Genomic DNA, 72,089 nt, shown 5'->3' with positions numbered 1-72,089 from the left:
ACCTCAGCTGCTGTTAGGAGTGGCCGTGCAAGAGTGCCAGGTGGTTTGTTGCCGTGGCAAAGCAGGAAGACTTAGTAAAGCTGTCTGTGGACCATTGTATCTGATTTGAGTGTTCAGGGGAAAGAAGGGAGAGAAGAAGAAAGGAAAGACAGCTGGAGAGAGAGTGGGAAGGAAGAAAGTGGGAGGAAGGGAAAAGAATTGATTTGTGTTGGTGGAAGTAGCCAGAGAAATTTCTAGTTTCTGAGACTTTTTCATCGGCCTGTTTTTATCAACATGGTGGTATACTTATAAAAATTGTATAGGGCTCATACTGGAACTGGAAAACATGTAGGGGAAGCTGATAAGAAGCTCTTGGGACATGAAATGGCAGTCACAGATGAAAGGGAATTTATTTCATCATATCAGAGATCAGAGCTCTTTGCAGTCACCAGTACGGTGCTTGTTCAGCATAGCCTCCCTATTACCCTCTGATCCTGCCAGGGCTTCTCAGTCAGTTCACCGGGACTTCAGCACAGGCAGGTTGGCTGTCATGAGAGGAGAACTGGCGGGCAAGGTGCCTGTGAGCTGCTGTCTCCTTTGGGAAGGTTTAACCAACTGTGACAGGATGACATGGACCTCACTGTGTGTGTACACATATTCTCTCTCTTGTACACATATTCTCTCTCTCTCTCTCTCAACTCACACACACACACAAATCCTTACCTGTTCCCATACATCCTCACACACATCCACAAACACATATGTTACCACCTGCTCTCACATTCTTACACACATTCACACATTTACACATTCACATATACTTTAGTCTTATAGAATACATATTCCTGTTGTCATGCGCACACATAAATCAAGTCCATGCCCTCACATGCATACTCATTTGCCCTCACACATTTACATGCAGACTCCTAAGAACACACATACCCACTTTCACATGCCTACATCACACCTTAGATACATATACATATTCACACATACAAACCCACACCTGCACCCCAGTACACAACATGCACGCTCACCGTGACACATAAGAATACTCAGGCATATACACTTTCACACATATACACAATGCGCATACATCCTCAAATTTATTTGCTCACATATATTTGTGCTCACATATGTGTACGGATATATCTGCCCGTATTCATATACTCTCACACATAGACACAGTCACCAAAACAGTCACACATGCACACACATATTCTTACACCCAGACACAGTTGAACACATTTATGTGAACGTGTTACTGATTCTCAAGCCTCAGAAATCATTATACTACCCCATATGGAATTTGAAAAACTGGGGCCTCCCTGGAGGCTCAGGGGGTTAAGATGCAACCTTTGAAACTGTATGCAGCCAGTGCAGCACAGGTTCAATCCCCAGCCAGGGAGCTACCCACATGGCGCAGCAGACCTCTCCTGACTCGCCGGCTGCTCCCCTCAGCAGTGTATTTCATTCAGTCTGCCTGTTCTGCTCCCCACTCTGTCTCTGGTGGATCCTTTCACCACCACCACCCCCCAACATCTCTAGCCTGTACCCCGGTTCTTATATGCATAAATAAATCTTTAAAAAATAAAAAATCGAATTTGAAAGGCTGTTTCCACAAACATACACCACACTTTTCTCACAGAAAACTTCCTCCTGGCTGAAATGATTTGTTCTGGCTATCAGCCTACCTGCCTCATTCATGTTCTCTCCTTCCTGCTAGAAAAATCTTGAAGAACCAGGTCAGACAAATTCATGGAAAAACTGTAAAGAGTTGGGGGAAGGGCCCTCTATCTGCTCAATAACATAGTCATTTGTGTAGCTGCTATTATTCCCCCGCCTTTGTATTATTCAGAAATCCATACATTGTGTTTGCCTTTTGTGTGCAGCTTCCAACAAGCTTCCCTTTGTCCCTGTCACAAAGGCCAATCAACTCTATGTGGCAAATAAGTTTCAGGGACTGCTGGATGTGATGACTAATTGTGATGCAGTCTATATCCTCCAGTCTATGAACTGATATGAGAAAACAATGGCAGAGAGGGAGCCATTGAGATGAGAGTCCCCTGGGGGCTGAGATGGGCAACAAGGAAGCTATTGATGATGCGGCCTCAGCTCAGAACCCAGCAGAGGGGAGTAGGGTGGCATGGCCACATCCCAGGTTCCAAGGCTGCTTTTGTTTGCCTGGCAGTGAGAACCGACACATTGGAATTAGTTCTGTTTAGATTATTCAGAAACTTGGAAGGCAAAAAAGAGACCTTTCTAGCCCCCTCCCTGGTACTGTGCTTTATTTGACCTGGGTCCTCTCTGTGGCTGCACCTTGGAGGCCCCTCAACAAAATTGTGCTAAACTATGGTGGACAGTAAAGAGATACAGAGGAGCAAACTGATGGATGCCCATCACTTCCAAGGCCTTCTGTCTGCCATGTCCCTGAGGCGTGGCTGGGCTTGGGCACCTGTCTCCCTGGGGTGAGAACGATCACTGGTCAGGGGAGAGCTCAGTGTTCTTCCAGAGGCAAAAATCATTTATTTGTTCATTGCACACACATTTATCCAGTGTGTTCTGACTGCTAGGGATGAGTTACCAAGGAAGAGCAGTAAGAAGATGATAAAGACCTTGCTGATTCTCTCCCATCTTTTTAAAAAAGAATAATATTGGGGCCTCCCTGGTGGCACAGGGGTTAAAGACAGCGCTATAAAGCTACTGCCAGCCACTACAGCATTAGTTCGATCCCCAGAGGGCCAGGGAGCGACCCACATGGCACAACAGACCTCTCCTGTCTCGCCTGCTGCTTCCCTCAGCAGTGTATTTCAGTCAGTCTGCCTGTTCTGTTCCCCACTCTGTCTCTAGTGAATCCTCTCACCCCCCCCCCCCCCCCGCACCTCTGGCTTACACCCCGGTTCTCATATGCATAAATAAATAAATCTTAAGAATAATATTGATTTGTTCTATTTCCTGATTTAAAAGTTATTTCCACTTTGAAAAAAAATAAAGTAGACATTAAAAGGCCCCTTTTTGTCACTGAACAACTAACTAGCATAGAGTGTTTTAATTGGACAGCGTTAGGAACAACCTGGAATTCGGAATGCAGATCAGACTGTTGGATTGCTCCTGATGGTTAAAGCGGGTCTCTTAGATCTGTGATATATTGAACATGTGATATCTTCGTCTCTGTGTAACAGTCACTGATGTATTTTTCTTTCCATCCTTGTCATTAGACTCCTTTCCTTTCCTCCTAGTCATGTTCTTATTCAGGATATAGAAAATGGAATAGACTGCAATTCCTATCCTCTCATATTTTAGCTGCAGGTCAAGAAAGTTAAAAGGCAGTGAACTTCTAAATCTCAGAACTTCTGAATATTAAAAGTTGCTACATTTATATCTTACAGGAAACACATTTGCAGAGAGAAGTCTTTTCCCAACAAAAACAATGAAACGTTACCAAAACTAAATTATCTTTTGAACAAACTCCTTTAGTAACCTTGCTAGTTATAAAACTGTAATGAAGCATTTTTAAGACGAGCTTATAATGATGCCTCTTAAAAGGTGGACTTTCTGCCTTCTTGGTGTGGGATTCCTGTCCAAGAGAGAAAGCTACTGAGGGCAGATGGCTACCTGGGCTCAGGAGGAAAGCTACTGAGGGCAGATGTGCACGTGGGTGGAATGCAAGAGAATGGGAATGGAATCCTAGCAGTCCTCCTGGGGGAGGTGTCTCCCAGCTGAGACCCAGGGATGACAAACATTTTGTGCAATCTCAGGGACATCATTAGTGTGAGTGAAGGCTCTGAGCTCAGCCATTCAAGGCACAGATAAAAGGCTGTCATCGCTGTGTTGTGCTTTGAGGGAAATCGAAAGGCAGGGCTTGGGGCTGAGGGTGGAGCCAAGTCACGGCAGGGGTGAACTGTCCCACTGTACTTGGATTGGCATACCTAGGTCTGAATTGTGGTTATTTGGTTATTATCTGTGTGCAAATAAACTGCCAGAGAGTGTTACTTATCTCTGAAATGGGTGAAACATTGTATCCTTCTACAGGGTTGCTGACAGAAATCCATAAAATCCCTATTAGGTTCCTAGCATGTGCTCAACTTGAAGTTCTTGTACTAATATCTAATCATTGGAACTGGCATTATTAGTAGAAAGTATGGTGACGGTATTGTTGGCAAAATGTTAGTAGATCAGACATGCTCAGGATTAGGGTGACCTTCCTAAGTACCCAATTTTTGCCAAACTCAGCAGTTACTGCTAGTGTAAAGAGATGTTAATATTAAGGAAGGGCACAGATGAAGGGGAAAAGTAGATGAAAATGTCAAAAAATTCAGGTGCAGGGCAGCAGGAAACCAATTCAGTCAGAAAGCGGGTAGGGTCACCAGACTGGAGCAAATGAAGAAAGGTGAAAGCAGAAGGAATTCTAACTTCAACGAATGAGGAGGAGAAGAGGGGCAATACAGCAGATACTAGGTCCATCCTAACCAAGACAAATCATGGGCACCCTGGAGCACTCATGAACCCCTGGCAGTGTGGGCATCTGGTATATGTGAAAAGAGCAGATACAGTGACAAGAAATGAGACATTCAGGGTCACAGCTAGGACATCCATCATCAGAGCCTGTTTGCAGAAGACAGCGAGAGAAAGCTTTGGAGGAGATTCCGTTCAGCCTTTTCTGACTCATAGTTTGGTTATAAGAAATGATACATTTCTCTCTGCTTGAGCTTAAAGTTTAAATTTGGGTTTTTCTTGTTTACCACCTAAAGAGTCCTTCCTTAATGCCAAGGTAAATAGAAGGATTTGGAGCAGAACAACAAGCACCAGAAAGCTCAAGTGTGATCCACTCAGGTCCGTAGAGCACTTGGCTGGCTCTGAGGAATTATCAACCAGCTAAATCCAATTTTCAGAAATTAATTACACAAAATAATCTGTCAAGTCAATGGGCACAGTGTATGATTCTCTCTTTTTGGCATTTAAAAATTATATCATGTATCTCTGTCTTGGATTATTGCAATTTATAACTGGTCTCCAGTGTCTCAATTTTTTAATTTTATATATATATATTTTACATCATTCTACATTTTTGTACAGTGTATGCTTTCTCCTCAGGTTTAGTCCCCATGAAATTCCCACCACCAGTTCACCCATGTCCCATCACTGTAGGCCCCTGTGCTCTTCCCACCCTGTTTTGATCCCTCTCCCTCCTCCTCACCTGCAAATGTCTCTGATTTATAGTTGCCTGTTGATTTTGATTTTTAATTTATTATAATTACCCCACCTCCGATTCCTTATTTGTTTCCTCTACATTGCTCCTATAAGTGAAACCATCCGATAATTTTCTTTTTCTTTCTGTCTTATTTCACTGGGCATGACCCCTTCCAGCTCTATCCATGTTGCTGTGAATGGCATGAGTTTATATTTTTTGATTGCTGAGTAATACTCCATTGTGTATAGACTACTACCTCATACCATACACAAAAACCAACTCAAAATGGACTAAAGAATTAGACATAAGACCTGAAACCATAAAATATATAGAAGAAAATATAGGCACAACATTACATGACATACATCTCAGTAACATCTTTAAAGACTCATCACCTAAAGCAAAGATAGTGAAAGAAAAGATGAACGGCTGCGACTGCCTCAAACTAAAGAGCTCTGTACAGCAAAAGACATTAACCAAAACAAAGAGACACCCCACTGATTGGGAGAAAATTTTTGCACACAATACTACCGATAAGGGACTGATCACAAAGATCTACAAAGAGGGCCTCCCCTGGTGGTGCAGGTGGTTGAGTGCCACGCTGTGAGGCTGTCCGCAGCCTCTGCAGTGCAGGTTCGATAGCCGCCTCCCAGTGAGGGTCCCACAGGTGCAGCAGACCTCTCCTGTCGCGCCCGCTGCTCCCCTCAGCAGTGTATTTCGTCTGTCTGCCTGTTCTGCTCCCCGCTCTGTCTCTGGTGAATTCTCTCACCCTCCCACACATCTGGCCTGTACCCCGATACTTGTATAAATAAATAAATAAATCTTAAAAAAAAAAGAAACTTCTCTCAAAAAAAAACAAAGATCTACAAAGAGCTGATGAGACTCAACAAAAACAAAGTAAACAATCCCATCAAAAAATGGGCAGAAGAGCTAAAAAGACAACTTCTCCAAAGAGGAAATACAAATGGCCAACAGGCATATGAAAAAATGTTCAACATCTCTTGTAATCAGGGAAATGCAAATCAAAGCCACAATGAGATACCATCTTACACCAGTGAGAATGGCACATATTAAAAAATCTAGCAACAACAAATGTTGGCGAGGATGTGGAGAAAAAGGAACTCTCCTGCACTGCTGGTGGGAGTACAAACTGGTCCAACCACTATGGAAAGCTACTGAAAATGGAGCTTCCATAAGATCCAGCAATTCTACTCCTAGGACTCTACCCAGGGTCTCAATTTTGCCCACTTATCATCCTCCACCTCCTGCATACACACTTTAGGCAAATGAATTTTATAATATGTACCTCAATCCATGCATTTCTCCCCCTCTGCCAAATGATCTCTAGGGGAAAAAAGCAGAAAATTTCACATGATTTATAAGGCTCTTTGTAATCAGTGCCTGTAGTTCTCCTGCCTCATCTCTCAGTAATGCTTCCCAATCTCTTATTTCCCCAGAGCCCCCATTCACACTAAAAAAAAGTATCTGTTTCTGGAACTTGCTGTGGTGTCATATCCAAATCCTCAAATACTATCTCAACCATGATGAAGCATCTGATTGGAAATCTAATTCTCTCCTCCTCTCCTTCACCTAGCTGTCTCTTACTTGATCCTCTCCTTAGCTGTCACTCTGAGGAATTATGATAGGAATTCTTTCCTTGGATGCTTGAAAGACCTTATCATACCTATACTGTGTGACTGCAGTGCAAGAAGACCCACTCACCTTGTATCCTTTCTTCCCTGGGATCAGGGCTAATCTAAATTTCTAGAATTTAGATTAGAATTGGAATTCTGGCCAATAGACAACAAAGTGCGTGTCAGGACTGCAGTTGTGAACAAAGAACAGAGTTCATTGTTACCACCCTTTTTAGGAACGCAGTCAGTAAACAAAGAATAATCACATGAGGTCATTTCAGGTAATCTGTGCTGCAAAAATAGAGTGATGGATTTTACGTCGGGGGTGCTCAGGAACTATCTGGGGAGACAATAGTGTTCTGAGATTTGAATGCTGAAAATGGAACATGCATGTTTAGATTTATCAGTGTTCTCAGTTTGCTTCCCACTGTTTGTAAAGTGTGGGGAGCTTTAAGATATGTATTCTTTGTTCATTCTCATAGAGCTTCTGATTTAATTGATTCAGGTATTGTATATTTAATACATCTATTTATTCACATCAGCTAAATGCCATTTATTTTCATTTAAAATTTGTTTATTGGGCCTCCCCTGGTGGCACACCAGTTGAGCGCTGGGCTGCGAAGCTGCCCGCAGCCTCTGCAGCACCAGTTCGATCCCCGGCCACCGGGCGAGGGTCACACATGGTACGCAGACCTCTCCTGCCATGCCCGCTGCCCCTCTCAGCAGTGTACTTCATCAGCCTGCATGCTGTGCTCCCCTCTCTGGCTCTGCTGAATTCTCTCACCCTCGCGCTCTTCTGACTGTACCCAGTGCTTGTATAAATAAATAAATCTTTAAAAAATTTTTATTTATTATAGTAGCATTGTACTGCAAAATAATCTGTTTCAGGTGTGTATCATTATAAATCCATGTATATACTACATTAAGTTTTTAACTGCAAGTCCAAGTTTGTCCTTCACTGTGAAATTGATTCCTGTTCCCTGATTAACATGCCTCCCTTCCACCAACCTTCTGGTAACTATTAATTTGAGCTTAGTCTAAAATTTTAATTTCATTTTATTTAGTTCATTTGTTTCTTTATGTTCTACATATCAGTAAAATCATGGTGTTTGTCTTAATTGGACTTACTTGGTTCCAGTGTACAGTTAAAACTCATGATGCCCCAATCTAGAGGGCCAGCTTTCCTGGAAGAAATGGAACAGAGGAAAGATCTGTAGGAAGCAGTGGTCTTTGGGTACATGAGGAGAGGGAACCAAGAATCTCGATTGCCATGAGAGGAGAAGGAGGGATGGCAGATCACTGTTAGAGGTCAAAAGTTAGAGTGTAAAGGCAGGTCCATGGTGGGTCCAGTTAGGGAATCTGAGTTTTATTTTCATTGCAGTGGGAAGAATGGAGAAGAGTCCTGTGTGTAATAAGGAATGGTTGACACATTCAAAAACATCCTGTCTATTGAAGCAGTGGGGAAGGGCTCAGAAGATGACCTTGTAGAATGGAAACCAGGGAGAGGATGGTAAGTTGAAGCAGAGTGGAACAGAGAAGAGGCTAAAAAGATTGGATTCCAGATATATTCTGGATATTGGATGTGCAATAGTGGTCCAGTGAGTGGAAAAGTAGGAACTGTGAGTGACTTTTAGGAAGTGAGGTCTGGAATAATGGTGGATGAAAGAACCCTTGACATAGAAGAAATTGGCAGAGGAATGTTGTGGAGTGGGAAGAATTAAGAGTTATATTTTTGACATCGTGGTAGAGATTCTTAGGAGACATCAAAGTATAGAAGTGAGGTTGATGTACCAGGAACTCAAAGGAGACAAACAGAGTTGGAGGAGGGAGAGAAGCATCAGCATGTCGAGGGCGTTTGAAAGCTGGAATGTTTTCATAAGTGAGCATTTAACTATGTCAAATGAAACTGAGCCATCTACTAAATGGAATTCAGTTAATTGACCACAGGGTTTGCCAAGACTGTGACCTGAATAACTGCTCTTTAGGGGGTGGATAGAAAGAAGGGGTGTTGAGGGAGTGAAAATATAGTTTGAGTGATTCTGGAGGAGTTTTGAGCTTGTAAGAGGCAAAGAGATTGGATTGTAACTGTTTAAGATGGGCTATAAATGAGGGAAGGACTATGTGAATGAGTGGGCCAACAATTGAAGCCTGAATTGAAGCTGGAAGCTAACTGCTTGGTGCTGTGTACACCATACAAACAATCCACTGGCGTTGTGGGCTCCACAGAATAAATTGTTTGGCATTGGCTTATCAAAGACTTGGTTCATTTTTCAGATGTCCTCATGGAAAAACAGCCATAAATTGTCCCTTCACGACTGGGGATATTTCCAGGTGTTTCCTGGATATTCCAGGTGGATCTCTGAAAGTACCTCCCAGGGAGTTCTGGTACTTTCCTTGCCTAATACGCCAGTTTCTCAGAAATCCTCTTGCAGTTAGCCAACCTGCAGGTCCTCCAGTTTTCAGTCTACAGATACATATAGTGGCTCATCAAGGTAGCTTTTAGGAAAAAAGCAGACTTGCTGTCATCGTCCTTTCCAACACCCTGCCTTTTCTCCATAATTTTTTCTCCATTATGGGAAAAAGATGTAAATTTTAAAAATATATATATATATTTTAATTAGCCCAAAGCAAACAGCATCACATCAGGTGCCCTACCCTGCAATCTATTATTTTGATGTGGTTCTGAGCATTTCACTCCCCAATGCCTGAATAATGTTCTTTGAAGGCTGCCTCATCAATAAACTGCTCTGGTGAAGTTTCACAGGCCTAGAATAATGAATAACAATTAGGGGCATTTAAAAAGTAATATTTTTTTCCTGCAATTTGGAAATTGATTTATGAATTTGGGGATCCTCCAATTTCATCAAATAAGTGGTTTCTTCAGTTGAGTTATTTTTCCAGTCTGGGAAAAGCCCCTTAAAGGCTGGCCGGCTTGTGGAACTTTCCTGCCAGTTTATTGATTTTGATAGAAAATAAACTTTGGACATATAACAGAATTTGACCACGTGCATGAAGAAAATCCAGCATCATTGTCACCTAGATTATTATTAAATGGAAATATTTAAGTGTTTTGGATTTCTCATCACTATAACCTAGTTCTCGAGAGGTTTTTTCCTAAGTAATTGGGTCAGAATATATTATAACTTGAAAATTTAATGAAACAGGATACAAAGTGTATTCTTTCATTATTAGAAAACAGGTGATTGGTAAATAGACAGTAGATAGATGATAGGTAGATGCATGATAGAAATTGATAGAAAAAATATATATCACATATTTTGATGTGTAATTGTTGGCATAAGATATTAAATTACCTTTGTCTCAAATTTTTCTTACTCCCCTTACCCTTCCACCCACATGCTACTTTTTATGGTCCTTCTTTCTTGGATGTTACTCTATTTCATGGGTGCAAATAACCTAGGGAACAGCATGTGCCCTTCCAGAAAAAGAGTTAGAGATGTGGTCAGATTTGACTTCTCAGATCCTTCCTAATACTGAACCTGAACATAACCTGTGCAAGACTTCCTAAGAATTGATTTTGACCAATTTGTATCATTTCATCAGCACACAAGTCCTGTGATCCTTTGGCTTAGTAAGGTAATTGAACCAACAAACACTATTGAGTGTTTGCAGAGCTCCAAGAACTGAAATGGGCTTTGGGATACAGAAGTGGATGACATACTCTATGGTGCCATAGAATTATCCTCTTAGACTCTACATAGTAGAGAGAAAATAAAAAGTAAATAACATAAAAGATGAATGTCTAATTCGTCTACTTTCTCCTTGTTTTTCAACACACATCTACATTTTATTAAAGTAGATTACTTATAATCATCATAGAAGACACTTATTTGACTTCATCTGAGTAATTTTACCCTTGATACTTTACCCACATTATACTTTTTAATCGGCTTGACTCTTGAATCAATGACAGTAAACCACAAGGTTCACACACCTCAGCTGTGCTAATCGTCATGTCCCAGGTCTGTGCTCATCACTTGCTCTTCCAATCATAGAACTGTCATGCCAAGTCTCTGGCCTGACTGGGCTGTATGTGCCCAGTGAGGTCAGAGCTTGAATCTGTGAGCCTTGTGGGAGATTATAACTAAAGTAAATAGAGGGTAGATAGATGATAGGTCTGTCTGAGAACTGTTTTACCACAGAGAGCATGTCAGTCATGTTCTGTGGAATTCCCCATTTCTACATTCATTGCCTGAGTTAATTCTTACAGAATCATGATTTCAGTTTCCAAGCTCATGTTGACCATTTTAGGTCTATTTCTAGTCCCATCTTCCACCAGTTATAGTTATCTGAATATTAGGATAGACACCCTCAACAGCTTCTTTTGGTTATACTGAAAGCATTTATAATTAACAAATTTGAAGAAGCAGCTGGCCTGGCAGCTGGAGGTAGGTGGAAACAAGGTTTCAGCTGTAGCCAGTGGTGAGAGAGGCACCAATCCAGAGATTGTTGTTTTAATCAGTTTGGGGGTGAGGCTAGCTATCTGTGTATTTTTTAGTTGATTCTGATACAGTAGCTCTCAACCTTGCCTGTTTTAAATACCCCAGCCTGGGGCCTCCCCTGGTGGCACAGTGGTTGAGCGCTGGGCTTCGAGGCTGCCCACAGCCTCTGCAGTGCCAGTTCAATCCCTGGCCGCCAGCGAGGGTCCCACATGGTGTACAGACCTCTCCTGCTGCCCACTGCTCCCCTCAGCAGTGTATTTCGTCAGTCTGCCTGTTCTGTTCCCCACTCTGGCTCTGGTGAATTCTCTCACCCTCCTGCACTTCTGACTGTACCCAGTGCTTATATAAATAAATAAATAAATCTTTAAAAAAAAATACCCCAGCCTGCACCCACATCAAGTAAATCAGAATCTCTGGAGGTGGGGTCAAAGCACAAGTGCTTTTTTAAAGCTGCCAAGCAATTCCAGGGTGCAGCCAAAATGGATAACCAGTACCTTAGTCCTGCTATTTATTAGCTGTGTAATCTTTGTAAGTAGTTTAACCTGACTAAGCCTCAGTGTAGTAATCTATAAATTGGGGATAATCATCATGCCTGTTTTAGCGGGTATAATAAGGATTATATGAGATGATTGATGTGGAGTCCTTTATAGTGTTGAGCACGTAAATGTTCAATAACTAAAACTATCATGTCTTAGTCAGTTTAGGTTGTCATAACAAAGTACCATAGACTAGAAGGCTTAAGCAGTAGTAATTAATTTTCTCATGGTCTTGAAGCTGGAAGTTCAAGATCAGAGTTGGGTTCTGGTGAGAGCTCTCTTCCTTGCTGACAGATGGAATCCTTCGTGCCATGTCTCACATGGCAGAGTTCTCGCTCCCTACATATGAGGCCACAGTCCTGTCCAATTAAGGACTAACTCTTGTGACCTCATTTAAACTTAGTTGCCTCCTAAAGACCCTGTGACCAGATACAGTCACGTTGGGTGTTAAGTCACCCACATATGAACTTTGGTGGGGGCTTAGGGGAACAATTAGGCTATAGCAATCATTATCATCATCTATTTTCAAAATCCTACTACTTGGAAGGCTTTGCCCAAACTATCCAGGTTTGCCCAAAATGTTACTGTTTCAGTTCTTCAAGACCTGCATTCTGAGAAAGCTCTGTTGCATCTGGACCAAATCCATCCAACCAAATATCCAAACTTAAATTCTTACCCATCGTAAGTTTTTTCCTGATAGCTACTTTCTGCATCTCATCAATCATCAAATCCAAGCATTTTAAACATCTTAGTATTATCTCCATATCTCCATTCTTACTGCTTATCTCCACTGGTTATATCCTTATTTTCTCCCATCCAGGGCATGTCAGACCTTTTATATGTATCTCCCCTCACTGTAAAAAAAAAAAAAAACGAACGTGTGTCAGAATCCCATGAGGACTTACTAAAACGCAGATCACTGTCTCTGTCCCTCTTTGTTTTCTGATCAGGTGGGTCTAGGGTGGGAAGTATGTACATTTCTGACAGTAGGTGCTGATTCCTTTTGGGCCACGACTTTTGGGTTCAGAACTGAGTGACAGGGTGGACATTTTACTCTGCACATCCAGAGTCAGTGGGGAGATGGAGCCTGCTGGAGATTCCAGAAGCATGTGGCTCATGTGCCAGCAACACACTCTATCCAGGGGCCCATTGTATGGCAGAATTCCACATCAGCAAGAAAGACCTGGCACCAAACTAGCTTACTGTCCAATGACCTACTCAACTGTGAATGTTCTTTATTCCATTCTCATTTCTGTCCACAACAATTATAACTACCTCAAAATGCTGTGTCAGTCACTCTAAACCAATTATTTAAGTTGGACCATTACTGACTTTTGTGATTTGAACTATGATGTCATTTATCATGCTTAAGACCTCCACTTGTTCCTGATTCCTCACCAACCCAAGATAGAAAAATTGCTTCTTCTGAAAATCTTCACCCTGTCTGAATACATGTATTAATACATTTGCTCAACCTGGATCAATTCTGGGTTCTCTTTTCTCGCTCTCTCTTTTTTTTTTTTAAGATTTCTTTATACAAGAACCGGGGTACAAGCTGGATGCATGGGAGGGTGGGAGGTTTCACCAGAGACAAAGTGGGGAACAGAACAAGCAGACTGACGAAGTACACTGCTGAGAGGAGCAGTGGGAGAGACAGGAGAGGTCTGCCGCGCCATGTGGAATTCTCACCGGCCGGGATCGAACCCACACTGCAGAGGTGTGGACAGCTTCACAGTGTGGCGCTCAACCACCTGTGCAACCAGGGAGGCCCAGGGTTCTCTTTTCTTTGTTCCATCTATCCACTTAGCCATCCAGAAAGAAATTTATTGTGCCTCTTAGGTGCCACCACCAGGGATACAGTGCTGAGGAGACTCAGGACCTCTTCCAAATTCCATAAGATTGAGAGTTTAGGAAAATTCCTTGAGGTCTGCAACTTGAGCAGAAACTCAACTGCCCTGACTCTGGTATTCTCACTTAGATAAGAAGCAAAGCATTTTTCTGCTCTGCTGTCATGGCTAGGCATAAACAGTCTGGCCAACTCCTGCAGCTTCTACCCAGTGTCACATTCTTAAGGTGTGGGCACACACACTCATATGTACTCTTTCATGTCGCACATTAATCACCACTTCCTGTGTGAAGCTTCTATCGGCTCATTTTGTTGTTGCTGCCTCAAAACTTCTCAACTTACCATGGCTACAATTATCACAGTTACTTCGGAATAGGAATCTGGGTGCAGCTTAGTTGGGTGATCTGCTTCATGGTACCTTACTTTTTACAGTTATCGTGTTAGATGCGAGTCTGCAGGCTCAACTAGGGAAGATCTCATTCACAGCTTCCTTTCTGGTTGGTGAGAGCATTCTATTCCTCATTCTATTCCTCATGGACTGTTGAGCTGAGGACCTAAGTTCTTCTCTGTTCTTGTCCTGTGGGCCTCCTCTCCGACATGAAAGTTTACTTCATCAAGAAGGCAGTAGAGAGTTTATTAGCAAGATGAAAGTCACAATCTTTGTAACCTCTCCGAGGAGGTTGTATCTTCTTTACCTTATTTGGTTAGCTTGAAACAAGTCAACTACGTCTAGTCCATAGTAAGGGGAGAAAGGTGGGGCTATCTGGAGTCAGGGATCCTTGAAGGCCATATTAGAAGTCTGCCTACCACTTCCACAGATTAGGTTTTGTGTCTCTGTATGCCCTTAGGGCACTGCACACTGACAATGATATACTCTGAAATGGTTCATTTGTGTGTCAACTTGACTGTCATGCTACCCAGATATTTGGGCAAACACCAGTTTAAATGTCACCTTGAAGGCTTATATTTTTTTAAGATTTATTTTTTATTTATATAATAGCTGGGATACAGTCCAGAGGTGCGGGAAGATGAGAGGGTTCACTAGAGACACAGTGGGAAGCAGAACAGGCAGATGGACCGAAAGCACTGCTAAGGGGAGCAGCAGATGCAACAAGAGAGGTCTGCTGCACCATGTGGGAATCTCCCTGGCTGGCCAGGAATCAAACCTGTGCTGCAGAGGCTGCGGACAGCTTCACAGCCTCTGTGCTCAACCCGCTGCGCCACTGGGGAGGCCTGAAAGCTTATTTCAGATGACATGGATGTTTAAATAAGTCAGCTTTGAGTAAAACATGTATCCTTCCATAATGTAGATGAGCCTTATGCAATCATTTGAAGAACTTGGGAGATAAAAGATTGTGGTCCCCGAGAACAAGGGAATTCTGCCTCTAAAGCAACTTTAAATTCAGACCTTCCCTGGTGGTACAGCGGTTGAGTGCTGGGCTGCAATGCTACCCACAGCCTCTGCTGCACCGGTTTGATCCCCGGCCGCCGGCGAGGGTCCCACATGGTGCGCAGACCTCTCCTGCAATGCCTACTGCTCCCCTCAGCAATGTATTTCGTCGTTCTGCCTGTTCTGTTCCCCACTCTGGTAAATTCTCTCACCCTCCCGCACTTCTGACTATACCCAGTGCTTGTATGGATAAATAAATAAATCTTAAAAAAAAAAAAAGCAACTTATATTCAAGCTGCAAGGGCCTCCTTGGTGGCGCAGGTGGTTGAATGCCACACTGGGAAGCTGTTCACAGCCTCTGCAGCGTGGGTTCGATCCCAGCTGGGTAGGGAGAAACCCACATGGCGCAGCAGACCTCCCCTGTCTCTCCTGCTGCCCCCTTCAGCAGTGTATTTCATCAGTCTGCCTGTTCTGTTCCCCACTCTGTCTCTGGTGAATCCTCTAACCCTCCCGCACATCTGGCCTGTATACCCCGGTTCTTGCAAAAATAAACAAATCTTAAAAAAAAAAAAAAATTCAAGCTGCATGAGTGACCCTTCCTTAGGTCTCTAGCCTGTAGGCCTGCCAGGCAGATTTCAGACTTGCCAGCCTCCACAATCACTTGAGCCAATTCCTTGAAGTAAATCTATTTAGCACCCCTATATCCATCATCTACCTACCTATTTACTTCCACACCTATGTATATATGTGTGTATCTCTCTGCAGCAACCCCACTGATTCTGTTTCTCTGGAGAACTGTGGTTAATCCAAGGCCCTAGTCTTACTGAATTGTTATTTACATGACAGTTGTTTTCCCCACAAGTCCTATTTTCTGTGAGCCGGGTACTGTATCTGTCTAGTTCACTATCTTGTTCCTTACTGTATTCTCTCTGGCCAGTAGTGGATTGACACTATAAATGTACTCAGCAAGTATTTGTAGAAGTCAGACACATGTGTATATAACATAATATTGACAAAATATTTGAAATCCTTGTAAGGGGCTCCCACTTTGCACCAGTTCATTCTGCCATAAGTCTTGCTTTATATTTGGTATATTTCTGTTGTTATAGTTAGTCTCTGAAAAACCTTGAAGAAACGAAGTGCTTAAACCATACCTCAGGAAATTGTTGACTACCCCCTGGCAAAAGTGGTATGTGTGTGAAAGACAGGTATTCTATTATATGGGACATTATTTCCTGTCATTACTTCTTTGAAAATCCCAAGTGTGAGAGTGGATTCTCATTACATTAAATGGACTTAAAGTTTATTTTGTAAGAGAGGAATATGAAAACCAACTGTGTAACTTGGAGGCTGTAATTTGGTGAGAGCTGGTTCATTGACCTGGTGGCTCCCCAGCTGTCCTAATGAATCAGCAAACTGCTGGGTGACTCTGCACTTTCCTCATGACAGGCACGGTGGAGGTGAAGAGTGCCATGTTCCAAGCACAATCTTTGTTGCAGTTGTTACTCTTTCAAAGCTCTCTCTGTGACAAGGGCTCCTATTGTACAGTGGGGTGAGAAAAGGAGAGTCCGAAAACCAGACCTATTTATTTCCCGCTCCACTTTAACACTGACACGTGTAACTTATGCAGGGCTCAGTACAACGTGGGGTTTGAGGAGTGCCACTGAGTCTCCAGGATGCAGAAGGAGAAGAAAGGCAGGGTTATTAGTGGCTTACTTAGTGTGATAACATCAGCTGGAGAACACTTCCTGGGATCCATTCCCACTGATAAGAACTTATCAGTGCACTTATTGATTGGAGATTTATCTGTGCCATCTGTGGCTCTGGAAACTAATGATTTGGGTCTGTGTTTCCTCCAGAAGTGAAATACTGAGAAGCACCTGTGAATGTGTCGGAAGTTCACGCTGATAACTTCTTGTACCCAGGCCAGTATTGCAAAATGTTTTGTAGGGTGGTTTCTGGACTGCGGGCCTGGACTGAGAATGTACAGGAACGGCACGTCCCAGAACCAGAAAAGGTGATCTCTTAGCACCAGTGATTCACATGGTCTTGATAGTTGGCAGGATTTCCAGAAAGGTGGGGCCCACAGCTTTAGCACAAAATGTGAACGTTTAGCCACGTGTATCTGGCCAAAGTTCTGTTTATGGCCTGGGAAAGTTTCTGAGGCAGTCATCTAGACACAAGGACAGCTTCAGTTTTTCATGTAAACCTTCCATGAACTGAACAGACAAGGCATCTTTTGAATGACTTAAAGAGGCACCCCAAAGATGAGGTTGAAGAAAATGAAGAGTAACATGTAATTACGACAATTCAACAAAGGTCTCAGCTTGTCAGAGGACTGAGAGAGCTGCCTTAAGTGGACATGCATATATGTTCCAGGCTTCAACTTGGAATTTCTGATATAAGGTCAATGTAGTGAGGCATAGGATAAAGTACTGATACTGACGCTAATAGCGCATGGAATTCATTGAGCACCTATTAGAGGGTCAGAGCTGTACTAGTTACTTTTTAAAATATATATAGCATGTATTCAAATTGGCATCTTGCCAGCCCGGTGTTAATTAGTTTTCCCCATTTTAGATATAAGCAAACCAAGTCTCAAGAGAAGTTAAACTTTTCAGGATTAAATACCTGGTAAGTAGTGAAACTGAATTGAACCCAGTTATATCTGATGCCAAATTTTAAGCTCACTCTTTCACACTACTGAGCTGTAAAATGGTGTAGAAAACAAAAAAGCATTGTTTTCTTCATTGAGCTTTGATAAGTATTACTAATTTTTATTTCTGTGAGAAATTTGCTTTCTATTTGAATATTCCATGAACAAGCAGCTCGCTGCTTTTCAAGGTAGTTCAACGTACTAGGAAATTGAAGGAAATATGTTAAAGTTCTTCAAATTATATGTATAATTTCCTTCTAACTTTTCCCCATCTTCCAGTGTCTGTCTGAACTATCTATAGATCTCTATTAAACATGAGATATACATACCTTTAGGATTTCAGGTATCTGTTCTGTGAAAAAATGAACCTGATAAGGGCTCTGCAGCATGTTCCTTTTAAAAAATTCTATACCACTGGGTCAAATCTGCCCCCTCACCCCTGCTTTTGTCCTCGCTTTTTCAAATCTGTTTTTGTAAATAAGGTTTGGTTGAGCCATAACTACGCCTCAGTTTATCTATTTTCTATGACTGCTTTTGGGCCACAGTGGGCACGGTTGAGCAATTCTGAGAGCTATTGTCTGGCCCACAAAATAAAAAAATTACTAGCACAGAGAATTTGCTTCTTTTGGGGAGATAATCTGTAATGTATCCCACTTGGTAAAGCAAATGAAGGATTTCAAGTAAGGGAAGCAATATGAACACATTCATGTTTTGAAAGAATCACACCAGCAGCTTTCAGTATTTCAGTAGGGAGAATGGGCTGTGGAGGGCCAGGCAAGGACACAGGATGGCCAGCAGAGTCTTCTCCATGACCTCTTTGAATAACAACTGTAACTTGGAGCATGCTGTCCCAAGCCATATCTTGGCAAGAAGTTCAGCTGGTATTGATGGGAAGAATGGTGAAGCATGAACTCTGGGCCACACAGAAATCTTCATGGAAGATGGTGGAATTGTAAAGAACCTTTTTAAGATGACTGGAATGTGAATACCTAAGACAAATTAAGTGGTTTCTTTTTCTCTCACCGCATTCCAATTTAGGAAGTGGTCTAAAAGCATAGTAAGTCAGCAGTAATTCTTCATAAAATTCTTGATTTGGTATTTCCTTTTCTTGGCAAAATAGCCAACATTATATCAGGGTTACACTTGCACATGGTTCAGCATTCTTTCTCCAGCCCATTGAATTTTGCTTTAGGAGTCTGCCATTTTGAGTGTTTCATATTAATCCATTCTCAGTAACAATTACAAATGGAATGTTTACTTTGCTTGATAACATTTATAGTTTTTCTGGTTGGCTAATATTTGTTATTTATTTAAAACCTATTATTAGGAAAGGCTTGCAATTTTGAACTTCTGAGTATTTCATTTTATTCTAAAGAGTGTTGCACTTTATACTGTGGGCCATGGGTGCATGCATAGGAGGGATGTGAATATATATTTATGTGGTAGGAGAAGAGATTTTTTTTTTCTGATTAAATTTATAGGAATACTAGTCTTGACTCAACACTATCAACTTGATTCAAATAATTTATGACAGTAAATGCAATTACTGACCCTTCTGGGATTTAGCTCTTTGTGTTGGAATATGGGGGCATTTATGACCTACGAAAGAGTGAATCTGCCAGTGAAACTTACTTTGCTGCTCTGTTTTCTAGGATAGCAAAGCCACTGTAATGATTTTAAATGGATTGTGAGATAGTCTATATTAATGCCTTGTGCAAAGGAAATGTAGTCTGTGGCATATACACCCTATGAATGATACATTTCAAAGTGAGTTCAGAGATACAGAATGTTGTATTGATGTTTCCCATGAAGAAGCTTTGGGAAAAGTCAGTATTCCTGTCATAGCACCCAAAGGATGTGCCACCCAGGGAGGAGGAGAAATCAAAGAGGCAGTTTCACCATGCTGTTGACCTGGCTGGGCTCCAGGGGGCTCCCTGTTGAACGTGTCTCTGCAGTGGAGTGGGTGGAGGCTGTTCAGAACCCCTCTTGGCAGCCATGGTGAGAAAGGAAAAGAAGGTTGAGGAAGGCCACGTTGGAAGGTACTCACTCTGTGTGAGAAAATGGTGACTGGAAATAGCTTTCGTCCTGACCAAAGGACGCACCAAAAGACATTGGGCAAGTGTGACAGCTATGGCCAGGAAACATCTGGTTAGTCAGGAAACGGATGGAATCTGAACATAGGCACATTTGTGGTGATACTAGGGTGGGATCCAAGAATATGAAGAAATTTCAACTTTGGGACAGGAGATAGAATCGAAAAAATAAGAAAAGAAAAATATCTAATAGCCTGTGTTCTTTTTGTCCCCCATAATTTTTAGCAGACAGTCTTATTATTTTATTTTACTTGGACAGGATTTGCATCAGGTATATTATAAATGCTGAGATAGAAGACTCAAGAGAATACGTTTCCAGGGAAAGGCCAAAGAAAGAAGCCAACCAAAGTCTTCTGGAAGAGATATCTCAAAGTTAGTTTCTCTGCAAAACTATTATCAGGGTCCACTTGGGAAATGGCAGATTAGATGCCTAATTAACATATGGCCCTGTGGTTATACTCAGTGGCTACTCTCCAGAAGGAAAGAAAACATCTTCTTCAAAATATTTTAAAGATTGCTGAGTCAGATAAGAGACTTTAAAAAAGGATTAAACAATTCAAAGTCAGAGAAGCAAAATGGAGATTAGCGATGATGAGGTGATTTGGATGCTTTCAAGTGCACAGGAAGCAGTAAGATATCAGGGAGGAATCAGAGGCAATTTAATAAGTCAGGAGCCAGAAGCCCCCATCTGGGGGGGGGTTTGTATCTCCCACTAATTTGATTCATACCTGACTTAATTTCCCCCTGATGCCTCCTCCCACCCCCACCAAAAAAAACCCCACAAAACTGTATTAGGCCTCATGCATTCATTTAAGGGTGCTAAGATGTGGCCTGGGGAAGAATAAAGCAAGAATCCTAAAAGAAATTAAAGGAGGTTTATTTATCCGTTTAGTTATTTTAAAAAGCAGTACCAACTAAGTTTGTCACACAGACTTACAACTTTTTGAAACTACAATGAACTACTGCCATTTTTTAAAGATTTTTTTTGAAATCAAGAACTTAAATCTATGTAAATAAAAAGAAAATTTTCTTTCTCTGTTTCATAATGCCTTTCATTAGTCATGGGTTTTCCAGAAAAAAGGTTTTAAATGTGCAGATATAGGAATATCTTGGTAGTTTTTGTCTTTTGAAAGTTTCACTTGTGAATTTTTCCCAAGCTTGGGCACAGAAAGTTCCAGAATGTCAACTATTAGGTGAAAGCTCCATTCACCAATGGAGCCATGGAGTGAAATGTGGGAGGGTGAAATTCACTTGGCTAAATGAGACATTAGAATAAGAATAGAAAAGGAGAGAGAGCAGAGACAGGACCATTGCCAACTCTGGACTCAGAGATGGGGGACAAGGGAGGCAGGCTCAGTGCATTCTCAAAGGCTTAGCAGGGGTCTGGATCAGCATCTTGAGAGTGGGAATTGTTATTCGGAGGTGGTAGAGGGTGTGATGGGTGAAAGCAAAATTCCGCTAGCACTGAGAATTACCTTTTAATCATGAACTCCTTGAAAACAGGGCTTCTCTGTTTTTAAGCTAAAGTGTCATAACTCCTGGACTCCATTCACTGCCTGAAAGACAAAGAATGCTCAGTAAATAATGGTTGACCTGCGTATCCCTTGTGCGTATTCACTAAGTATCTTGACATGGATGTTTATGGAATGACATGAAGGGGAATGACCTTCACCTGTTTGACCTTCTTTTCTCCTTTGTTTCCTCTTCCATAAAGCAGAAATTGCATCCCTACCGGAAAGACGCTTGTAAGACTGCGGTGGGAGCTGATGTGGGCGCAATAGCAACTTTACTCAGATTGTCTCTCTCTCCCAACCCCTTCAGTTCAGGGTCTCTAGAAAAGTCAGTGTCTTCTGATGTGAAATAAGCTTGACTTGTGTGTGAAAAGTCAAATGTGAGGCATTGGGTGAGGTCCAGGTCACCACAGTCAAAACCATCTGCCTGTCTGTCCCTCTTCACTGAGGCTGCATCCTGTGGTAAGGCGGCCTGGGGGCCCGGGAGGATGCCTGGGGAGAAGGGTGCCAGAGAAACCAATAATTCTGTCAGGAGGTTGAGGAGATACAATGGGGCCTAGGCCACAGAGCAAACAGCAGACCTCTCTCAGGGCACCAGTTCTGACATCCTGGTGCTTTCCCCCACCCAGTCCTGGGGTCTTCCCTTTTTTGTTTTTGTTTGTTCGTTAGTTTGTTGCTTTGTGAAGTTGGACACAGGCAGCCTGGTGAAGGCAGTGCTCTGCAAGGACTTGCTTTGACCTGACTTGACTGTTTCGGGATTTAAAATCTTAGCCAGACCGATCAGTCAGCACCACCCCATCTGGGCTCTTTGGGAGGCAGTGCAGCTGAATGGTTAACCAGTCAGGATAGGAATCAGGCTGACCAAGTGAACGTTTCTGCACCTCTGCTTTTCGCTGGAGTGTCTAGGCCTGCCTGGTCAGGACCAGTTTCAAAGAGTCTGTGATGGGGCATAGCTCTGTAGTCACATGCAGCTCAGTTTTCCCTTTGCTTTCCTTCCCCTGAAAGAGGTTTTCAAGTTTCACATTGATTAGACTCTGACTTGCTGAGGACCGTGGGGGAAAAATTCTTTTAATCTCTCTAGGTCTGTGCTTTTTTTTTTTTTTTTTTTTTTTTTAAAGGAAACTAATATTACCTATTGGAGGATTAAATAAGATATGGTTTGTCAAACACCTAGCAGCGTTTGTCACATGGTGAGCTTTCAGGAAATGCTGGCAGTGACCTCTGTTCTACTTGGGGACATCTTTCCCTGGATAACATGTGACTGGATCACTTCCTACCAAACCTGGCTCAGGAACTACATTTTTATTTATTTATTTATTTATTCATTCATTCATTCATTCATTTATTAAATATTTATTTATTTATTTATGCAAACACTGGGTACAGTCAGAAGCACGGGAGGCTGAGAGAATTTACCAGAGCCAGAGCAAGGAACAGAACCGACAGACTGACGAAATACAGTGCTGAGAGGAGCAATGGGCACGTCAGGAGAGGTCTGTCGCGCCATGTGGGACCCTCGCCAGTGGTCAGGGATCGAACTAGTGCTGCAGAGGCTGTGGGCAGCTTTGCAGCCCAGCGTTCAACCGCTGCGCCACCAGGGGAAGCCCAGGAACAACATTTTTAGTGAAACACTGAATTCTACTTGTTCCCCAGAACTACCACATTCTGTCCTCTGCCTTATTTTCCCATGTGATGCTTTTTGTAATTCCAGATTAATTCATTTATCTGTCTACCACTTATCCATCCATCCATGCACCCACCCACCAATCCATCCACTCATTCATCCATCTACTCACTCAACTCATCCATCCACCTACCCATCCATCCATCCATCCACCCACCCACCCACTCACTAGCTGTATACTTCCTAGATTAGAAGTTTAAACTGGCAGCCATTTTTCTGTTGTTTTTCTCTCTGCTGTATCTACATCATCAGAATAGTGTCTAGCATTTAGAAGAGACTCAAATATTGAATGACTTAATGGTCTTATTGTCATTGCTGTTATTCTTTAAGTTGGGACTTTGTGATAGCAATATAAGTAAGACTTAGTTCAGTTATTAAACTTATGTACAAACTTGAGAGCTTTTTTTTTAAGATTTTTATTTATATAAGAACTGGGGTACAGGTCAGAGGCACAAGAGGGTGAGAGAATTCACCAGAGACAGAGCGGGGAGCAGAACAGGCAGATGGACCGAAGACACTGCTGAGGGGAGCAGCGGGTGAGGCAGGAGAGGTCTGTCATGCCATGTGGGTTTCTCCCTGGCCAGCCAGGAATCGAACCCACACTGCAGAGGCTGCAGACAGCTTCAAAGCGTGGTGTTCAACTTGCTGCTTCTATCTGTTGATGTCCATATTCTTAGAATAATTACATATATTTTCTGCATTTGGGTTAGGGTGATTGTTAACACATGGTAAGCCATTCGCTCACCTTCAGGATTGACACAAACACTCCAGCTGCTGGGTGCTTTGCCTTTTTGGGAATTGCTCTTGACTGATGAGAGTTGTCTTGTCTGAGGTCATGACTCCTTCCTGAAAGCAGATCACATCTAGTAATTCATAGCTATAAAGACTGACCCACTTGTCTACATTTTTTAAAGATTTATTTATTTATGGATACAAGAACTGGGGTACAGGCCAGAGGTGCAAGGGGTGAGAGGATTCACCAGAGACAGAGTGGGGAACAGAACAGGTAGACTGACTGAAATACCACTGCTGAGGGGAGCAGCAGGCGAGACAGGAGAGGTCTGCTGTGCCATGTTGGTAGCTCCCTGGCTGGCTGGGGATTGAACTCATGCTGTAGAGCCCTAGGACAGGTTCACAGTACTGCGTTCAACACCTTGCGCCACCAGGGAGGCCCCAGAACAACTCTCGAGGGCAGTCCAAATCCTGAGAGATTGGTTGAACCTCTGTTACTTCTTCATCCCAGCCCAACTTCTCCCTTTCTCCAGCCTCATATGTGCATATTTTTCCATAATCTGCTTCTCACTGACCGATGATAGCAAACTTCTGTTACTGTTTGTGGAAACTTACTCTTTGCATGTGCATATTCCTGAATTCACATCACATAGAAGCCTGGTCATAGGACTTCTCAAAGGCAACGCTGCATTCTAATGTGATGCATATTATGCTTCCCACGTACTGTATCTAAGATGAGCTTATTTTGCTCATCTAACAAATAGATGCTGAATTTCTGCTATTTATCCAGCACTGTGGTAGACTTGCTAAATGGAGTAGTTTGATCTACCTTTAAGTTCTTCATCATGAGTTGCTTTGTTCTGTGATGGAAAACGTTGTATTCCATTCCCTCCCTTGGGTTGGGCCAACTCCCTTCTTCACTATGATCCAAGTTAAAAAATATATCATCTGGGGCTTCCCTGGTGGCACAGGCAATTGAGCACAGCACTGTAAAGCTATCCTCAGCCTCTGCAGTGCCGGTTCGATCCCCGCCAACTGTGGAGCAACCCACATGGCGCTGCGGACCTCTCCTTTATCACCCGCTGCTTCCCTCAGCTGTGTATTTCGGTCAGTCTGTCTGTTCTGTTCCCCGCTCTGTCTCTGGTGAATCCTCTCACCCTCCTGCACTTCTGGCCTATACCTCAGTCCTTATAAATAAAATAAATCTTAAAAAAAAATTTTAAAAAGTCATCTTTTCAGTAAGTATAATTGTTTATTCCATACTGTTTCCTGTATAAACTTCTTCAAGTCAGTTCTGGAGTATGCTTTCGTCTGAATATACGCACATATCATCATACTTAAAAACAACTTGGGTTATTCTGTGCATCTTTTTATTTGCTTAATATTTCTTGGAAATTTATCCATGTTCCTTCATACAAGTTCTCTCATTCTGTTCTTAGACTCAATAGTAAAGTGGCATCAATTTCATTCATCCATCAAATTATTTAACCCATAAATATTTATCAGGTGTTTCCAAACTGTCTTCTCAGCTGTGAACAAGACCAGTGATGTCTGCAGTTCCAAGGAGATAAGGTTCTACTGGGGAAATCAGAAAATAAACCAGAATTCAAGTAGAAGGATGTTATCTTTTCAGAGAAGAAGAAATGGGTGACAGTAAGAAGTGACTCAAAAGAAAACAAAAGTGGCTGATTAGAGAAGGTCTTTCTTAGTAAGTGACATCAAACTGAAGCCGAGGAAGTTGTAACAAGGCATACACAGAAGTCACGATGGTGTGCACTGCAAGCAGGAACTGGAGCGTGTACTAGTGATCTGAGACAGGACTGACTGTGGCTTCTTCAAGGGATGAACCACACTGGATACTTGGGCTCAGAGAGTCTAAGGTGTGTATTGAGGGGGCTGGGTCTTAAAATACAGCCTGGCCTCTCCCAGGAACATTTCATGGGATTTCCTATCTTTGGGGTTTCCTAACTCCAAGAAACACACTTTAAAATTTATTATTCAATAAAAAAATTAATGTTTACTATGTATGCAAGATAAAAGAATAAGCAAAACTTACATAATATCTGCCCTCACTGAGCTTAGAACCATACAGGAGATAGATTTTTTTTTCTTCTAGTTTCACTGATTTGCTGATTATTTACACAAGTATGTAATTTGGGAAGTACAAATTCACACCTTCATATATGCACATATCTCACTTATCCCCCACCAAGGCTCTAGTGGCAGTACCCACTGATTTGCCCACCCCCAGTGCCCTCTGGTAACCAGCATATTTTTTAGCACCTAAGAATTATTCTTATTTTGCCACTTTGTTTCCTATGGTTATTTATATTCCACACATGAGTAAAACTATCTAGTAATTGTCTTTCACTTTTTAACTTACTTAATTAAGCATAATCAACTCATTTTGACCCAAAAGGCACTATTTCATCTTTTTAAGTAACTGAAATATATTCCATTGAGTGCATATTCCATAATTCTTTATCCAGTCATATGTTCATAGGCATTTAGATTGGTTGCATGACTTGGTTATTGTGAATTATCTGCTGTGAACATATGCATTTATAAATCTTTTCATATTAGTGTTTTTATATGGGTGAATACCTAGTAGTGACATTATATTTCCACTTAGGGGTGGGGGGTATCTTTATGCAATTTTCCATAGAGGCTGCACCAAAGCACATTTCCACCAACAGTGGATGAGCGTTCCTTTTCTTGCACAACCTCACCAACATTTCTTGTTTCCAGTCTTTTTTATATAGACCATTCTCATAGGGGTACGGGGATTTCTCAATTTGGTTTTGATTTGCATTTCCCTTTTAATAAGTGATATTGAACAATTTTTCATGTGCCTGGTGGCCATCTGAACATCTTTGGAGAAGTATTTATTTAGCTCTTTTGCCCATTTCTTGATTGGATTGGTTTTTGTTGTTGTTGCTGTTGTTGAATTGTATATTCTTTATATTTTTGAAAATGAACCATTGTGTAATGTGCAATGTGCACATATACTCTCCCAGTCTTTAGGTTGCCTATTTGTGGCTTTCGTTTTCCTTTTTGCTTCTTTCTTTAATGGTGTACTAACATTTTAGTTGATGTAGTCCTATTTATTTTTGCTTTTCTTACCCCTCCATTAGGGCTGAGTCCCCAAATGTATCTCTGTAATTAATGTCAAGAAGAGTTTTTCTGTGTCGTCTTTTATGTATTTCATGGTTTCGGGTCTTAAATTCAAGCCCTTAACCTGTTTTGAATTAATTTTTTAATTTAATCAGTTAAGTAATGATCTAGTCTCTTTCTCTCATTTTTTTTTTTTTTTATTCCTAATGTGGCTCTCCTGTTTCCCAACACCCTCTTGGTAAATAGACTTTTCCCTTCATTGTGTGGTCATGACTCCATCAAGGAATACGTGTCCCTGTTTGGGTTTATTTCTGGGCTCTCAATTCCTTCCCATTGGTGTGTGTTTCTGTTTTTATTCCCATAGCATATGGTTTTGATTGTAACCACTGAGTAGTATAGTTTGAAGTCAAGCAGTGTGATACCGTCATTTTCCCTCTTTTCTCTCATAATTGTTTTGGCTGTTTGGAATCTTTTTTGACTTCATACAAATGTCATAATTTTTGTTTCCTTGAAAAGTGTCACTGGAATTTTTATAGCTATTGCATTGAACCTTTGAATTGCTTTAAGAAATACGGCCATTTTAACAATGTTTATCCTTCCACTCAGTGAACACAGGATATTCTTCCACTTCTTTGTGTCTTCTTTGTTTTTGTTGACACTAAATTAGAGTTTTAATTTATAAGTCCATCAACTTTTTTTGTTACATTTACTCCTAGTTATTTCAGAGGAAATAGAATCTTAAAACAACAACAAGTTAACTGATACAAGAAATATTTAACAGTTAATACTTTTTGCATATTGCATTTGCAGAAAATCCCAGACTCTGAACATAATTCTTTTTCCCTCTGAGGCAGGCAGTGAATGGTCAGTTTTACCATAAAAATAATGTCATCTGTAGGAACACATTGGCCTTTGGCTTTACTTAAACCATGTGCCTAAATTCTCATTAATCACCATTACACATTATTTGTTAAATATTGTCACTGGAAGTTCTGTTCATACCATAGTGTAGTCCTAAGTAAAAGGTTTTCCTTCCCTACTTCCTTGAATCCTAGAAAAATGCCTTCTGTGATGTCGTCAATGACCACTTGATACTCAGAAATTCTCATTTAACTCAACTGTCTGACCAGGACATAGGGTTTTCTTTCCTAATTAAGCATTAGCCCTTGATATTATAACCATTGAAAAGGGGCTTATCAATCTACTGTTTGCCCCCCAGACATTTTCCTTTAATGGCATCCCTGATTGGAATAGCTTGGTGCTCCCCCTTGCCCAGATTATACTAAATTAGTTTATTTGGAAGATAGCAGATAGGGTGGAAAGAGTGGGGTTTGGACTCAGGGTGTTCTGAATTTGAAATCTCCTCTTGTGTTGACAATACATGTAGCCTTGGGCAGAGTTCAAACAGTATCTGAGCCTCAATTTCCTGGTTTGCAAGGTGGGTCACTGGATCAGGATTAAGGTAAGGTGAGTAAGGCATTTGATTTAAAAGAATACCAAAACACTCAGTTTAAAAGAGTACCAAAATACTCAATAAAATTCCAAGTTAAGTAAAAGATCCATGGTGGAAAAAAAAAAAAAATTTAAATAAAGACAGGCTCTGTCCGGACTAGGATCAGAGTAAGATGAGAGAGTATGAGTTGTATAAATGGAGGACACCCCCTTAAATTTACCTTCCTTATTCAGCATAATAAATCTATTATGAGGTGAAGAATTGAAGTAAAGAATTACTCAATGACTTAAGTAATTTAAGCTATTTCTCTCCCCCTATTTGCCATCTTTGACTTTCTAACCTGCCTCCTCCAGATGATGTAAGATGGGGGCAGTCCAAAGTGAGTCTTCCTCTCACAGAGTCCTTCTGTGCAGTGTTCCACTCATCAACCTTCGTAGGACCTAGAAGTTTGGTTGAGCTGACTGTGAGATGCTTCTAAGTGCTTTTCTTTCATATAGATCCTTCTCTCAATACATTGTTGGCAGCATATTTATTTACTCTCTGCAACAAAACCACTGCAGTCCTAGGCTGGGACACTCTCTGGCTCCATGAGACTCACCCAGACATCGTCTAGATCTATGACTTGAAACTTTTCCCATCAGCCTCCCTCCCTTGCATAAGTCAAGGCATCATGCACACTCATCACCTCGAATCCTGTGCCAAATTCTTGCTTTATGTGAGCAATTTCAGATCCATTGGCCATTTGGGCAAGAGGCCTAATATTAACTCCTAAGTATCTTCTTGGCACCAATTCCCCACCTCGTGCTGTTGCCAACCTCCTCCTCCCCCAGAGTGTTCTCGATACTCACCAGTGTGGAAGATGTGGGCTTTCTAAGCTTCCAAGAGACATAGTGCTCCTTCATAGTCTCACGTCATTTCTAAACCTTCAGATTCCTTAATACAGCCTCAAACTTAGTGGAGAGTGACAACCTCAACCTAGAGGTCCTAAGTAATGGAAAAACCTGTCACCTAGAGAGTGCCAGGTACGTCATGGGAGAATATCCCTAAAGGACAAATTAGTAGTGAAATTGGGGGGAAATAGGTGATAGATTGCTAGGTCCTTTACAATTAAGGAAAACCTAAAAGTTATAAAACCAAGAGAAAATGTTAAAATGGAAATTGAAAGATGCCCCTGTGCACTGGACAGACAGCTGAGGAGCCTACTGCACTAAATGAGAATTCCTGAATGCCAGCTGGTTATTAGTATCTTCAGAGAAGCCAGTTTTTTCCAAAATACTCAGGGAAGATGGAAAGGAAAACTGTTTTTTAGGACTTTACTATAATAGTATAACATTTTCGATAAATTAATAAATGATGTATACGGTTGATTAATGGGAATTAAGAATACAGCTAAAATAAAAACAGAGACCAGTGAGCTCCTGCTGATGACATTTGTTTATTTTTGCCTGAATCCAGGTTATTGCCACAGCAGTAACGGATAACTTTTGCATCATTTACTTAATCTCTGTTGTCCAGAATTAGGCCACCATGGATTTCCAAAACCCCTAAAGAAGAACTCTGCTACCTGTGATAGAGAGACAGAGAGGGGTGATCATGGAGTTCAGAGTAAGAACCCCCTGATTTCAAGTGTTTATTAGCTGGGTGACTCCATGTAAACCCTTTGAAACTTCTGAGTTTCAGTGTTCAGATACGTCAAGTGAGGAAAACGTCACCCTCACCACTCTAATTGCATCAAATGTTCCATTTTGCCCTTAAAGAAATCCATTGAGTCAGATGACAGATGTGAACTGAGAACCAGCAGTGACACAGACACAATCCCTGCCCTAGACAAATCCTAAGACAAGCAAGGAAGACAGACCAGTAAGCAAACGCTAGAAAAAAGGGAAGTGGAAATGGAAGACAAGCATGAGAGGAGGCCAAATAAGGCCCTGGTGAAGCTTGGGATGCTACGACAGGTGGTTTATTAGTGATTAACAGAAGAGAAGGAATGTGCAAAGGTAGAAAAGCAGGTAAAAATGCATCTTCTGTCTTCCCACTGACACCCAGGGGTGGTGAGCCACTGGGGTTTGCAACCCCTTTGACAGTTTTCAATTTCAGTCCTTTCATGTCCTTTGGTATTATTTGATTATTAATCTTGTTTTCACCTGGTTCTACTTCACTTTCTTCCTTGAAGAGGAATATTTTGGCAACTGTCACCCCTCTCAGAGGGTTGGCATCATGTAGCACAGGACAAGCCTAGGATTCTGAGGGATGCCAACAGAGGATAACCTTACAATAGAGCAGGTATAGGCATAGGGACAGGGCCTTTACCTTGAGGACATTGTAGATAAGAGTGGTTGTTTTGAGTCACACAGCTTGGAGACAGTAGATCTGGGAGGGAATCCAGGCCTTCCAGAGCTCACCTCTCTAGCCACAGTGCTAATGACTTTCAACCCCACTGACAATAGAATCACCATAGGTTGATTAAATATCAACAGTTTATTTGCTGTGTTGCAATTTATTGGTCCTCATGTCTATATATCCAGTAGATTGTGAATGTCCTGTGGCCAAGTATGTGGACTTCCACTGGTGATCATCATTAGGGGTGCTGCCACATGGTACCTTATACCACAAAGAATAATCTCCTTGCATCACGGGTGTCTGGGGTTTAATGTTAGAAATGCTGATATATGAAGGTTTGTTAGAATCTTTAGTGAACCCATCTGGTACCTGGACTTTTATTCTTATGGAGACTTTTGTTGACTCTTTCAATTTCTGCACTTGCAGTTGGTCTGTTCAAGCTCTTGTTTCATCCTGGTTCAGTCTTGGAAGGTTGTGTGACTCTAAAGTGTTGTCCATTTCTTCTAGTTTGTCTACAAAGCAGTATTTACCTTAGATCTAGTAAATCATAATCTCCAGGTGTTGGAAGGGCCTGGAACCTTCATTTATAATTGAGTTTCTAAGTGTTCTTTTTTTTTTTTTTCTAAGTGTTCTTATGCTTAGTCAAGATAGTCACAATCATAGGGTCTCAACCATGAAGGGTAGGGTAGTACATGATGAAATCATGCACCCCTTGTTCTGTCAGAATTCTGTGATAATTGGGAGACCCACTAGAGAGGCAGAGAAGGATTCTTTGGATGGAACACAAAACACAGAGCAAATGACAAAGGGACTGCCCTTGCATATTTAGTGTGCCCGTGAGCTACAGCAGAGCCTGGGCATTGGCTGTCTGATGGAAACCCACCAGTGTGTCCCAGTGAGAAAACCAGTGTTTGTTCCTGACCAGAAATTTTTGGCAACATGGAGATTTCAGTGGGATCATTAAAAAGACCTAAGATAGCAGCTTCCTTCTCCTCCTCCTGTGTATGTGGTACTCCTGCTGATTTGACAATTTTCACATTAGTCCTTACAGAGGAATATGCTACTGAGTGGTGGTCACATTAGAGCCACTTGAGTGGCTTTGACATAAATGATTTAGGGATGGGACAAAACCATCACTCCAGAAAAGACCATGCGGAAATTGTGTGTGTGTGAGGGGAGCAGGGCAGAGGGAAGGGAGATATAAGTAGTATCCGTTTTCAAGGACTGTGCCAGTTAAAGGAAAATCTATCATCTGACTCCAACAGATTTGGACCCTAGGCTTTTTGGAGAATCAGTGACAGGAAATCAAGGACTCAAGTTATATTGAGGTGCTATGGGTTGGTTCTCAAGTCATGGAGATTGAATTTGAGTTCCGGTGCCACAATGATCTCTTGACCTTGTGCAAATAATGGCAATAAGAACCTCAACCTCAGAGGTTATGAGGAGCAAATGAAAAAAAAAATTATCAATATGAAGAACCGTTTAACTGCAAATGCCAATCAATGTCAGTTTCATAGTTCTCCTGAATAATATAGTTGTTTTAAGTCATTCATTGCAAGTCTTCCTAATAAGCCATCCAGCCATGTCAGTCACATTTTATAATGAATGCTCGAGTGTCTCCCTGTGTCAGGAGAAGGTAGTTTGGTGTACAAAATCCTGGTGGCATAACCCAGTGGGGGCTTATTTCTTGATCATATGAAATCCACTGTGCATCCAGGTAGGAGAACTTTCCTCCATGTGGAGACTAGGTAATCATGACTTTGCCTTTTCAACTGGAGGCTCTGTGTGTGTTCCAGGAAGAAAAAAGGGGCAGGGAGACAGATATGCAAAGGGAGAGAGAGAGAAGGGATTCAGGTAGATCTATTTTCCCTAAACACAAGGGTACAGAAAAGAAGGGGAAGTGGATGGTTGAGAAGTGATTGCCACTTTCTCTGCCACATTCTCCTTCATCACTAGAATTAAAACAAAATATCCCTCTTAAACCCCATGGATTGTCATCTTTCCCCACCAGTTGCTACCTTTCATCTTGCAATTCCTTAGGCATCTCTTGAACTCTCACACATCTTTGCCTTTGCTGTATCTTCTTTCTAACTGGATGTCATCCCTCTATTCACTGACCTGATAACCTCCTATGACTCTTGAAGTCTTAGTCTCTTGGGACAATGGACTTTTGTGGCAAAGAGCTAAAGGATATCCCACCATTTTCATGCAGCCACTAAACGTCTATTCCTCATTCCCACAATTGGTGTTTGAACCCACGTCTTCACCATCATTAGTTTTAAGCCATTCTTTACAGTGACCTTAATAGAAATTTAAAGACCATATAACATACATTAATCTGTAGGTGTGTTAATTAGTCTTATATATGACATCATCTCTGCTCCTGGGATTTTTTATGACTGTCATATATCTTGAAGGAAAGACTTAGCCATTCTTTAAATAACTACATAAAATTCTGTTTAGTTTGCCAAGTGCAACAAAGTAATTATAGAATAATATTTAGAGGTTATTATATATCCATATTACAAATAATATAAACTTTAAATACTTAGTTTTTCATAATTAAAACTGACTTGTCAATTTCAATCATGATGCATTGTGTCATTTTAGAAGATTTAAATATTTTGAAGACTTTCTAAAGTGTATGTATAAATATAATGTTAAACATAAATATAATATTGTCAACTTTTGCCTTTAACTCATTATGTCAAATCTCTGAAAAAATCTTGTCAGTCCTCATGATGGACATCGGTGTGTGTGTGTGCATATGTATGTTGGGAATATTGCTGAATTTTTCAGTACTCTCAGCATTTTGGCACTTTGTGATTATAGTCTTCACTCTTCAAGCCCTTGTTGAATTATCTTAGGAGGACAATACAACTGAACAGGATTCAGGATATATTTTGAAAATCATTTGCGTTCTTTAAGATCATCCGAATAGTGTCATTAGAAGTGATAGAAATGCTGGATTTAGTGTGTACTTTGTCCAGAGAGTGGGGTCATGTGAAATGAAAAGATGTAACATTTTTTATCTGGTTCCTATCAGTTTGACTTGTTTTTCTGTTTGTATTCTAAGTTCTTCAAGGCACAGAAAGAACTGTGTCTATCCTGTTGGTGTGAATCTTCTTGTAGTTCTCTGAGTATAGTAAATGTAATGATTTCCTCAGGGCAAGCAAATAATTTAACCAACAAAATAAATGTAGTCCTCCTGCTTTCCACTGAGAATTCTAACATGTGGTCCTCATTATCCCAAGAGGTGATAGAAACAGAACACATAATTATATTCAAAAGCGTTTGAAGAATGTATGAAAGCCAGAGAATGTTTTATATTATCTTTAGGGTTCACATAAGTGACATGGAGAATGGGTTGGTGGTATCATCCTTTGAATCCCTATTAGATTGCAAATTCCTTGATGGCAAAGAATCTGACAGTTGGCATTCATGTATTCTGCAAATGTTTATGGAGTGCCCACCATGTGCCCTGCACTGATCTAAGTTAGTAAATGTTTAACATTTCTACTTCCTGTGATCCATTCAACAAGTTAGTTTTTCTAGTAGGTGAAGATCTTGGAATGCTTTCATCTCCTTCTACCTCTGTAACCAATAGCACAGGGTGGCAAGAAGATATTTGCTTGGGATGTGAAGTGGAACCATGCTCATGACAAGAAGTCAGGTTAAAGGCTGTGGCAGGGAAAGACCGTCACAAGTGGCACTGGGCTTTCTTTCATCCATCAGCTGCCGCCCACCGCCCTCACAATAAATATAAGTGGCTCTACCAAAATGACATCATTAACTGACCCAACAAAAAGGCATAATAAGCAGGTGTCAAGGTGTCCTCATGTTTCCATGTCAGTCCTGTCCTGCCCCTTATAAAAGATTCATTGATAATATGTCTTTGCAGTAAGATAAAGAAGTGTGCAATCACTTTTTATGAAGTACTAGGCAGTCACTTGGGACAGAATACCAGAAAGTGAGCTTGTTAAGTTTGGTTTTAAAGTTCCAAGGAAAATACACATAGATAGGCCATGCAGCTATTGCCAGAGATGAGATTTAAGGTACTTCCTGTTGACTGGGGGAAGAGGGGGGAATTGTCAAGTGGTAGAGAGAAGGCTCTGTAACTTGTTAATGAATTAAACCCTATTGATTGGTGAAAAAAAAAAAGGGCTTAGATTTGAAGACTAGTAGAGAGGCCCCAAAAGGTAGAAAGCCCACAATAATTAGTTTGAACAGATTTTGTTGTTTGCGTTTTAGGTATCAGATCAATAAAGCAACATTAATAATTGAAGACGAGGATAAATATACCAATTCTAGATTAGAGCTTTGAGCTTTAAATTGCTTGTGCCAAAGACTTTTTTTTATAGGCTGTAATCTTTCCAGATGTACTGAAGGGCTATAATGTGACTTCTTAAGCTATGGATTTGGTGAGAAATATGAGGTTCTGCCCAGTGAGGACTGTTGAGAGGTCTCAGAGCAGGCATCCAGGGGGGCGTTACAGGAATGGACAGGGATGTCTCAATTAAAAGAACTGCATCTCTCTTTTGTTCTTCAGATTCAACTTAGTGACTGATAAAAAATGGGGAAGAACAGAAGTTTCTGATCCTAGGAGACTGGCTGGAATAGTGCCAGAGGATGTTGATGCTTAGAAGAAGGTGGAAAGATCTGGTTAAGACTTGTCTGGGAAAGCGGTGGTGGAGCTCGGGTTCATTGGGGTGTTGAATGGATATTGGCGCTTCAATGAAAAGGCATCCTACAGACAATTTATGACCAGCCATGAGGGAATTAGGAAGCAATGTTTGACATTAGCGTTGACTTTTCCCCAATGCTGGAGGAGTGAGGAATTGGAGACCAAAGATGCTCTTCATGCATCTTATAGTCCAAAGAGATGTACACAGATTTCAGTTCACAGAATAGCCCTGTCCTGTGAGGGGAGAGGCAGTAACTTCATAAGTTCAGTCTGCTTAGGGGACAGTGTCTGTCATGAAGAACCAGTTCTGCTTGAATCCATGTTTCCTGTGAAGCTTTCTGGCTGGATTTCCTGAGGAGCTCTTCCCATCGGGAAGGAAGTTGACTAAGTCCACATTGATCTGGCTTTAGGCCAGGTACATCTCATACTTAAAAATAAAAGACCCACCCACATCCACCACTACTTCATGTCCTTCCCATTCTTTCTGGCTCTCATTTTGTTGTTTAATTCTCCCATTGTCCAGTTGTTACTTTTTTTTCCTACTATAACATACAGTCCTTTACTCTATTTCTATTGCCCACTACTACTTGTACTTCTCATTTAATGGAGATTTCTCCATAAGGTCATTTTCTTTATTTTCTTTATTTTCTTTTTAACCTCCTGCACATTGATGGTCTCTAATTCTGCTATGTCTGTATTCTTGATTTTTCTGACTCTGCACTCCATTAAAGTTCACAGCTAAGAATGTTGGGGGTAGTTTTCTTATGTGGACTCATGGAATTTTCAAGTTAACAATAATTTGGAAATCACCAGTGTTTCCTAAAGATCATTTCATTATACATCTCTCCTCTCTGTAGCCAACATAATAACGCACTTTGCAAAGTTTCTATTCTGTTGGTAGAGATGCATGCCAATACCTCTCTTGAGAGTCAGTGGCAAAGATTGTATGGCATGTTTAACTTAATGTTTTTCAAACTCACTTGACCAGCAGAGTATCGTCTTTTTATTCTTTTCATGATAACTGTTGCTATTCTGTAAGAATGTTTTTATAAACTCTGTGTGAGATAGTGATATAACCTAACCTCTGCCCACTGAATTCATTTCCTCTTCAACATGCCTGGTAGATCATCATCCATATCCATTTTGACACCTCAAGTTACACAGAGCTCGCTAGCTTTCAAGACAGATTCACTCCACAGCTAAAAATAATCACCAGCATATTGGATCTTGCTCCTCTTGACCATTATTGCCATCTTTGGTTTTAGTTCTGCCACTTATTGTAGATACATGACATTTCAAGGTAGTTCTGTGTTTCTTAGCCTTAAATTCTTCTTTTATCTTGTTATTTTTCAAACCATGTACCCTACCTCCCTTTCTCAATTAGAGCTGCTGCTTTTTCTATGATGTGCGTTCCCTCACCACCACCCCACCACCATGGACATTTTTAACAGATTTCTTTAGCCAAGATCTAATATATTAAAAGACTTGATCACCTCCTGTATCAGAAATTTCCTGAGTTTGAACACAGGAATTTATTCATTTCAGTTACATTTTAGGAGCTTAAGAAATTAATTTTCACTGTATTCATTAAATTGATTAACAAAGAGAGACTTCCTTCCTCATATGTCACACCCTCTAATTTTTCTAGGAGGAAATTCATTTAAAAAAAAAGGACTTTAGACTGTTAGTAGGTCTATTAAATTACACCATCTCACCCTACATTCCTGGTCTTACATAATTGGGCTAATAATACACCATCTTTATTTTTCCCTCCAATCTTTATGCAGTGTGCTATTAGAAAAAACACCTAATACTAGCCTGTTTATTGCCCACAAGGAATCCATCTCATGCTTATAAAATCTCTAGGTGTTCATTTCTAGGAGCCGCTACATTCATAAACTGAATCCCACTCCACAGGTATTTACTTCACCTATAAATGTGCCCTTCTTTGCTCAGTGTTATTTCTCAGTACTGGACTTTGGTTCTGGAAGTGTCACAAGTTGCCCCTTCTGGCTGTGGTCATCATGTCCTGACTAATACTGGGTAAATAGTGAGTTATCACGGTGTAGGAAACACTTAGCTAGGTGTTTTACATTTTTTTTTTCATTGCAATCACCCTAAAAGAGATAAGGAAAGATAAGAAAACTGAGGTTTATGCAGACCAGGTCCTCATCGTGGTCATTCTGTACATTTAAGGCCTAGAGTAAGGACTCAGTGCAGTTGCATAGTGAAAAACACTCACGTGCTGAATTACACTTTAGTAGTTGTAGGTAGAACTGATAGCAGTCTTTTTTTTTTTTTTTTTAAGATTTATGTATTTATTTATACAAGCATGGGGTACAGTCAGAAGCGCGGGAAGTTGAGAAAATTCACCAGAGCCAGAGCGGGGAACAGAACAGGCAAACTGACGAAATACACTGCTGAGGGGAGCAGCGGGCGCAGCAGGAGGGATCTGCGCGCCATGTGGGACCCTTTCCGGTGGCCGGGGATCGAACCGGCGCTGCAGAGGCTGCGGGCAGCTTTGCAGCCCAGTGCTTAACTACTGTGCCACCAGGGCAGGCCCTGCTAGCAGTCTTCTATGTAGCACCTTCCATTTGGAAAATGAATTCCTGCCTGCAGTGGGTCCTTTGCAGCCTCCTTCCCTTCCATCCCTTCCTTCTTCCCTTTCTTTCTCTCTCTTGCATGCAGGTACGGGCAAAAGCACATGTACTCATGCACGTGCACGCGTACACACACACACCCTCTCTTATCTCTCATCAGTCCCTTCTGCTCCCTCTCCTTTTCCATTTTTCTTCAGTAATTTCACTCAGTTTCTCCATCATCTTTCCTTTTTGCCTCTCTAAGCTATACAGAAGTCTTTTCCAGAATGGAAAAGCCTTGCTCTAGAATTAAGAGGGACTCAGAACTGAAGCTCAGGAGTCTTGGCCTCTTTTCTGATTAACTCCTGATTCTGGGTTCATGGCTCTCACACTCTCTCCCCAGAGGAATTACAGACATGAGTATTTTTATGTGCCACACAGAGAGGATAAAATAGTAAAATGTGGCTTCTGTGTATTGAGCTGCATTATTTGCCTCATTCTATACCAACCACTTTACATACCTTTCCTTGTAGTATTCTTTTTGACAACAGTCCTACTATGTGAAGTTATATTCCCACTTAACAAAGAAAACAATGGTCACCAAATTTCCATATCCATACTTAGTTGCTGGTGGAGCTGGGCATCAACTCAGGTTCAATATTCCAAATTAGGCACTGCCCCAAAGTGAATGCCGCAAAACTAAAGAGTATGTGTGGTGTGCAGTAGAAAGGCTTTTGTGATTATTGAATAAGTTTGGGGCATTCTTGGTTAAATGAAATTCAGTGGGTTCCCACCGGAGGTGAACGGCGGCTCAGGATTTGGCACAGTCACACTCTGCCTCTTTCCTGACAACACTGTGCGGCTGCCTCAGTGGCTGCCAGGAGGAGGCTAGACAGTGCATTAAAAACACACCTATTTTTAAGGCTGTGCAGAGTCCAAAGACATTAATAAGAATGCATACTTATGCTAAATGACATTGCAAATGTAACTGTCACACGTGCTTGTTTCTTCTAAAGATAATTCATAACCAAAAGGCGGGCACATGTTTCAGTGGTGACAACAGCAGAACAATTCCTTACTCATGATTGCTGCCTTTTCAGTAATTAACACGCGCCATATAGATTGAAAGGTCATTTCTTACCCTCTTTTTCTCTAAGAGTTTTTAATATTTACCAAATAGTGTCGCATTATTGGAAATGTCATGGGCTTTACAGCATAGGAGTGATGCCACACAGTGATTCATGAGGACTTCATTCATTAAGAAAATTACAACTCATTTATTTGGGTGCTATTTCTCTTCTCTCAAAGAATTCTCTGATTAAAAAAGTGAATTATGTTGACTTGCTTTTATAACATATGTGGCTTCCAATTAAAATTTTAAAAATAATGTGTCTCAGCCTTAAATATGTATTTTGGTCTTAGTGATCAGTAGACGTTCAATGCAAAAGTTGTGAAGGCAAACGCAATGCAGTTCAGAGGAGAATTCTTTTTCCTTCTTCAAATTGCATGACATCTCTGTTGGACTGGTTTTTCTAACCGGACAGCAGGGAGCCATCCTTGAAAAACCACCTCTGTTCCCCATGTCCAATCTATCACCAGGTTCTGCCTATTTTACTTCTAAAACTTTAAACTTGGTGGGGGGAAGCATATATTGTTTAAAAATGAACAATGATTTAAAAAATTTTTAAAAATTAATTGAAAAAGTTAAAAATAATAAAAAAAAACTTTTTATTTAAATCTGTTCTCTCTCAGAACCTTGACTCTTTCTCTAGCCATTTAATTGTTGCCACCATGACAACATTCTGACTAGATTTCCTTCTGCCCACTCTCCTCCTGCACCCCCACTCTGCATAGTAGCTGGAGAAGTGTTTTAGAAACTATGATAAAAGACTTGGTATTTTTCCCCATTACATTGTGGACCAAGGTTCTTATAAGATAATGGCAATAAAGATGTGCTCATATGTGGCAGCAGTCAGAATGCTGTGGATGTAGAGAGATTTTTAAAATACATATATAAATCAGATCACATCCATCCTCCCCGATTCTGATTTCAATTAAAATACAAACTAAAATAGCATCACCTACATGTCCCAGCCGATCAGACTGCTGTGCTCCTGCCCAGTATGTCTTCTGGGCTTTCAAGTCCTCAGAATGTGTGTTTGCAGATAACCCTCTCTGCAGTGCTTTCCTCTCTTGCTGCTTAACGCCTAAATTCTTCAGGTCTGATCTTAAATATCTCTTAATGCCTCAAATGCTCTATCTACTAACACTGCTAATGACATTTTACTCTGTTCCCATTAAAAGATGGGCTCTATTTTCACCCTTTGAATCTGGTAGGCTCTGCTTGTCAGGAGAATGCAGTGAAGGGAATTCTGTGTCAGTTTTCAGCTTTGACCTTGCACTGACCATTTGCATGTCTGTCTGTTGGATTAGGCACTAGAAGAATGTTTCCTCCACATTAAAACATACTGTTGCCCAAGATCCTCCATGCCGTGAGGAAGCCCAGGCTTGCCACAGGGAGAGGCTCCATTTAGAGATGGATGCCTGATCCGTTCACATGCCAGGGAGATGAGTGAGGAAGCCTTCACGCGACTCCCATCTCAGCCACCGTTAACTGCGTCCATTGAGACCTCAAGGGAGAAGTCCTCAGATGAGCTCTCTACACCAGACCCACACCAATAATAAACTCTTGCTTTTAGTCACTGTTTTCCTTGTTATATGGCAACAAATAACTGGACGAAGATCTCCCTGCTGTTATTTGATAGTTACCTGTTGTTTTCCCTTTATGGATTGTAAATGGTAAATATTGCTATGAGTCCTTTATCATTTGGATTTGCTTCAGAAGCAGAACCTGAGATGATGATTTCATTGCTCCTAGGTCACATAAAAAGATAATTTTCCTGCATTAAGTATGCATTTCCTTTTTCCTGCCTACTGGATGTTTAGATGCAAAATTGCCTCAATAATCAAAGGACTGAACAGCTTATAGTTAAATTTTCCTTTTGTTTGTCACTATCCAAGGAGGTGGTCCCAGGAGCAACTCAAGGATGGGTCTACTGGGGACCCTATAGAGACTGTGGAAAATTCCTCACACTTGTCCTGCAGCCAGGGAATGCAAAAAGCTGGTCATCTACCAACTCCCGCCATCTTTGATTGGGGGTCGCTTTTGTTAACTCTCTGACACTTTAGCCTGTACAGCAAGAAGGTTCAGCACATTTCTGCACCTGGAGAATGGCTTTAGGCAGAGAAGAGCAGGTCACCTGTATAGAAAACTCCGTAGGAACCTGTGGGGTGGGAGGAGGAGGTGCTGTTAGCTGTAAGTTACCCGGAGCAGAAGGCAGGTCTGTTTCATTTCCTGGTGTCCATAGGGCATGCAACAGATATTTGTTGAATGAGTAAAAGGAAAGACACCTCATTTTATAAGACTGTAGTCATGATCTATATTCTAGAAGTCTCAGGTTTTGCTGTTGACCTTGGCACACCCTCTCCAGACCCTGATTCTCTGCATTATGAAATAGCAGGGCTGGGGTGCATGATTTCCATAAATCCTCCCAGCACAATATCCTATGCCTTATGAATAGTGTGTATGTGTAACCTTATTAGACCAAGAGATCATATCCCAAGACAAAGAAATTAGTTGGCTTTACCAAGAAAAAGTGTTTTAACAAGAAAGTGTAACTAATGGAATCATGAGAATTACACTGCAATACTTCGTTCTTTTAAAAGGTTAATTATTAAATAAATTGAGCTACATATACACAATGGAATTATTTAGCAGCTATTAAAATCAAGTTTATGAGGCGTATTCATGCCATTGAAATGCAGGCATATATTATATATGAAAATGTGTGTGAACAAATATATATCTAGAAGAAAAAGATCTGTGCTGTCATTGCAGGTTGGTGAGATAATTGGTGTTTTTTTATTTTCAGATTTAAACTTAATTTATACCTTCCAAGTTATGGACAATAGGCATATGTTATTTTTATGATCAGAACTTATATAACAAGTGTACATATAAATGTGTTCAAGTGGTGTGAAGAAAAGTTAAGAAAATGCTATCAAGGAAACTGGCCCTCCTCCTGACCTCACTCACTTGCTCATTGTCCTCATGTAGACGTTGAAATTTACAAAAGATGTGTGAAGACTGTTGCATAAATGCATATTCAGGCTTTCTCATTTATATATATATATTTATATATATTTAATATAGTTATATATATTCTAATATATATTTATATATTTAGTACATATAAATATTAAATATATGTTAAATATATATGTATATATATAAAATTCACACACATATGTGTGTGTATATATATATCACACTGAATCTTGTATCTTTCACAGTCTGTATCTATGAAATGGGTATATCATACAGAATTTACATGATAGTTGCAGAAATCAAAGGATATAATTATTATGAGTACATTTAAGGACAAATAAGCTAAGCTATGATGAGAAATGGGCTTAGAAAAATAATCTGTAGAATACTTCACAATAAGTAGTTTCAAAGATAGGGGCATGATAGGCTTGTTCATTCTTCCAGAGTCCAGCAACTACTCCTGGGCACCCTAGTTGGTGCTCTAGGGTTGGAAGACATGGGTGGTCTGAGGCACTGAAATAAGCTTAGAGAAGCGGGCATGAGGGAAGGCTCTATGATACTGTTTTCAAGTGTTTAAAAGATGCAACACAGTAGCAGCTTACTGAGACTTAGTGTTACAGGCTAAATTGTGTCCTCCCCCCAAATTCATTGAAGTCCCAAACCCCAGTACCTTAGAATGTGAGTGGATTTGGATAAAGGTCTTTAACGAGATGATTGAGTTAAAATGAGGCCATTAGAGGTGGGCTCATCATGACTGCTCTTTTTATTAGACGCTAGGAATAATGACGTGAAGAGGGAGCAAGAGAGTGGCCATCTGACAACCAAGAAGTCAAGCCTCAGAGGAAATCCACCCTGTTATCACCTTAATCTTGAACTTGCAGCATCTAGAACTGTGGGAAAATAAATTTCTGTTGTTGAAGCCACCTAATGTGTGATATTTTGTTATGGAAACCCTGGAAAACTAATACAGACATTAAGTAATTTATTGATTCATATATTCATCATTTATATAGGCCAGGGTGGGTGTGTCTTAGTCAGTTTGAGTTCTATAAGAAAATACCATACGCTGAGTAGCTTAAACAACAGCCATTTGTTTCTCTCAGTTCCAGAGGCTAGAAGACCAAGACATTCAATTTCTGGTCAGTTTGTCAGCAGCCTCCTCCTTGCTGTGTATGCATATAACCTTCTCTCTCTTTTTATGACACTTACCTCGTAACAGTCCCAGCCTTCATCTAACTCGTTACCTTTTAAAGGTCCCAAATTCCATCACAATGTGGGGGTTAGGGCTTCAACATATGACTTTGGGGAGAGCACAAATATTCAGTCCACAATAAGGTGCTAGAATGAAATCATGTTTAAAGAAATCAGAGGACAACCAAGTTTCATTCTGCATGAAGAAATGTATGGACTCAAGAGCAGTATTAGAGTGGAGGCCCCACTTAGCCAGCCCATACATTTGTTGAGGGTCCATTGTATCCAAAACCCTATCTAGATTGCTCTGGATAGGACTAAGCAAAGGTAGAAAATAGACTCCCAACATTGCAGCAGTGAGTTGGTGGCGCATAGAATTTCCCAAAGAAATACTACGTGAGTCACACATCCTCTTTTCTTCCCACCCCTCAAATTTTATTGGTTTGCAATTGCTCACATAACTATATATTGGGGGAGAACAACTTCACACCTCCAAATGTGCGCATGCCTAGTTCACCTGCCACCCATGTTCCGGTGCTAAAACCCCATCTCCTCCTCCCTCTCCATCCCCTGTGGTAACCATTATATTGCTGGCAGACTCTAAGACTGACTTTTGTTCTGTTTTGCGAGTTTCTTTGGTTATTTACATTCTGTCAGTGAATGAGGCCATCCAGCTCTCTTTCACTTTCCAACTTATTTCACTTAACATCATTACCTAAAGATCCATCCATTTTGTCTCCCATAGCACTATTTCATCTTTATGAATAACTGTGTAGTATTCCATTGAGTACATAGTCTACAGTTTCTTTATCCAGTCATCTGTCCGTAGGCATTTAGATTGGTTACATGACTTTGCTGTTGTGAATAATATACTGCTCTGAACAGAGGTGGGCACAAAATATTTTTATATTGGTGTTTCCATATGCTTTGGGTAAATACCTAGGAGTGGCATTGCTGGCTCATGTGACATTTCCACTTTTATCTTTTTGAGGAATCTTCATGCCATATTCCACAGAGGCTGTGCCAAATTACAATGTCACCAACAATGGATGAGGGTTCTTTGACTCCTTTGTTATAAATTAACTGCTCTTATATGTGTGGCTTATTGCTGGGTTCTCAATTCTATTCCATTAGTCTGTGTGACTTTTTATTTAATATGCTATTTTTATTTCTGTTCCATGTAAATTTCAATAATGTTTGTTCTATTTCTTTGAAAAAATGACACTGAAATTTTTGATAGGAATTATATTGAATGTTTACATTGCTTTGGGTAAGATGGCCATTGTAACCATGTTAATTTTCCAATCCATGAACAAGGAATATCTTTGTTTCTTTGTGTCCTCGATTTCTTTTTTAACAATGTCCTGTAGTTTTTACTAGACAGGTCTTTCACTTCCTTTGTTGTGTTTATTCCCAGATAGTTTATTCTTTTGGAAGCATTTGTAAATGAAATTGTTTTCTTGATTTTTTTCTTCTAGTTCATTGTATGTAGGAACACAACTGAGTTTTGTATATTGATTTTTGTAGCCTGTCACTTTACTGATCTGTGTTTCTGAAGTGTTTTATTGGAGTCTATAGGGTCTTTTATGTATATTATTATGTAGCCTACAAATAGTGATAGTTTTACCACTTCTTTCCCAATCTGAATTAATTTTATATCTTTCTCTTGCCTAATTCTCCTAGCTAGAACTTCCATTATTTGTTGAACAGTATTGGCAAAGTAGACATCATTGTCCTGCTCCTGATCTTAGGGAAATGCTTTCAGTCTTTCACTATTAAGTATGATGATGTCTGTGAGGTTGTCATAGATGGTCTTTACTATGTTGAGCTAACCTTTTATTCACATTTTACTGAGTTTTTATCATAAATGTTGAATCTTGTCAAATGCTTTTCCAGATTCTATTGAGAGAATCATGTGATTTTTTTTAACCTTTTTCATTGTTGATGTGGTAAACGACATTGATTGATTTGTATATGTTGAACCAATGTTGCATCCTGGGAATGAATCCCACTTGGTATATTGATGGATTTGTTTTGTCAAGATTTTGTTGAGAGTATTTGCTCTGTTTTCATCAGAGATGTTCATGTGTATGTAGTGTGTGTGTTTATGCTATCTTTAATTTTGCAATCAAGGTAATCTTGGCCTCATGAACTGTTTTTGGAAACTGTTTTGTCCCTCTTCAGTTATTTTGTAGTGTTTGAGAGGAATAAGTCTTAGATCCTCTTTGAAGACATAGAATTCCTTAGTGAAGCCATCTGGTCCTGGGCTGCTTCTCCATGGGAGAGTCTTGATTTCTCTTTAGATTTCTGTGCTTGTAACTGGTCTGTTCAGGCTATTGATATTTCACCCTGATTCAGTTTGAAGGTGTATATGGTTCTAAAAATATGTCGATTTCTTAAAGATTATCCGATTTTTGATATAAATATGTTCATAGTAGTCTCTTAAGATCCTCCGATTTTCTCACTCATTATAATTTCTCTCCTTTTAGATTTTATTAGCACTTTCTTCCCCTTTTTTGAAGATGTATTTTTATTTATTTATGCATAGAAGAACTGGCGTGTATGTAGGCCAGAGGTATAGGGGTGAGGGGGGCAGGATTCACTGCATAGAGTGGGGAGCAGAACAGGCAAATGTATTGAAATACACTGCTGAGGAAGCAGCAGGTGAGCCATGTGGATTGTCTCCCTGGCCTGGAATTGAACTCATATCACAGGGGCTGGTGGTAGCTTGATAGTATTGAGACTTTAACCCCTGTGCCACCAGGGAGGACCTGCTCCCCTTTTTTCTTATTTGAACCTAGCTTAAGGGGCTATCAATTTTCTTTTCAAAAAACAGGTATTGGTTTTATTGACCTTTGAGCTATCTTTTTGGTTTCTGTCTGTTATTTCCACTCTAATTTTTATTTTGTTTCCTCTGCTGAGTTTTGGTTTTATCTGTTATACTTTTTCTAGTTTATTCAGATATAAAATTAAAGATTTTTCTCATTTATTGATATGTACATGTATGGCTATGTATTTCCTCTTAACACTGCATTTTAGTGCATTCCATATATTCTGGTAGTTCTTTCATTTTTGTTTGACTCCAAATAAGTTTTTTAACTTCTTTGATTTCCTCACTGATACAGGATTTATCTAAAATGATTTTAGTCTTCCCACATGGTCTTCTTCACAGTAATGCTAACGCTCTCCAACCCTACAACTAACTAGAACTACATTCTATTTTATTTCCCTTAATTCTAAGCCCAGATATGGCGTCAAATAACTTTTAAATATACTGCATGAAAGATTAAATAATCTTTGTCTCTGCTCTTCTTTGGGACATGCACCTTTGGAACTATGAGTCAGCATGTAACAAAACAAAACCAGCTACCCTGAACTCCTTGGACAGGAGAGCTTGCATGGGGATGGAGAGGCCACACACAGGTGGAGAGAGATGCCCCAGCTGCTGCAAGTCCACTGTTGACAAGTCTTTTCAGTCCAGTACCAGACATGAGAGTGAAGAAGCCTTTGAAATGACCCCAGTCTCTGCTCCATTTCACTGCAAACTCATGAGACACTGTGGGTCAGAGCTATGCAGCTACTCCTGAATTCCTGACCTCTAGAAACTAGGAGACATAATTGATGACTATTGTTATTTTAAGTCACTAAGTTTTGGGGTGATTTGTTCTACTGCAATAGATAACATCGGGTTTAAGCAGTGGGGAAGGTGTAAATTGACATATCACTAAGTCACTTCCAATTCCAAGTCTATACTTAGGTCATCATTATTCATGACAATTAATAAAAGATGATGAAGGCTTATCCACAGGCCAGCCTGGTTCAGGTGGAAGCCCTGGTCTTGGGCTTAATAAAGCTATTCTGTCACCCATGACGCTCTTTATGTGATGACTTATATGTGTGTACTGTGCTTTTCATTTCATGTTGCCCTACGTAAAAACATTTATGTGACTTTGTTATTAACAGTGGCCAAATAGAAATTAATCAGTGGAAAGAGAGAGCCAGCTCTTTAACTGATGGCTACAAATGTGGTCATGGGACAAGGTCCTATTAAAGCTTGTGGCTGCATATCTTTTATATATTCCATCTGGAATTGTTCCCCCCACTAATGCAAAAAGCACCCATAGACTCGTAAGACAATAAAAACATCTCCAAAGAGGGTATCACAGAAAATTTTTGTTACTTAAAAGTTACTGCAATTTAAAATTTTTTCGTAGCTGCTTTTTGGATGGACTTGCTAAAGTCATTCAGTCATTTGGCATAACATGGAAATTAATGCATTTTCTCACCTGTAACTTTCCATTTTCATCCTTAATAGATTTAGTAGTTAAGAATACAGAATTTTATACTGATTCTGTCTAAATAGAAAAATCAAAGATGATAATAATCTGAAAAAGCATCTAGAACATAGATATGTTTTTTTTTTTTTTTATAAATTTTATTGTTATATTCCCCATAAAATTGCAGCCCCCCATTCTGACCCCAATCCCTCCCCTCCCGCCCCCGCCCCCCTAAAAGTGTCTCTGGTTCATAGTTTTTTGTTGATTTTGATTTTCACTTTCTTATAGTTATTCATTTTCCTGGTCCCTTATTTAAGTTTTCTAGATTCTTGCTATGAGTGAGACCATCCGGTATTTTTCTTTTTCTTTTTGGCTTATTTCGCTGAGCATGATCCCTTCCAGCGCCATCCATGTTGCAGCAAATTGCATGTGTTTATCTTTTTTGAATGCTGAGTAATATTCCATGGTATATATGTACCACATCTTCTTGATCCAGTCATCTATTTTTGGGCATTTGGGTTGTTTCCAAAGCTTAGCTATTGTAAACAGTGCTGCTATAAACATAGGGGTGCAGGTGTAGAACATAGATATGTTAAGGCCTGTGGTATGTATGTGTGTGCATGTGTATCTCCTACCATGTGGCAGGCACTGTACTACTCAGCAGAGATGCAATGGGAACAAAAAATAGCACACCTGGTTTTCATCTTTATGAAACTTATAGTCTAGTTAGAAAGATAAAGAGTCAGGGGCCTCCCTGGGGGTGCAGGCATTTGAACACTGCACTGTGAAGCTGTCCTCAGTCTCTATAGCACCGGTTCGATCCTGGCCGGCCGGGGAGGGTCCCACATGGTGAGCAGAACTTTCCTATTTCACCCGCTGCTCCCCTCAGCAGCATATTTTGTCAGTCTGCCTGTTCTGTTCCCCGCTGTCTCTCTGGTGAGTCCTCTCACCCTCCCGTGCATCTGGCCTTTACCCCAGTTCTTGTATAAATAAAATAAATCTTAAAAAAAAAAAGAGTCAGATAAACAAACCAAAAAAAAAATTAGTCACATTGAGGATGTGAAACAGAAGATTCTTATATGACTAGTTGAAGAATATATTTTAGAACAACCCCACTTAGGAAACCAGTTTGGTATTATTTGCTAAAACAATGCTGGATGTATCTTACCACAATGCATGTACAGTGTCGACCAAAAGAAAAGAGTTAGAATGGTCATTGGAACACTGTTTGCCATAGCTACAAAATATAAATGGCATAGAGATGTCCCTCAACTGTAGAATATGACAGAAATTTGGGTTAGTATAATTGAATGCCATGTAGTCATGACATGATCCGCAACTACACAGAGCAGTGTGATGGCTCTAACCAACATAACATTGAGTAAAAATGCACGCTGTGTAATTCCATTCTCATGGAAGTACAAAACTTGGGGAAGTTGTTATATGCTATGAGAATAAAGAGAGTGGTAACCCTTGCTGAGGAGGTAACTAGAAATAGGTGTGGTGGGGCAGGGAGCTGCTTATCAGTGCTGGTCATGTTCTGCTTTTAGATCTAGGAGTTGTAACATGGATGTGCTCATTTTTCTACGTTAACGTATTACAGAAAGCTAAAATGGTCAGTGGCTCCCTGTTGTCTGCAGGTTTAATTTTAAGGCCTCATGAATGAGAATTAAAACTCCCAAATATTGAGTTCTAGTCTGTTTTTTGTCTCTCTTCCTTCCCCTCCCTGCCAGTATTCACCTAGCTGAACTAACCTCTGTTTCTCAACAGCACCGTGCCACTTGGTGTTTTCTTCAGTCTAAGCGTGGTTTTCTTTTCTGGGATACCCCATTTCTTTCACTCCCATATAGTGTCCCTTGCCATTAGATGCTCAGGGTCACTATAACATGTTTAGCAAGAAATCATTCCAAATTGCTCTCTCCACACTCGTATTTCACCTCCTATACCATTCAGTTCCTTTGTTACCTTTTTTGTTATGTTTAAAATGATCCATTTCCATGTCTAATGACCCATCTCTCAACCCCTACAACCCTGAGACAATGATCACCTCAGTGTAGGTATCTCATCTAGTATTTCTTTTATTTCCCAAGTTCCTGGAATAGCTTCTGACATGCTGTATGTGCCAGTATTTGCTGGAATAACAAATATGGGAGTGGATACTGGAATAAATGTGACTTGGAATACCTATATAACTATATTCTCAAATAAGAAAAGAATTTGGGGGCATCCCAATATGAGAAAGAGCAAAACTATCAACTCAAATCAAGCAGGGGAAGGGACTTCTAGAGTATTCTACAGAATTGGTGTCACCAGGTAGAATAATTATTGATGCAGGCTGGATGAAGAAAACCTTAAGGGGAGGAAAAAAAAAGACCATTTAACAAGGGGATGCTAAAGGCAATTTCCATACAATAGAAAATCCATACTACTGCTTATCGCTGATTGTTGCCTCTCATTTACACAAGCAGCATTCATTCATAACTCTTTATTGGGTAGTGAACTACATGCCAGGTGCTGTGATAGGTGCTGGAGGTCCGAGGTGATCAAGTACTGACTGTGGTCATTAGATGGGTTCAGCTTGATTATTGAGAACCAGGAAGCATTTCCATTATATCATCTACCCTTGATGTCTTTGGTAACACTGTTTTATTACTTCAAACATTTCTAAATAGTCCCAGAATGTCTTGTATTGTTTCACCAGCTGCCAAACTTGAGCCTTTATGTATTCCATAAGCAGTAAAATAAAAGCATGTTTTCCTTTTGAACACTAATAATCCAAAAAGAAGAGAAATTTTAAGTATTCTCTATCAAGGAGAAAAAACATATTTTTTTTCTGATTTTCCTTATGAAAGGCTTCAGCTTGCTATTGGGAGTCATTGAGTTACATTGAGAAGTTTGGTAAAGCATTATCTCTGCTTCATTGATAAATAGGTCATCAGGAGGAAAGTGCTAGAATGATAAAATGTGATCTCTTTCATAACCTCAGTCTCTGTTATTGTCAAAAAATAGTTTGCCACTTAGGAGACCTCTTTTTAAGTAATAGTTAAATATACTAGGACCCAGGATTCACTGAACAAACCCCAGCTTACTTGGTTTTCCGTGTTCCTAAGTGTTAATCACAACCACCCTGCTCGGTAATGATCCCAGGAAGAACTAGCAGCTTCCTGCTGTTCACTCTTACCTTTTATTTATAACTGTGCACAAGGCACACATCACATTACATTTAATAAGCTGGCTGTACATCTCTCTTCCTTGGCTGCAAATTTGTGAAGTGGAGATAGCATGCCAGTTCACCTTTCTATTCCTGACCCTGGGGTCAGTGTGTGGCAGATTTTGAAAATCTTCTATTTATGGAATCAGTTGAATGAGTGTCTTATCTTGGATACTCAAATTATTTCTCCAAAGAGATGTCTCTGTTGTGCTTTGCCTTCATTCTGATCATGTGGAATCTTTTGACTCTAAATTGACTTGTGGGGATGAATTAAAGCCCTAGGTTGGAAAATATCCACCACAAAGATTCTGGATGTCGATGCTTTTACTGATGAAGAAGACACACTGACAAATTCAAATGCATCCCCCCAAACAGAGAACTAGGGGGGATGTGTGCTTCCACCCCTCTGGGACTCCTACTGCCCGCTACAGAGGGAAGTCTGTCTTAGAAAGTTGGCGTGACTGTCGTATGCTCAGCTGTCATTTTTTTTCTCACATTTATTCTGAATGAGTACAATCCATCCATCAGCGCTTAAAGAGTTTTCCAACAGTACATTGACCTTGAATGCCGCACATTGATTTTCAGTAACGCACCACAAATAGGGTCGTTACTGAGTCACCCAACAGTGAATGTGATTGGGAACAGATTTCTGAAATTCCAATAGGGTGCCACCTGCCCTGGATGATGGATCAGCCTACTGTAAGCCATCAATCCTTGCCGAGGTCTTGAAAAGGTTGACACCTGTATGAAATTTATCATTATGTATACCACCAGGCCAGCATAAGACCATAACTGGGCTTTTCTGTGATGGTCCAGCCTCATAGGTAAATGGTTTGTTTTGTTTGTAGCAGCATTTATTTACCGAAATGCTTTCCTGAGAAGGAACCACTGGTGCTGGTGACAAAGATGTAAGCACTGTGGGGAATTACATCTGCAGCAAGGATTGAGCGATAGATAAAAAGCCTATGTCTTAAGCTGTTAGAGGTTAACGCCAGATCAATTAAGGTGATTGTTTCTTAGATTGCATTGGACAAATGTACACACACAAAGGGGACATTAGCACAACTAGAAGAGAAGAACAAAGAGAAATTAACCATCACAAAACCCCAAATCAAACTGGAAAGTGATTTCATGTTCTTTTGAAATGCTAAATTATCTTAATGAAGAGTTGTCTTCTGAAATGAAACTCCTGTATCCTTTTTTACTTTAAAGAAACCTTAGCATAAGAGTTTTTACTGAGAACTGGATAATTGTAAGGGCCATCCTAGTTTTGCCAAAATACACATTTTGGAATCGGTGTGTATTTTTTAAATGAGAGTGTTTTATTAATATAAGTAAACATAACACTCTTTTGTTTTTTAAATCTGCTGTCTGAAGCCGCCACTACCCCAGGAACATGGCAGACATTAGACTACCCAGTAACCTCAGCATACAGATTTGATCTTTTTCCCCATATTACAGATGTGGAAACTAAGAGTCAGAGACCTCAAGGAAGTTGCTGAGTTTACAGTTATCAGTAGCAGAACTGAGGTTAGAAATCTGGTCTCTTCTCTCTGGTGACAAGCCCCCTCCTCACACACACACATTTTCCACTATTGCTCATTTAGCATGAGAAAGTAAGTTACTGTCATTTAGATATAACACCTTGTTCTAATCTCAGCCACCCTCTCGCCCTTAAAAGCAGCAAGTCAGAGCAGATTTCATCCTGACCCTTGGGCCAGAAGGGTTAACAGCTACAGTGAGGTGCGTGCACTTTGCAGAGGTGCTCCCTGGGGAGCTGCTACACTCGTGATCAGCCTTCTGTAATTCCAAGTTGCTTGGGAAAGGGGAAAGTGTTTGGAGGGGGTCTGAGTATTATCGTTGCTTGTGAAATGCACACCCTGACCCACCACTCATGTCTCCTTGTTTCAGGCACCCCCGTGTCAGATGTGCAGGATTCTCCCACAGTCCCAGGGACTGAAATCCTGCCACATAGGGCCTGATGATAGGTGATGATAGGTGCGGGAGCCATAGTCAAAATCTAGCCCAAACTGCTCAAAGGAAGGTTTGGAAAATGCTCCTCTGACTTTTATAATTAAGACCCGCTTTTGGTGGGGGATTCAGTGTCTGTAATCAGAATGAGCAGCTTGGTGAGATTTGGTTCCTGGAAGTCTTACCTTCCTGATTTACTTTCTAGAGCAAAGGAAGAGCTCTGGTTGCAAATAGAACTTCCTCCCTCCTTCCTCCCTGCCTTGATCCCTTAATTCTTTTCAATCCCCTCTTTTCTCCCAAATTCAAGTTTGGGAGCCCAGAGGACTCTGGTCTGTGTGGTTTTGTAGAGGCAATGCCTTCTGTGTCTTCAACTTTTGAGCACTTAGCATCAAGCTTATATGTGTAGCAGACCTTTCATATATGTTCACTGAAAGATCAAAACAGTAACAGAGAGACAATCAATGTCTGGAACATCTCCTGCAGCTGCCATTCTTTCACCTCACTGCGTCTGAGAGAACCACATGGCATCATCAAGGCAAAGATCATGGTCTGTCCATGATGCTGCCGTGTGGACAGGAGGATTTTCCTAGGATTTATGGGCTCACTGTTAGAATAATGCTGTTGCCTGAAGGATGCATCCCTGTGTCTTATGTACAGTAGAAAATTAACAAGTATCCATTGAAAAACACAAGTAGTTGTTGAATAAATACATGATAAGCATCTGTTCAGTGACTGAATATATGCAGAGTGAATTGCTGAATGAAGAGATAGATGGCTATTTCTTGAATGACTAGACATAACTTGGCTATGTAAAGTTTCCCACACTACTAGGGATTCAAGCTGAACTGATACAGTAAACAACTTTAAATCTAAACTTGTCAATACGTTATGTCCAAACTGCCTACATCTAAACTCCCCAACTACACAATTGATTGAATTGATTGCATGGAAGCCTGTGCTCAAAATTCCAAAAACTTCCAAACAATTCAAGTTTCCATGTCTAAAGATAACCTCCCACTCATTTTTGCTATTCGTTTTCTCATTTTTGAATGACGAGAATAATGGCATCCTGGATAGTGGCGTACATGTGTGTGTTCAGGGTAGGAATGGGGCGTCATATACTTCGATTCGGGAGCTATCAGTATTCATAAAGGAAACCCAGCACATGACAAATGTGATTAGAAACGACTGTCAAATAATGACAAATAAGTTCTAATAAAAACAGACACAATCTTAACAATTACTTGAAATGCAGGTATTTATCAAACAGAGCAAGATTAAAAATGACCATATTGCATTAAAGAAATCAAACTGATGGAATTTTAAATATGCAACTTGGCTGTTTCCCTTTGCTCACGCCTTCCTCTTTACCAAGTGCCTTGCAAGGGAGAAATGAGGTGGGAGTGAATTTAAACAAAGAATGTTCTAATGTGCACTGACGCACTCACATTTTTTTTTTTTACCAGTGTGCTCTCCAGAGTTTAACACTGCAGAAAAATGTGACCCCAGTCTGCAGGAGAATGGGGCTGGTGATACCTCTTAGACTCCAATGGGGAGAAACAATGGATAGACAAGCAAATAGCTGCGCAAACCCAGGTGGGTGAGGGGAATTCCCCAGCCCCTTGGGAACTGTCCTCCAAGGGGCATCCATCACTAATGAAAATGTCCAGATGGACTGATCCGTGGAAAAACAACTAACCAGACACTGATGATTAGGAATCCTTTCTCTCTCTCCTCTTGTCAATTTATTAATTATCCATCATTATAGTAGGAACTTTAAAGAAATGCTGTGAATCTCGCCAAAAGGTACCGGAATCATCAAAGAAATCTTTATATACAAGTTATTCAGCTCATTCTGTAAGTGATGAACTTTTTAAAAACTATCAGTATTAATAATATTGTTCCAGTTGTCACTATGATTTATAACATATTAATATGGAACATCTTTAAAAGCTCTTAAAAATTAAATGGAATTACTTTACTGAATGTTGTCTACATGCCAGGTACTGAGATGAACATTGTGCAGGCTTTTATAGGCCTGAAGCTTATGTCATTTGGGAATTTCAGAAACCATACAATATAATAAATACAAAATCAGGTATGTAGTGAGTATTTAGAGTGAGAAGACTACAAATTTTACATGCTTTCAAGCATAACAAGCAGTAAATACTTGCAGGGTCTTGGAATGAACTTCTGAAAAGAAAGGTCTCAGAAAGTGAGCTTCGTCAGTGAAGTGAACCTGATGATATTCTGACTCTGTGTGGGACAGTGCTATTTAAATCTCACAACCCTACAAAATAAAAACACTTTACGTCATGCTGTAGGGGAAGAGACCGTGGCTTGCAGATCTTAAATTGCTGAACCGTGGTCACGGAGGCGAGATTTGCACTTAGCTCTGTGACCAAAGGTGATGCTCCAGATTGTTCCACAATTCTTCCTTATGGCAAGTCTGCATTTCGTATGACCCCTCTGATTAAAAAGACAAAAATTACACAGTGTAGGAATCTAGGAACTTGCAGGAGATAGAGAGAAGAGGCAAGGGCCTTTCGGGAATATAAGAGAATAATGTGCTAAGGCAAGGTGTCATGACAGGCCATTTCAGTTGAGCAGAGCAGGAGTCAGAGCAGATTTCCACGGGCAGGAGGTTAGTCTTCAGCATGGTCGCTGTAGAAAATTGTGGCAATTCCAGTCTCTTCTCCAAGTTATTCATTAGTCCCTCAGGACTAGCTACCACCCTTGAAAGTCTGAACAAGAGCACTGGGGAGTAAGGCATCCTCGCGCTGAGAGGCAGTCATGTTGCTATCATTTTTAAGACTTTTTTGTTGTTTCCCCATGCCCAGCAGGGTATATATGGTGTCTTTCTTGGATCTTCCTCCCTTCTTGACTTTGACCAAGTACATTATGACCTTGTTTTTCTATTCTCTTGTTTTTAGGAAACCTCTCCACTAGAATGTAATTTCCACGAGCAGGTTCAGGGATGAAGGAGCCTCCGTCTTGCTCCACATTATTGCCCTGTCTTTATGTCCTTTCCATTAAAGTATTTCTAATATTTATTGAAGGGATGATTTTTTAACTGATGTATGATCAGATGTATCCAATTTTTGCTCCTCGTCTTAGAATAGAGCGCCTGTAATTAGGAGGCGATAATGACCTTGAGCAGGCTATGCCTGTCCCGTTGCAGGGAGGGGAGTGAATAGAGAGGCAGGGAAACAGGCAAAGAGGATGCAGGCAACACAAATTTTCTGTAAATAAAAGGTGCATTATTCCCCCCATCTCTGATCTGTTACCTCTGTGCGCCCAGTCGATGGTTCTCTTGCTGGTTACCAAGTGAGAGCAAAAACCTACCTGGAAATGTCACTGCTTGGATGATCTCAGGTGTGGAACTGCTCTTTTCAGGGGATGTGGAGAGGATGACAAGGGTCAAGGTCAGCAGACAAGCTGCCTGTCTGGCTGGCTGCTTTGTGTGAGCTTCCTGTTTACCCTGAAACTCTCAGACCAGTCATTGTCCTTCCCCACTGGGTGGACTTCCCATCTCCCCGCACAAGAACATGGAAAAAGGGGAAAATTCAAAAACATCATCCAAGCTGCGATGGCTGAAAGCAACAGGCCGATTTGGAAAGAGCACAGGTGTGAGGATCAGAGGGAAATGGAGTGAGTCTTAGCTCTGCTATTCAGGAAGGTGTGGGGCCTCTGCGTTATCATTCAATGTCTAAGTCTCAATTTACTTATCCATCAGATGAGAACAACAGAAACTCCTCCATCACACAACTTTTATTGTTGCAAAATGGAAAGTACATGTGAAGTGTTGAGCACAATGCCCGGCACCTCGTCAGCATCACCACACAGTGAGAAGCTTCTAGTAGTAGCAGTCCTGGCAGGGTAATGGTGCCAGTGCTAGAGAGGAGGGGTCTGCAGTCCTCTGCCCGTGGTGCTTGTGGGGTCAGGAAGAGGCCCAGGAGTTGGAATAGGGGGGTGGTGTTGACAGCTGTAATGCTGGGAGGAGGGGATAGAATAGGGTGGGGGGTGGTAGTTGTAGTCATGGTTGTAGCAGCAGCAGGAGGAATTGTTACATGGGGGTACTGATGGTAGTTATTGTGGCAGGAGAAGAGTTCTCAATAGGGTAGCAGTTGTATTTGTAATAATTACAACAGTGGGGGGAAGTTACATGTGTTATGTAACTTGTGGTGATCTTAGTTGTAGTAGTAGTGAAGGAAACAGTAATAGTTTGAAAAGTTGGAAGGAACAGTATTAGCCACTAGTATTAACAGTAGTTCTGATAGCAACATCAGTAGTAGTGGTCATACTAAAGATGGTCTTGATACATTCCATCCTCTTGGGCCATGTTCTCAAGGTTGAGAACTGAATGAGAATTGAGTGTCAAATGCTGACTAATTTGGAAGAATCCTTGCCTGTTGTGAAGTTTCTAAAGATGGATGGATGTGCCCTATAAAAAAATGAAATGGCTTCCAAGAGGTTGTAGCAGATGACCCCGGAGGCTGTCACAGGGGAGCAGTGGGCTTCTGAGGCAGAGACAAAGCAGCGCGCATGAGTAACTATGAATTATGCTCCATCTCATCCATTACCCTGAGCAGTAGTGAGGAGCGAAATGAAAAGAAAGGAGGGACTGGAATTGGTCGTGTGCTTATCCAATACCAGGCATTGCCACTTACCCCTATATTCCTTGCAGAAGGGAGAGTATATCATAATATATATTAGAAGCAGCGCAGGGAAGCATCGACACTTGGCCAGGTCACACAGCTGTGCATGGAGCACTGGGCTGCAGTCCACTGAGGACACGCCCAGATTCCTCTAGCACTTGCGTGTCCTCTCTGGAAGGTGGTGTTGGGCTATTAAGCACAGAAGTCTTAGTATCCTCTTGTTCTCTTACTAACCCACGGACATTAATGTGTCTTCAGTCGGACTATAAAGTCATCAAGAGAAATCAGAGAATTTTCTTACACATGGTGCCCATTTAAAACAAATAAACCAACCAAAACAAACCATACAAAAGACTTTGTTGCTCAACGATCATGTGCCAGCAGTTGCTGTCCCAACAAAGTTATTTGTACAAATAACTAGAGGAAAATTGAACGAGTGTTCAGACATGGGTTTGGTTTGGTTTTTGATAGAAAGCAGACAGAGAGGGGAGAGAGGTAAGTGTATACAGCCCTATCCCTTATTATCTAAGAATTAAGAGGATAACAAATTGCACTGCCTCGCTGAGCCTTAGCTTCTACCTCTCTAAAACCATCGAACTTCTCTCTCCATGTTGGGATGCTTGGAAATAAATTTAATGCACAGCTTGGTGCCTGGCAATTGGCAAGTTGCAGCTACAGGCAGAGGAACAGGAGAGCCAGCCCTGGCTCAGACATTGACTAGTTGGGTGTTCTTGGACAGGCTCTTCACCGCTTGTTGCCCCAGTTTCCTCACCTCTCCAGTGGGGTGAGAATAATAGGGCCCTGTTAGAGGAAGGATTCTGATTAAATACGCAATTCCTGTCTTTGGGATTGTTTGGCACAAAAGTTAATGCCCAACAACTTTCTGGAATTGGCTGCAGTTATTATCCATGTTCTGTAAGGTGGTGTGAGAGTCACCGTGAGGCAGGCTAATGTGCTCAACGAAAGAGAGGGATCTGAGGTGGGCCTTGAAGCAGACATTTTTCTAGAAGGCTAAGAGCCTGCACTGCTTCCAGGCGCAGGAAACAGCATAAGCGTGGCGCTGGCAAAGGGTGTGGCTTTCATAGAGAATCGGGAGCACATTTCCTGCGAGTTCTGCATGCCCACCTCGGGGAGCTGGGACTATGGGGCTGAGGCATCTGCAGTGACCACCCCCCATATTCTGACAGTGGCAGAATTCACACATTGATATTCCACCAGTCTCCGTGTATTTCACTCTGCACACTGTGTACTGATTTGTCACTTTTTTAGGGTAAGATTATGTCTCTGAGTAAGCTGATTAGTGTTAGACTGATTGTTTTAAAATAACTCAAGCGGCATCTGAATTTATTTACATACATGATATTGCCTTCTATAAACACAGCTGTATGCAGAGAGAAAATTCAACGGTATTTTAGGAAGTTAAGCCAACAGTTTAGCTGTAATAAAGGCAGGCCTTCTCCTTCTGGTTTCTCTTTATTTTTTTCTTTCTGGATTAAGTTTTTCCATGCGGTTTTGGCCTTGAGTACTGCTGCCCAGGGGGATCTCAGGTCCTGAGGGGTTGAAGCTCCGGCGGCCGCGGGGAGAGCAGTCACCAGCAGGCAGTGTCTTTGCAGGAGGCGACTCTTCGCGGAAAGTGAGCTGGTGTCTGAGCCGCATGTGAATTTCCCAAGGCCATGTTGGCTGCCATGCCGGGGTGAAAACCAACGTGAATGTGGGGGCTGTTCCTCATGTCTGCCTGTGCAGAGAAAGCCTTTTTCATGCTGGAATAGATCCTGTCCACGGGACTCTGAAAGTCTAGGACCTTAAAGAGTCAGGCAGTCAGTAAGAAGGTATGAAAATGACTTTATAATTACAAATATGCTCAGTATTTGTACTTAGCAACCAAGTACAGGCCAGAGATGAGTATGCTTAGCCTGGATGTGGATGGGGAAAGGCAAGTAAGAGAAACGCCTTTGAAAAGCTAGGGTGTACGCTGAGAACGGGAGATTGAATACGAACCACATGGCTGTAGAGGTGAGGCTGCCCATGAAGGCAGAACAAATAGGCACGTGGAGGCCTCGCTGTGGATTTTCACTTCATCCTCCCAGCAGTGGGAACCCGTTGATGGGTCTCAGCCACGGAGTGACCTGGTCAGATTTGTGCTTCCAAAAGATCACTTGGAGTGCCAGGGAGAGTGGATTTGTAGGGGAGCCAACAATGCATGTGGCACGTCAGTCAGTCGGCGACGGCAGAAGTACAAGGAGAGGCGAGGTGATTAAGACTAAAGGAGATGGAAATAGATGGAGGGAGAAGTTGGGGGTTGAATCAATGGGGTTAATGTTTGATTGGATGTGAGGAAAGGGAATGTCAGGGCCAATTACTTTTTTTTTTTCCCCCTGAGCAACATTATGGACAGTGGTGCCATTTAAGGAGATAGAACAGATAGGAGAGAACCGGGCACGGGTTGGAGCAAGGAAATGAAGTGCTCTCTTTGACTTCTGTCAAATGTAAGATGATTGTAGTCTTCTAACAGGAGACAGTGAGCAGACAGAAGATGCGCAGATCTGAAGGTCCCAGGGAAGATCGGCACTCCAAAAATTATTTGGAGATCAAGTCTGTGAAACCATGGGAGGGGGTGAAATTACGAAGGGAATGAGTGGAGGGAAAACCGCTCTCTTTGTTAAAGTACACTTGAAGCTCTGAAATAATGGGGGGAAAGCCCTGCTGTGTGCAGAGACATCTGTTACACCATTTATGATGGGGAGATAAATTCCCAATAAGTAGGAAGTGATTAAATAAAATTTGGCTCAAAAACTTGGTGAAGCATTAAATAATTATGTAGCTGTGAATTACTGTAGATACATAAGCACCCTATATATACAAAAAATGTGCCCTTTTATTATAAAGTTCATAATTGGGTATGGGGTGGAGATGTTCTCTGTAATAAGTGAATGTTATTGGATAGTGAGATTTATTTCTGTATCAAAAGTAACTAGTATTCTTATAATCAGCTTTATTGAGGTAAAATGTACATGAAATTCACCCATTTTGAGGGTATAAATGTTGCATTTTGATAACTGCTGTAAGCTATGTAATTACTTTTACAATCAAGATCTAGGACTTTTCTATCATCCAGAAAGCTCCTTCATCCTCTTTTACTGTCTCTCCTTTCCTCACATTCCAATTCCCGAAGACCACTGGTTTGCATCTAATTTTTCTGTGTCTAGAATGTTACACAAATGGAATCCAATTTCATGTCGTGTTTGAGCCTCCACTCCTTCACTTTTCAAGTTTTGGAGATCGAACTTTGTATTGAGTATATCAGTAATTTGTTTTTCTGTTGCTGATTAATATCCCATTGTGTGGCTCAATCACTGGTCACTAGTAGACAATTGTTTGAGTTGTTTCTTGGAGTGGCTGTGTGAAGTAGGGCTGCTGTGAGCCACTCTCTTTTGTAAACACCTGGAAGTGGGGTTTCTGGGTTACATGGTGTGTACGGAACTCTATTAAGAAATTGCCGAATGGTTTTCCAAAGTAGCTGTACCATTTCACATCCCCAGCAGTGACATAGGAGAGTTCCTGTTGCTCTAGATTCTCACCAGTATTTGTTTATATCTGACCTTCAGATTCCCGCCATTTTAGAGGAGATAGTTACAGTTATTGACCTTCATTTCTGTAGTTTCAAATGAGGTTGAGTGTATTTTCGCATGCATTTTTGCTATTTGTATCACACTCTCTGGGAAAGTGTGTATTTAAACATTTTTCCCCTCTTACTGAATTCAAGACATTTTTTGATATGCTGGCTATAATGATTTTTGTTTGGTTTTTTTTTTTAAAGATTATTTATTTATACAAGAACCAGAGTACAGGCCAGATGTGCGGGAGGGTGAGAGGATCCACCAGAGACAGAGGAGGGAGCAGAACAGGCGGACTGAGGAAAACACTGCTGAGGGGAGCGGCGGATGAGATAGGAGAGGTCGGGCGCGCCATGTGGGACCCTCGCTGGCCAGTCGGCTGGGATCAAACCGGCACTGCAGAGGCTGCGGACAGCTCCACAGTGTGGTGCTCAACCACCTGCGCCACAGGGGAGGCCCTGGCTATAATGTTTTATCAGATAGTTTTTTTACAAATATTTTCTCCAGGTAACTTTTTTAAATAGAAAAGCAATATATCAATTCTTTATCTTTTACATGATTTTGATCTCCTTCAATTTAAGTATGTATGCACTTGCTTTAATAGACAGCTATACTGGTGATCTGTTTCTTTGTGAAGGAACTTTGGGCTTTTTGTGTCTTTCAGAGGATTTGCAAATTTTACTTGGTATCTAATGTATTGAAATGAAGTTGCTCCTAATATTTCCTTATTGCAGTAGTAATTTTAATGCATGGCAGATCTGTTACGATCTTTTGGTGATACCTCAGTAATTCGTGTTCCTGCCCTCCCTGCTTCTCTCCGTGTGTGTGTGTGTGTGTGTGTGTGCACGCGCGCGTGCACTCAGTCTGACTAAAGTTTACCAGTTTCATATTATAGATCTTTTCAAGAACCTGCTTCATGTTTCATTGCTAGTTTTTGTTCCCTTTCTTGGTGGTGGTTCTTATTTGTTTGCTTTAGCTTTCTTTGCTTTAATTTTGTTTTCCAGTTTAAGATGGAAGCTTAGACCATTGATTTTTTCCTAATATAAGCATTTAGTGATATAATTTTCCCTGTAAGTACTGCTTAAGCTGCATCTCACAGATTTTAATATCTTGTGTTATTTAATAGTTTATAGTTTAATTTTCCAGTGTCCGGAAATTTTTTAACCTATTCTTCCATAATTGATTACTAGTTTAACTTCATTATAGCCAAAGGACATAGTTTGACATGATCAACTGTTAAATTAATTGAACTGTTTTATGACCCAGCACCAGAATATAATGTTTAAACTTGGTGAATATTCTGTGTGCACCAAAAAATAATGGGTATTATGCTATTAGTGGGTGGAATGACTTTTTATATTAAGTAGGTTGAATTGGTTGATAGCATTGTTTGAGTTTTCTACATTCTTACTGATTTTCTGTCAACCTGTTCTATTGTTTACTGAGACGGGAGTCTTGAAGTCTCCAAATATAATTGTGGATTTGTCAATTCCTTTCAGTTGTCATACTTTGCTTCATGTAATCTGAAGCTCTCTATTAGGTATGCATACATTTAGGATTGTTATGGCCTTTGATGAATTGAACCTTTGATCATAAGAAATACCCTTCTTTATCCCTCATTGCTATTCCTAGTTCTAAAGTCTACTTTTGCTAATACTAGTGTCTCCCAGTATTCTTTTGATTACTGCTTGCTTGGTTTTTCTTTCACTGTCTTTTCACTTTAAGCTGTCTGTATTTTTATGTTTAGCACAGGTTTCTCATAAAAACATTTAATTGAGTGTGATGATTTTATGTGTCAGTCTGGGTGGGTTGTGTGACCAGTTGTTTGGTCAAACCCCAGTCTAGTTTTGTGAAGGTAATTTATGTCATTAGTAAAGCAGATCACTCTACCTAATGTGTGGGTGAGTCTCATCCAGGCAGTTAAAGGTCTTAGAAAACTAAGGAAATGATAGTTCTGCCGCCAGGTTGTCTTCAGACTGTGTCATTTCTTCCCTGGGTCTGTTGACCTGCAGATTTCGGCTTACGCACCTGCCATGATCACATGAACCGATTCCTTAAAGTAAATCTATGTATAGCCTCTTGGTTCCCTTCCTCTGGAAACCCTGGGTCTTATATTTTTATACATGACAATCTGATCTTTTTCAGATGTTTTTATTTATGCATATAAGAACTGGGGTCAAGGCCAGAGGTGCGGGGGGGGTGAGAGGATTCACCAGAGACAGGATGGGGAGCAGAACAGGTGGATCTACTGAAATACACTGCTGAGGGGAGCAGCGGGCGGGACAGGAGAGGTCTGCTGCGCCATGTGGGTAGCTCCCTGGCTGGGGATTGAACTCGAGCTGCAGTGGCTGTGGATAGCTTCATAGTGCTGAGACTTAACCCCCTGCACCACCAGGGAGGCCCCTCTCTTTAGAAAATTAATGTGTGAACTATCACTGTGCCTCTCTGTCCTGGATGAGCGCTCACAGTGGACATCTGCTTGCGCTCTCAGTGCCGGTGCTGTTTGTGTCATATGTCTTACTTTCATAGACTTCCTCATGTTTTGTTTCATTTTTTAAAAAAGTTTATGGGGCAACTTTGATTTTAGAACACTGTTTTAGGGATCTAGCTTCACACCTCTCCAAGTGAGATGACCACACCGCGCCCCCACCAGGCGCCGGTAACCCTCCACCACAGGCCATGGAGACGCCTGTCCCCAGCCTCCCCGAGGCTTCAGTTAGTCGGGTTTGTTTTGGCTTGGTGTGTCTGCTCCTTTACTATTCCCCCGGGGGCCACATTTGAGTGAAATCATTCCGTATTTATCTTTCTTTTATTTGATTTAGTGTAATCCCTTCCAGTTCCATCCCTGTTGTTTGCAGACGGCAAGATTGCAGCGGGTCTGTCTCCGCCGTGTGCGCGGGCCTCGCTGGCGTCCACGGGTCCCGCACAGGTTCCCCGGGCGGCCGAGGTGCTCCTTCCAGCCATGTGCTTGTGTTTCAGGCGCCGCGTGCTCCCGTCCCGGAGTCCTGCTGGTGGCCGAGTTCTGTGTTGTGACTCAGGTTGACTGATTTAGATTCGTTGGGTCATTTCGAGACGGACTTCGCAGCTTTGTTAAGCTGGCCCTGACCGGAAGGCCCGCGCCCCAGGCCCTGGTGAGCATCAGCCCGGAGCTCACAGGCCCGCTGCCCTTCCCGCCCTCCGCTGGTCCCCTGTCTCTCCTCTGTTCTCGCGCAGCCTCTTCCTTGGAGCTGCTGCCCCGCCCTTGCTCTCACCTCTGTTCTCTCTGCTCCTCCACCACCATCTGTTGCTCTCCTCCAGCTCTCCTTCCCCTCCCCGTCTCTTGTCTCTCCTCTTCCTCTAGATCTCTCTGTCTGTCTCCGCGCTCTCTCGTCTCTCTGTGTCTCTCCTCTCCCTTTCTCCCTCCTCCCCGCCGCCTCTCTCCTGGGGGCTCCTCTCTGACCCCCTTTCTTTTGCTTCCTGTTCCCTCTCTGCTCTCTGTCACCTCCTGTCCCTCCAGCTCCTTCTCCCTCTTGCTCTGTTCTCTGCTCTCCTGTGTCTCCTCGCTCCCCCTCTTTCTCCCCAGCTCCCGCCTGCCTCCCTCACCCTGTTCTCTGTCCTCTCAGGGGCTGAGGCCCCTCGCTCCTGCTCCCCCCTTCCTCAGCTCTTCCCCCTTTTCCTTGCTCCCCCTCTTGCTCTCCCTCTCAGTCTCTGCTCCCTCCCATCTGTCCATCCTCCTCTCCTGCTCCCCTGTCTGTCCATCTCCCCTTCCTGTTGCTCTCATCACTTCCCATCGCTATTTCCCCCCTTCTCTGTGTGCGCCTGGCCCTTCTCTCTCCTCCTCTCTCCCCTGCTTCCTCCCCGTTCCTCTCACCCTCCTGCTCCCTGTCTCTGGCCCTTTGTCTTCTCCAGCCTTTGCTCTGCTCTCCTCTGTCTCTTCCCCTTCCCTCCCCCTTGCCCCCTCCCCTCCTCTTCTCTTTGGCCTTAGTCTCTCTCCCTTCTGCTTTCTAGTCCAGCTTTCTCCTCTTGCCCCTCTCCCTCCCCTCATCCCCTCCCTCCCTCCCCCTTTCTCTCCCCCTTCCCTCTCCCTTCCCTCCCCCATTCTTCCCTCTCCCCTCCACCCCCCTCTCCCCCCCCTCCCTCTCTCCCTCCCTTCTTCCCTCACCCTTTCTCTCCCCATCCCATCCCCCTCCCTCTTCCTTCCCTCCCCTCCCCCTTTCCTCCCCCTCTCCCCACCCCCTTTTCTTACCCTTTATCCTGCCCCCCCCCCCAGTTCTCCCTCTGTCCCTGCATGTCCTTCCTTCCTTCCCTCCCTCCGCCCTCCTTCCGCCTGCCACCATCAACAGTTTGGGTTCCAGCCGCATCGAGTCAGTCATTTTCAGTGATTGTGTCAGTTACTGTCAATTGAAGAAGGAAGGAAGGAAGGAAGGACACGGGCTCCTGTGGCAGGGGGAGAGGAGCTGCTGCTGCTGCCCCGGTGGCTTACTTTGCAGTAGGGGCACTCCAGCACCTCACTTTTTCTTACCATGTTGTTACCGCCTCCCGTCTTAGTCTTACAGCGAACACTTAGACTTGGCTCTTATGTGAAAGACCGTTGGAAACGCAGGCAGGCTCTGCTGCGTGAGCGAATAAAAATGACTTTTAAAAGCAACTTATTGTTTGAGGCCAAAAATTATTTCAAGTAACATTTCATTGCTAGTCCAGCATAAAAGCCCGTTCTCTTACCTTCAGAGCTAAGGTGGTTGGAGACTGAGGGCCGACCGTCACGGGCTCCTGGGCCCGAGGCTTCCCGCGCACGCCCACGTGCTCACAAACATACTGTCGCGATGGAGGCCGGACGCGCGAGACACACGAAGGAACCGGGCGCCAGGCGGAGGGTGCCGGGGGCCTGGGAGGAAGCAAGGTCATTGTGGGCAGAGGCCAGGGCCGAGGGGCGCTTTGGAAATGGAGCACAGGCCTTACAGGGAGCTGCGGGCAGACCACACAGAGGGGGCCAGTGGGGCTTGGCGGGCCCCGCGCTCATGCAAAAGTCATTTCCTCTACAGAGACCTTTTCTGGGTTCTTCCTTCCAGTTGCTGCAGTTTGACTTCTGAAAGACCGTTTTCACATGAAGTCCATCAAAGGAACACTCAACAGAGAGAAATGTTGTGCTCAGCTCTTTGAGGACAAAAGCCAGTGCCGGGCCCAGACCCTTTCCTTAATGGAACTGGGTTCCTAGAGAGTCAGGAAGACGCACGGAAACCTGGAAGGGTTTCAGACCGGAGCAAGACAGCCGATGATTGATCTTAACTCAAAGTCAAAAGCCTGCAAGATTTCAGTTAAAGGGCGACCTTTGGCTCTTAATGGATGGGTTAGTGTGGATAAGCGCGGGGGACGGAAGGACTTCTGGGGGAAATGAACCGCCCCGAGCAAGGCAGAGCCTAGAGGGGGTGTCACAAATGGGGGGGAAGCTGAGGTGACTGGGGGGGGGGGCGGTTGGCAGGGATAGGGAAATAAACACACTGACCTTAGATGAGATTCTCCTAGTGGCCGCAGTAGTTCTGAAGGTCAGGCAGAGGGAGCACCGAGGGGGCCACCCCAGCTCTTGGGTCAGCAGCCATTTCTGCTCAAATAAAGGAATTTAAGTGAAGAAATGCAGCACCCACCGCTTTGAGGTTTTATTAGGACTCACTTCAACCTCACACTTTACTAGGTACTGTGCGCAGGCTCTGGCCCTTTTGTTCCATTTTAAAGACAATGAGAAAAGCTCCACCTGTCGGAGGCGTTTAAATCCAAATACTCTGGTCTTTTTCACAATGTATTTATGCAACCAGGCATTTTTTGGCCAGTACCACAAAGACTCGATTTCTAATGGAAATTCCTGACCCTGAGCCCACAGTTCAGCATAAGAAAATGTGTCAGTTACTCCCAAGAATAGTTGGGGGCTACTGACAGGACCAGGAAGACAGCAGAATGGATGGCATTTGCAATCTGGCTTTTATATGAACCTGCGTTTAAGCGCCTACAGGTGGAATATCAAGGATGGGAAGCAGCTGGGTTGTGGGGCATTGCTGCTTTTGTGTTTGAGTCCTGTGGGGAGAAGCTGGCTGCTCTGGGGCTAAAGGTGACGGTGGTGACGGTCGTGGCGGCCTTACATCAGCCAGTGCGCCATCAGGAAAGCATATTCCTGTTTTTTTGGCTAAGGAAGTAAATAAAAAGGACTAGACACGCAGTGGAAGCCTTAGGGCAGAAATGGGGGCGCAGGCCTCACAGTCTAACACATGTAACCGCAGCCAGGCTCCTAGGGTGGGCAAGTGAGAGCAAATAGGGATTTCAGATCAACCCCCAAAGCAGTGAGCTGGCAGAGCCAGGCCCAGGCCTCAAAGACCCAGCTGGGACCCAGCTGGGGCCCAGCTTGTGGCTCGATGCTGAGACTGAGGATCTGGATAAAGGGCACACCCTGGTGGGCTCCGAGCCTCTGACCAGAGCACTGAGGCTCTGCTGGGTGTCCTGACAGTGCCAGAGACTGTGGGCAGGTTGCTGCATGGTCACAACGCACCACTGCCAGGGTGAAATGAGGCCGGGGTCAAAGCTAGGAGAAGAGAGGGGACTTGTCTCCTTCCGTGGCTCTGAGGCGCCTTCCCCCCACCGGTTGACAGCACAGCTAAGGGCTGAAGCCCCAGCCTCGTGGGGCAAGAGTGGAGAAGAGCTTCCTAGGCCGGGGCCTTTCTAGAATCTTGCAAACGTCACCACAGAGATGCTCACTGACTGCGTGAAAATGAAAGGCCCTGGGACTCTTGAGGCAGGACCATGTAGGCTGTGTGCCGAGATGAAAACATGCACATTTCTTGCTTCACCCTCGTCTCCTCATAGCACGAGAGGGGCCATTACTGCCGTATCACCAGGGGAGGGGCTGACGCTCAGGGGCTGTGGTGCTTTCCAAGGGTGCAGAGGCAGGAGATACACCGGGAACTGAGTGACTCCGGCACGGCTCCCTTCTCCCCAAGCCGCAGCTCTCCACACCCTTCTGAGGCCACTGCCCCGACAGAGCCTTCACAGCGCCCCGCTGCCCTGCCAGCTCAGGTCCCCGAGCCAGGCCCGCGTGGGCAGTGCTCTAAGTGTGAGCAGGAGGCGGCCGTGGACGCGGGCAGGCGGCCTCAGCGCGCGGTGCTACGGGAAGCAAAGGGTGAGCCCAGCGTCCTTCAGCCTCCCTCCAGCGCCACAGAGTATCCAGACAGGACGCCCGAGCATTCCAGAGGTATGCGTAGCCGTAGCCCTCGTGAACCTCTACGGGCTATTTCAGCCCCACACAAAAGAGAAGGAAATGCTTTTGCAGCCAGAAGAGGAGCTCCTGGCCCCATGCGCCCCTCCTGCTGACGACGGCCTCTACTTTTAAAAGGAGGCAAAAGTGAATACATATCTGATCTCTCAATGAACTATCCCATTAAACCAGGGGCCCCCTCCCCGCCCCGCCCCCACCCCCGGGCAGCCTATCATTAGCTGCCATCTGGAATCGACAGTAGAGTAATTTGAACTCTGGCTCCCCAGGGCCTATTCTTTTACTTCCTGCTGTAGGAATACGGTGTGTATTGATTAGATATCAGGCCGTAATGGGCTTCCAATCCCTCCGCCTTAAGATATATGATGGAGATGACAGGAAACAGATACCCTGTTACTACTTGTAAATAGTCTGGTTGAACAAAATGGTTGGTAACCGCTTCGGTGCCGCGCGCGTTTGCCAAGGAGAAAGCTACTTTGTCACTCTTAGCCGTGTCATTTCTTAGAAGGGGCAGCGTGGCCTCTCCCTGCGGGTCCGGAGCAAGCGCCTGAGATGACCGTCGCCCTGGGCACCGCAGGAAGGGCCTCCCTGCCGCACTGACGGCACCCGCCTGCACCGCCCCCAAAGAGCTGGACCCGGAGTCACGGCTGCTGGGACCCTCCGCTCCCCATCTGTGGAGTGGGGTAAGAAGCCCGCCCTGGCGCTGCTCCGGCGAAGACTGAATTCAGCAGCGCGTTGGGGTCGCTAACTGGCCGGCTCATCATCCTTCCCCCCCCCCCCCGTGCCGAGAGATTTCCCTGTTTGGAATCCCCACAGTCCTTCCCGTGGGGGGCAGAGGCACACAGCGTACCCCAGGGGCGCAGTCCAGGCCCAGAGGACACACAGTGGTAGCATTTGCCGGCACAGGGACTGGAAGTCCAGGGCCGAGCTGACCACGCACTCACGCTGCGGCACGTCAGGTCCACGGGCCCGGCCGGGCACCGACAACACCCTATTTGAAGTTGACCTGGACTGGCCTGGTGGCTTTGCCCGCCACCTGCGCTCTGCGCCTGTGATGTTTGACTAGCCGGACCCTGGCTCCACAGCCTGATAACCGCAGAGGTGACCGGGAGTGGACCGGGGACAGCTCCCTCCTCCTGGCGGCCCTGCGGAGGCCAAGGAAAAGCCTCACGTGCCGCCCTCCCTGCTACAGGCTAGATCTAGCCTGGATGGGCTGTCTTCTATTGGGTCGTCGGTCTCCCTGCCTTTCCTTATCAGCCGAGATGACTAAAAAGCAAGTTGAATGCAGTTCAAGACGGATTCCAAAGGATGATTGTAAACTTTTCAGGGGGAATAAAATGTGAGTTTATGCATTTTTAATTACACCTGGCCTGAAGCTCATATTCATTTATTACTGGCGCTATTAGCCACTTATCTGCCACTTCCCTAATCTTTGCCCTGCAAACAGAAGTGACCTCTGGTCAAGTAAGATAAATGGAGAATTAAAAATGGCCACCTGCTGGGAACTGATTGGAAAGGGGGGGGCGAGAAACCAGGAGCGCAAGTTAATCCTGGACCCCCCCCCCCAACTCCTTCTACTGCTACTGCTTCTGAGGGGGAAGATGAAAGCAGTGGACCCGGCCTCCTCCTTGGCTAACGTTTCCCTTTTCTCCTTCCTCCCCTGCCCCCGTTAGGATAAGGAGATCAATAAAGGCAGCTTGGAGAGAGGAAGCAGCAGATCTCCGCGCTGGTATCAAATGCCGTATCTCTGCGGCGCGGGAGAGGGCCAGCTCCAGCCAGTGACCTAATTGCACTTCCAGAAACGCAGAATTCATAGTATTGGCTTCATCAGCATTGTCCCTCCTGGAGGTTGCTCTTAATTAGCCCAGGAGAGGATTGAAAAGAAAACGAACCGCCTGCTCTGGTCCACACACAGGGGCCCTAGGAGGAACGAGCAGGCGCACGGCGGCCACTGCCGCAGGGCCCTGGCGCTTTCTTCGCACCTGCCTTCAGCTGAGTTCCTGAGGCTCCACGTCTCCCTTCAGCCTCACAACAACTCCCGATTATTCCTGTTCTACACATGACGGAAACCGAGGCTTGAAGAAGTTAGGAAGCTTGTCCCCATTTTTATAGCTGATAGTTGTAAAAGCAAGTTTCCCGCAAAGGTCTGTCCAACTCTCCCCAAAATGACTGGCTCCGAGTTCGCACAGAGTCAAGATATCAGCAAACTAAAGACAGCAGTTCAAAGAAATGGCCTGGTCCAGAACCTCCTGTTGCCGGCGAAGGCACCTGAGTTCAGAGAGGGATAGTGACTTGCCCCAGCACAGCACAGCTCTGGCTTGGTCCCTCAATTCTGGACTGTCAGCCTCACGCCTCTGGCATAGGTAAAGCGGGGTTGTGACACCCCTGCACCCCTCCCACAGACACACCAGCAGGAACTCCAAGGACCAGAAAAATTGAGACACAGATATTTGACGTAACGCAAATGAATGATGTGGGTTATAGTACTTAGGCGGCCAACAAACTGCATATACAAAGCATAGTTAAGGTGTCTAAGTTTTAGTAGTAAGAAAAAGATGTGCTGAAGTTTTTTTTTGCGTATATTTCTGTTTTTACTCTGAAGCAGCTCTGCTAGAGAGAAATCTGAACCTATAGGTAAAAGATTTTTAAAAAATCTTGTAAAGCAGATGCACCTGCATTGCAAATTAAGGCCTGAAAATAATGCATTTGCTTAAGACTTTGGTCATCCAAGATGTTTATAATATTGAAATAATCGAGACTTTTTTAATTTACTAAGTAAAAGTAAGTAAAACCAAACGAAAATGAAAGCACTTCCAAATGCTTTTACGTAGAAGTAAAATGCTGAGCTTTAGGAAGCGCGCACAACAGCACTGTCCTCTGGTGAGCGCTTAACTCAGGCCAGGCCAGGCATTCCACAGACATTACCTCATGTAATCCTCTCAAAACTCCTGCGAGGTGCTATTATCTCCATTTCACAGATGGGGATACTAAAAGGAGGAGGAACTCTCACCAAGAGCCATAACCAGGCAGCAAAGAAATAGCCAGCTTAATTGCAGGGCAAATATATAGGTGAGAGGCCGCCCTGCTCATTCACAGCAGTTTGGTGGGGCCGCATCAGATCACTGAAAATAACTCTTAGCACATCGTGAGCCTTTGCCATGTATCAGTCACAGCTCTGAAGCACATTTCAGCGTTATCCTGTTTGATCCTCACAACAAACCTAGGAGAGAAGTAGTATTATTAGCTCTGTTTCACAGATGAGAACACCTAAGTCCACCCCGAGTGAGTGACAGAACCAGGATTCAAACTCTGGAAGTGCAGCACCAGCTCGGCACTCTCCCCAGGGTGCTGCTCCCTTCCTTGTGAGAGAAACTCCACTCAGCAGGGGTGTGTTGTCAGAATAGGGTCCCTGTGAGAGATCAGAGAACACCCCAGAAAATGGAGCAGGGGACGCTCACATGAGTGAACAGAGCAGTCAAGAATTCTAGAAGTACCGATTAGCACAGTTATCCTTTACTCAGTAAAAATATGGCTTATCTGCCAAACAGTTGCCTTGCGTTGTACTTTCACTTAGGAGTTTGAAGCTTTTTTATCCTTCATGTAAATAAATGCAGGTAGAGGAAATAATACAACCAGTCTAAGACTGAAAGTGCCCAGAGGAGTCTAGGCCAAAAGTCCTCATTTAGGGACTTGTAATTTGTCCCTCATGCATTTCTTCCCCACCAAGGCCATTCCTGGGGTGAAGGGTGGGGGGGTCACTGCCCCTGCAGTCAACACGCCTCCGTGTCTGGGTGGCTGTTCATTGGCTGAGCAAAGCATCTCCCACCAGGTCTGGGGGCTTCTGTAAGCTGTGAAATGCTGACTTGCTTCCCCTCATCACTCTCACCTCATGGTTGCCAGGGGCTTCCAGAATGGTCTCTGAATGCCCTATTCCACATCA

Source organism: Talpa europaea (genome assembly GCF_964194135.1).
Source record: "Talpa europaea genome assembly, chromosome: 16".
In the NCBI taxonomy this organism is placed as follows: Eukaryota; Metazoa; Chordata; class Mammalia; order Eulipotyphla; family Talpidae; genus Talpa; species Talpa europaea.
The sequence above is the reverse complement of the archived record's forward strand: the minus strand, read 5'-3'. Positions refer to the sequence as shown.